The 72,089-nt window shown below is 42.3% G+C and overlaps 1 protein-coding gene and 1 long non-coding RNA gene across 2 annotated transcripts; one reads left to right on the forward strand and one right to left on the reverse strand.

The window, feature by feature from the left end:
- Positions 1–503: 503 nt before the first annotated feature.
- On the reverse strand, positions 504–30,558 carry LOC117363150. The gene is made up of 4 exons (XR_004539984.1): positions 30,434–30,558; positions 22,663–22,765; positions 15,188–15,352; positions 504–749 (listed from the first exon to the last, which is right to left on the reverse strand). It is a non-coding gene; the product is annotated as an uncharacterized LOC117363150 (long non-coding RNA).
- Positions 30,559–65,067: 34,509 nt separating this feature from the next.
- LOC117362135 (ATP synthase subunit g, mitochondrial-like) lies at positions 65,068–65,391 on the forward strand. The gene has a single exon (XM_033948002.1). The coding sequence runs from the start codon at positions 65,068–65,070 to the stop codon at positions 65,389–65,391; it is 324 nt and encodes a 107-aa protein (XP_033803893.1).
- The last annotated feature ends 6,698 nt before the right edge of the window (positions 65,392–72,089 follow it).

The raw sequence follows: 72,089 nt of genomic DNA on the forward strand, positions 1-72,089 counted from the left end.
TCTGTGCATCTACCACCCTTTCTGTAAAAAAAAAGTATTCCCTTAGATTATTCCTGAGCCTATCACTTCTTAACCTCATTCAACACCCTCTCACTCTGGAGTTTTCTTTCAACTGAAAGAGATTCACTTCACCTTTCCTCCAAAGTATATATATTGAGATCTTTAAGCCTGTCGTCGTATACCTTATGACGTAGACCATCAACCATTTTATTTGCCTTCCTATGGACCGACTCCATCCTGTTTATATCTTTTTGAAAGTGCATTCTCCAGAATTGTACACAATATTCTAAATCAGGTCTCACCAGAGTTTTATACAAATGATCAATACCTCCTTTTTCCTTCTGGCCATACCTCTCCCCCTATGCACCCAATCATCCTTCTAGCTTTTGCCATCGCCTTTACAACATGTTTGGCCACCTTGCTGTTGATTAACCGAAAAGAGGTTAAAACTTTTAATAAACATAAACATTTAACATCAGCGACACATAATATTGTACCTGATATAAATCTTGAGATTGTTTTATTTGATACATTTGAATAAACTTATATTTCCTGGACCTCCAGAGACCTGTGATCCTCCTTGTGCTTTTGGACTTTCGATTTTGGTTGTGGAACACTGGTCCTCTTCTTTGGTCTGTTGTTTGCTTTTCATACTGGATATCAGGGCATGGGAGACCTCAATGTCGAGGCACGCCTATGAGGAGAGCAGTCTTCAGTGTGTCAGTGCTTGAGAGGACACAATGCCAAGCCTAGAAGGGGAAGAATGTTTGTGATTCTTAGCTCTCTTACATGCCATATCCCTCAATTATATTTTTTTAATAAATCTTTATTAATTTTAAAGCCAAAAATAAGTGCAACATATTATACAGTCATCTTACACTTTAACAGCACTTAAATTCAATCAGAATTATATTCTATGACAAATACATATATCATCCCCCCCCCTTATATTTATCTAAAAATTTGCACTCAAAATTAAAAAAAAATCTTCCCACTCACCATGGAAGTTTATTATCAAAGGGGAAACTCAACAATCACTTCGAACAGAATTTTGTCAATGGCTCCCAAATATCCATAAACTTCCTATAATGTCCCTGTTGTATGGCCACCATACGTTCCATTTTAAATGTGTGACCAAAAAGTATAATTTAACCGATCCCAGTTTTTCTTAAAGTCACTCAGTACCCTCTTTGATATGGAGGAGAAAAAGGCCAATTAACATCAATTACAAAGTGTTAATTGCCAATTATTACCACTAATTTGGCCAATTAATCAATTAAGTTGTACATGCACATAGGCTATGCCATATACAGAATTTGGGAGATAAAGCAGCAAGAGATTCTTGGGAAAAACCTTTGCATTTCAGGCTAGTGTAATGAATTCATGGTGGAATGTTCTTATTCCCCAAGCTCAGTCTTATCATCTATTTCGAAAAAATTTTAAAACCTATTTGTTTGAGAAATATATGACTTAATTGCGATTTGTATTTTCTGAGAAACATTTGATGCTTATGAATGTAATTCACTGTTTGTCCAGCCTCTGTCTTTTGTGAACCTCTCTGAACTGATGGTTTGGCGGTCTGTAAGAATAAATTATTATTATGATGATTATTATTATTTTTTAGAAGGACTCCATCATTTAGGCACCATGTCCTTATACAATACTAGTGTAACTTAGGATCAGTGCACCTAAATGCAGGCACTAGAAGTTAAGAATAGCCTTACTGGGTCAGACCAATGGTCCATCAAGCCCAGTAACCCATTTTCATAGTAGACAATCCAGGTCACTAATACCTGACCAAAACCCAAGGTGTAGCAATATTCCATGCTACCGATACAGGGCAAGCAGTAGCTTCCCCCATGTCTTTCTCAATAACAGACTATGGACTTTTCCTCCATGAACTTGTCCAAACCTTTCTTAAAACCAGCTACGCTATCCACTCTTACCACATCTTCTGGCAGCGCATTCCAGAGCTTAACTATTCTCTGAGTGGAAAAAAATTTCCTCCTATTGGTTTAAAAAGTATTTCCCTGTAACTTTATCGAGTGTCCCTAGTCTTTGTAATTTTTCACAGAGTGAAAAATCAATCCACTTGTACCCGTTCTACTCCACTCAGGATTTTGTAGACTTCAATCACCTAAATGCAGACACTAGGATTTACAGCAGGTCTATGGTTCACATAAATGTTTATTTATTTGTTCAGTTTTCTACACCAAGATTTACATGAATTTATTCAGGTACTCAAGCATTTTTCCCTGTCTGTCCTGAAGGGCACACAATCTATCTAATGTATCTGGGGCATTGGGGGAATTAACTCCCTTCTTTACAAAGCCACACTAGAGATTTTAGCGTTGACCGCGACGGTAATAGTTTGGACGCTGATAGGAATTCTATGAGCGTTGGAGCTGTTACCGTAGTGGCCAGTGTTAAAAACGCTAGTGCGACTTTGTAAAGGAAGGGGTAAGTGACTTGCCCAGGGTCACAAGGAGCAGTGTGGGTTTGAACCTACAACCACATGATTGCCACACAATTGGCAGCCGCTCTTTAGGAGGCCACCGATATCAACAGCAGATATCGATGCCGTATATAGAATCCAGGCCTGTTACAGAATGAGGGGGATATTGTATTTTAGCATATTTAATTGTTTGTAAGTCACACTGGGCATCCTTATTAAGGATGATATGGTAGAAGAATACACATGAGAGAGATCTGCATACAATGGATGTAGTGGGCATGCAACTATTTCTCGTGCATATTAATTAAGGATATCCTGAAATCCTGGCCTGTTTGCAGTCCTCAAGGACTGAACTTGGACAAGCCTCTCTGGTTTTAAAGGATTGATATGGGAACAGCTAATGTATATTTTCAGATTCCAAAGTTGCTAGTATTAGGAGATTTTAATATTGGACATCAAAACCTTTGCTTGTACTGATGCTGTCTTCTATTAATGAGAGACTTCAATTCCTTAATCCAGAATTCACATTTAATATTGATGACAAATTAGATACACAACAGGTCACGTGTAATAATAAAGCTGGATCAGGATTCTGTCCATACAGAATGAGTCTGCTTGCGTAACTTAATTCTCTCCCAGAGAGAGTTATCAATGACTAATATAAGATGTGCTCACACACCAATTCTAAAGACAGAAGTTTACATCAGTGGTCATCATACATTTCACAGTCCCAGATTTCAGTCACCAACACACTCAGAAGAGAACACTTTTGCCTTCTGTGTTTAACAGGGAAATAAAGCAACTGGGATAGCTGCCTCATTGTGAAGTGTTTGGCACTCAGACACATTGGAAGCTAATAGTCAACCCTTTCAGTTGCTATGTCTTTCTCCTCAGACCAGTTGTAGCTCAAGGTGAGTAACATTTAGGTACATTACGTAGGCTCTGTATCAAGATCTTCCAAGTGCCAGGGGTACACTAATCTGAGATACCCTAATCTACAGTGTTGGGGTTGGATACTCTAGCTAGAAGTGCCTGAGAACTGTATCTGGAGTAATTCTATATGCAGTTCATTAGCATGCATTTGTATGCTAGTTACTTCTGCTTTAGTGCTGTTTTATTGTCTGTTGCAATACTTACTACATCAGAAGTAACTGCCGAGCACACAAAATTGTCTCTAAATCAGAAGTAAATCATTGCGCTGAGTTGAGTTTAGTACAGTTTATCACATAGGGCCTTAGTTATTTAATCCTGTTTCTAATCAAGTGTTCCTTTCCATCTATTCTCACCCACTCATCTACTTTACAGGAACTATTTCTCCCTCTATTATTGATTTGGATGCGGAAAAATAAGGTTAATCCAGGACAAAATCTGCTGGGGAACACACTGCGTGGCAATTGCTAACAAATCCCTTTTTTATTATTGTATCTGACAATCAGCAGCAAAATTTTCTGCTTCTACCCAAGGGAGCATGCTATCGCGTTGCTCATTTCATTATATTATCTGGAGAGAGAAATCCTTTTTGGAGGTGTTTCTGACATGAACTAAAATATAGGGTTAGATTGTTAAAGGTAATATAGTGTGTGGCTCTGTGAAAGGCAGCATATTTTAAATGGGGAAGAGTGCAATATGCTTGGAATTTCAAATACACAGATGTATACCTACAGGCAGCAAGAGAGAAAGCGAAGAAGGAATGCTGTCTTTAGGACAGCATGAGAGAAACTTGCAATCATTTCTACACCTGAAGGGAGCGTGGTAACATGGCTATGTAATTTGTATGATTTTTGCTTGATAGTACAATGATTTTAGGTACCCTGCATAATCTGTACATGGGCTAAGCTAACTCCAGATATTCAGTGCCAGGCATGTGCAGATCCTGATATTGAATATCCGGGTTTTCTGCTAATCCGGAAGTTAACTGGGCACCAGCTGATGTTCAGACTAGTATTGTTATCTTGCTGCATGCTGTCCTAACTTTAAACGGTTACTTAGCTGGTTAGTGGACGGAATATCTAACTGGTTAGCTTCGTTTATCATACCATTGTTCCAAATTTGACCGCATTACGCCACTATAGTCTGAACACATACTTCCAGTTGCTTATAGAATTCTTTTTAAATACAGCGGAACCTTGGTTTACGAGCATAATTTGTTCCAGAAGCATGCTCGTAAACCAAAATACTCGTATATCAAAGCGAGTTTCCCCATAGGAAGTAATGGAAACTCGCTTTGATACGTTCCCCCCCCCCTGCCCCGAGGCCAGCGGCGCTGCTTCCCCCCCCCCCCTGGCTCACAAAGGCCCCCCTTCCGCGTGAACTGGCACCCCCAACCTGAACAACTTGAACTTACCCCCCCCCCCCCGGTCTGGCACCGGCACGCAGCCCACAGGACGTGCCGGTGCCGCTTGAAGATTTTCCTGCCTCTGCCGGCCTTGAGCATGCATCTGCACATGCTCAAGGCCTTCTAATTCTCCCTCTCATCGAGATTCTCGGCGAGAGGGAGAATTAGAAGGCCTTGAGCATGCGCAGATGTATGCTCAAGGCCCGGCAGAAGCAGTAAGATCTTCAAGCAGCACCGGCACATCCTGTGGGCTGCGTGTCAATACTAGACGGGGGGGTAAGTTCAAGTTGTTCGGGCGAGGGGTGCCAGTTCGAGCAGGAGGGGGGGCTTTGCAAGCGGTGGGAAGCGATGAAGGTTCTCGGGGGGGGGGGGGTGCTCGCAAATCCAGTCAACACTCGGTTTGTGAGACAAGTTTTGCGAGAATGTTTTGCTCATCTTGCAAAACACTCACAAACCGGGTTACTCGCAAACCGAGGTTTGACTGTACAACATTCTCTCTCTTCAGATTCAGTCTTCCTTCTTTTCTGGCTCGTTTTTTTTAATTCCCTACTCTCCTCATAGGAATCGTCGCTCTTCTCAACAAAATCTTTTGATTGTCCCTTCCTTTAGACAAATATTCTTAGACATTAAAAAGAGATTCTTCTTTTCTGTAATGACCCCCGCCCCCTACTTTGTGGAACTCTCTCCCACTATATCTAAGGACTGAAACATCATTCAGAAACTTCAAGTCACAATTAAAGGCCTACCTTTTTAACAATGGCTTTTAAGTCAACGTCTTCATAATTTCAATTTTATTTATAAACTGGAGTAATCTTTTTACCTTTTACCTTTTAATAATAATAATAATTTTATTTTATATATCGCCATACCCAGAAAGTTCTAGGTGGTTCACAACAATTAAATTGAGATATAAACAGTGAAAATCATTAAAAATCAACAAATTATATGCATATAATATAAGAAAAATAAATACAAGCCATTTTGTCATTTTCCATCCCTTTTAACTTATATTTTGGAATCTTCTCCCACTCTTTCCCTCTTGTTGGTTTGGTTTTATTTTATTATGGCCTGGATTCTCAAAATGACGACATTCGGAATGTGTCGGAATGGTGCCTAAGTTATGTGTTGTAATTGGCCATTAATGGGGTGGTAATTTTCTGCACCATTAAAAAACAAAAACTAAGAAAAAAAAAAAAAGCATGCACCTAAATTTCATCTATGCAGTATTGAATGTCAAAAGAGGCATGGTTATGGGTGGAGTGATGTTCGGCACCACTGAGCGTGATTCTACATCAAAGATAGGCTTCGAAAATGTAGGACTGTCAAACTTTGGACTACATTTCCTGCATCTGTCTTTGATGCAGAATGCAATTCTCCAAAACAGTGCTGTACTTTGAGTAATGTGTAACCAGCACCATTTTTTTCAGACAGTTTCAGTGCCATTTTGAGAATCTGACCCCGTATGTCTACTGTTTTAGAAGGTGACAGATCAAAAGCGCGCGACGACAAAGGCGTTCCGACAACCCAGCGCAGACAACTGAGCGCAAGGCGGAAGCGCGCCGAAGAAAAACTGTATTTTTAAGGGCTCCGACGGGGGGGCGTGGGGGGGAACCCCCCTCATTTTACTTAACAGAGATCGCGCCGGCGTTGTGGGGGATTTAGAGGGTTGTAACCCCCCACATTATACTGAAAACTTAACTTTTTCCCTAAAAAAGAGGGAAAAAGTTAAGTTTCCAGTAAATGAGGGGGTTACAACCCCCCAAACCCCCCCCCACAACACCGGCGCGATCTCTATTAAGTAAAGTGGGGGGGTTCCCCACCAACACCCCCCGTCGGAGCCCCTTAAAATACTGTTTTTCTTCAGCGCGCTTCCACCTTGCACTCAGTTGTCTGCGCTGGGTTGTCGGCGCACCTTTGTCGGCGCGTGCTTTTGTCTATGAACCATTTTAGAAATGTCTCCCGCCATTGCTTTTTACATTGTAAACGGCTTAGATTTGACTTTTTATTAATAAATGTAGTATTTCAAAATAAATTGAACTGAACTCTGTCTATATAACCTAGCCAAGTGTATCGCACACTGCGTGCCGTGGCGAGATTCCGGGTATGCCATGAGAGGCGCGTTGTATGGGCAAGTCAGCTGGCACCTCTCCTCCTCGCCAGCGCCTCTCCTCCTCGCAAGGGCCTCTCCTGCTCTACGTACCTCCCCACCGGCCTAGTGATTTCAGGATTAACAAGTGCAGGGTCTCGTCTGGACGGCCTCCACACATGCGCAGACATCAATGTAATGATGTCACACTTTCACATGACATCATTGCATCGACATCCGCTCATGCGCGAAGAACCTCCAGCTGCGGCACTGAGTTTAGTGGGCCACGGCTTGGAAATGTTTGAGAGACACTGACCTAGCCAGTTAGGGAATGGCCAGTTAGCAGTCATACTCAGCAGCGCTAACCAGTTAAGTGCTGCTGATTATCTGGGACAGTAGGATTTAACAAGGCAAGAGCCTCCTCTATCTGGTTAAATCTTTTGAATATCTTTTCACTTTTTTTTTTTTTTAACAAGTAAGAAAAGCAAGTATAGTATGGCACAAGGAATTTTTCCAGCCCCTCCGCATGTATGTTTCTGTGTTCCGTCTTTGTGTGTGACTCTGACCTGAAAGAGTGAAGGGCTGGACAGTTTGAAAGGAGCAGTGTCCAAACATTCTGTGAGTTAGGAAAGAAACCACTTAGATAACCTTGATAGGTGGTATATAAAAACCTAATTAACTTAAAACTTGCATAAACTATTAAAATGGTAACCTTTAGCATGGTCCACATTAACAGCTACAATCAAGTGTCATCCATGCGAGCTGCTTACTGCAGCTCAATAAATATTCCCATACATAATTATAACAAGCAATAAATATGTCTATAAATTACTTCATAAATATATGTTTATTAAAAAAAAAAAACAATACAAATACTTACAACTTGCAAACCAAATTATCCCCCTTTTTACAAAACCGTAGCACAATTTTTAGCGCCGGCAATAGCTCCTCCTACGCTCATAGAATTCCTATGAGCGTCGGAGCTGTTACCACCATGGCCGGCGCTAAATACAACACTACAGTTTTCTTAAAGGGGGGGGTAAAGCTTAGTACATTACATTAAACAGAAAAAAAAATTACATTACATTAGTGATTTTTATTCCGCCATTACGGTTTATCACATGTGACTCAAGTTAACATGGTAACTAAGTAAAACTGAGATTATCACCCACCATTTAGGGACTAGCAGATGGTCAGTAACTTAAGTAGTGTTTCCCATCTGTTCTGCTGTTACTTGAAGGTTGCATCACTCGTTATCAAACTGCATAATCTATTTTGAAGGGATTTGAGCTTCAGATACATTATTTTAAATCAAGCTAAGCCATAAGGTAAGACACAGAATACAGATTAGTATTGTGATCTGTTCACTTAAACCTAAAACAACTGTGATGCTTTACTATGTGCTAAACTTATGTGACAGTCATTTATTCAGGGGGTGAGGGTATTTTCAGTTTTCCCTGCAAAACCTATAATTCATTAAACCGAGCTTGTCCAACCTATGGCCCATGGGCAGAACCCAGCCCACCAAGTGCTTTTTCTGGCCCTCAGAAGCTTGCGGTTCTTGTAATGTTCACAGCGGGATTCCTGTTTCCCCACCATGACTTAGCTCTCTGTAAGCATGAGCTGCACAGTGCCAGAAGTCATGATTTCAAGTCTTGCAAGATCAACCCAAACTTCTGGCACCACGAAACTCAAGCTTTCAGAGCGCCAACTTGTGATAGAAAAGTAGGAATCCCGTTGTCTGTTCTGTAGTCAAAGCCAGGTGAGGAAAAAGAAACTGAAGAGGAGTTATATGAATGAGACTGGGTAAAGGCTGGGTGGGGGGGGGTGAGGTTGGATGAGCGAGAGCAAGACTAGGTGAAAGCTGGAATGGGGAAGTTGGGATTGGAAAGCTGGAATGCAGCAAAATTCAATGGTGTGTTTTTTGGCCCTCTGAATGTTACAAAATATTAAATGTGACACCCCCCCCCCCCCCCCGCCCCTCAATAGAAAAAGGTTGGACAAGCCTGCATGGAACAGTGAGAGAAAGTATTGTCTCAAAGCATGAACCAACAACAAATGCGCTATGAAATACATTTTAGAGAGAAGATAAAGGGGACTGAGGCACAGTATTGCAAAGCTAACATTTGTACAATGTGAGAAAGTTCTCCAAGATTGTAGAACTTAAAGACAGCAGCATAGTGAAGGTACTTTAGCAATAATATAATGTGTCATATGAGAAGGTTGTAATTGTTTTATTGTATTCCGCATAGAATTGCAGGACATGCAGAATATAAAAATTAAAATATTAAATATTAAAAATATAAAACATTTAAATAATAATGCAGCAGGTCAAATTCCGAGCTTTGGTGTCCTTTTATTAAGATGCGCTAACTGATTTAGCACGCGCTAAATGCTAAGGCATCCGTTATATTCTATGGGTTGCAATGTATTACATAAACAAGCAAGGAGGTACAGGTTCTCTCCTTCTTTGTTAAGAGGCTCAAAAAATTTGGAAATGGGCGATTGCTCACGATGTATTTTTGAAAGCAGTATACATTCAAGGGGAGCGCAATTCTCTTGCAGACAGGCTCAGCAGGTTTCTTCAACCACATGAGTGGATGCTCAACTCTGCAGTTCTGAATCATATATTCTCTCTCTGGGGGACTCCTTAGATAAACCTGTTTGCGTCTCCCATGCCCGCTTTAATGGAGAGGGACAGAGACTTGTATACTACCTTTATGTAATTACACAACCACCTCAATAGCTGCAAAATATAATTCCTTATTTTTGTTTTAATATTTTTGTATAAATAAATCTTTAAAATTTATGAATTGTGTATATTGTGCTCAGTCACCTCCACCGCGGTCACATCTGAAGCAGATGTAAAGACCTTGTGTATCAAGGAAACATCATTGCACAATATTGTTCCCTCGCCTTCCTTATTCAATGTTAAGCATTGCAGGTTGTAAGTTTGGTAAGTAGTAATATTGTTTCATGGCGGGAAACAGATAACTATTGTATTGTACGTATCTTGTCTTGTAATAAAGCATACTTCAGTATGTGGTTCTCACGATACCAGGTCTTTACTGCCTCATTAGTGTCCCGACATGCCACTTATGAAAAGGTTCATCCAAATAAATAAATGGTGCCAGTAACAGTGCTGATACAGCAAACAAAGTCAAATTTTCCTCTCATTCACTAGTATTATCATCCCCCGATGACCACACCCTGATCACCAGGCTAAATACCTATTTAAAACTGCAGCCAGAAGCGCCATGTTGGTACGTAGGCCATATTTACCTTCTACTGCTCCTTTGCTTCCACATGCATCGACCCTGACTGGCAAAAAAGAAAAGAAAAAACAAAGAGGGGAGTCACCTGTTCCTTCCCGGTAGGCCCACAACCAGACCTCTGCGTTCCCAGCAGCTCGTGCTGCCTATGCTACCAGGGCAACTGCCCTGTCAATTCTTCTGTCGGCTCCAGCAAAAAACACAGGCGTTGCCCCTGGTAAGCCACCACTATAGCAACTGCACGGAGGCTTACGCCGTCGCCTGCAGTACAACTGATCAGCGAGACACATACAGTGCTGCTATACCTGCCGGCGGTGGGAACTGGTCCAGTATGTCTTCAGCAAATGCTGGTGTCCTCTGCTCCGGGAGGAGGAGAAAACAACATGGAAGAAAGTAAGAACATCCAGCCCCCTTTACCCTGCATGCGAGCTGGAAGAAGCAGCAATAAAAGGTACTCATGGGCCTCCCAATTTTTCCTCATAGTTCATTGGGGCAGTCCTCTTCCTCCAGGTGCACCGTCAAAAAGATGGATGCGCCAGGAAATGGCCTGATTTAAAGAAGCCCACCGCTCTGCTTGCCCCACCACTTTTTCCCCCTAAAGACTTCTCTGCTCCTCCTTCCTTCATTTCTATCCTGACAGTTGCTCCGACCTGCTTCTTTATGAATTGTGGTTCTTATCCTTGCGCTTTCCATGTTATCCTGATGAGAAGATATGTGATGAGACCCAAAGACGATGATGGCGTTGCTTTTCCCAGCACATGCGCACATCCAAGCCTCTTTCCATGATATATTCTGCGAATGGGCCAATTGCTAACACTAGCGACTCATCACATGTAAATTTAGTGACCCTTCAGGAAACTCCTCAAATCTCATTGGCATGCGCAGTTTGATAAGAATGACTCATGTTTTTGAAATTGTTACAATAATGGCTGCAACAGCGGCCCTTCGGATTGTTCCTGCAATATTAGAGAATCTTACCCGTAGTGTAATTAAAGATCAACAAATAAGACAAAAGAAACTCTAGGATAAGTTACAATTTAAGTACAACAAGCTACAAGTAGCAAAGTATATTAATGAAAAAAGGAAGGATACAACAGGAAGGGCAAACACACAAGATCCAATCAAACACAATTTGATAGGGTAGCTGTCACCGAACTGCATTGCTTGCAAGAACCTCATCCCGGAAAATCACTCAGAAGGAAAGGCCTGAGTGTATTAAGCTTTTAAATTTAGCCAAAGATACGTCTGGACAAATATATAAGGACAATGCAATTCATAACGCCAGAGCTACAACTTGGGAACAAGAATGATGAGCTAAGTCCAAATGAGTTTTTATATATGAAGGAACAAATACAACAAAGAGATCTGGAAGGGGTGCCCAAAATAAGAACATTATATAAAAATGAAGGTGCACTACAATTAAAAAAAAAAAAACAACCTTATGAGCTAATGTAAGAATTTTAAACAGAAAACAAAAATTAACTGGGAGCTAGTGTTCTTTCAATAATAATAGCAAAAAAAACCAAGGGGTCAAGCTACTGCCTGTCACCACCCACCTAGCCTCTAGGCCAGGGCTGCCCAAGTCCAGTCCTTGAGATCTATTGGCAGGCCAGGTTTTCAGGATATCCACAATGAATATGCATGAGAGAGATTTGCCTGCACTGCCTTCTTGGAATGCAAATCTCTCTCATGCATGTTCATTGTGGCTATCCTGAAAACCTGGCCTGCCAGTAGATCTCGAGGACCGGACTTGGGCAGCCCTGCTCTAGGCTTTAACTCCTTCCCAAAGCTACAGCCTCTGTGATAGGTAAGTACATGAGTACATATAATACAGAGAAGCATTTCTTTACCTTAAATACTCTGATGTGCTTAGCTTTGTATGGAATAGAGCAGTGATTCCCAACCCTGTCCTGGAGGAACACCAGGCCAATCGGATTTTCAGGCTAGCCCTAATGAATATGCATGAGAGAGATTTGCATATGATGGAAGTGATAGGCATGCAAATTTGCTTCATGCATATTCATTAGGACTAGCCTGAAAACCCAATTGGCCTGGTGTTCCTCCAGGACAGGGTTGGGAACCACTGGAATAGAGAATGACACGGGGCTGCAGGAACTCAATTTCCTCATCCTGTCCCTGTGAGTTTTGGTGCTGTCCCTGTCCCTGTCTCTGTCCCTGTCCCATTCCTGTAAGCTCAGTCTTGACTGCACAAGCCTCGAACACTTAAAATTTTAAAGTGTTTGAGGCTTGTGCAAATGAGGACAGAGTTTGCAGGAATGGGGACGGGACAGGAAAAGAACTCACCGGGATGGGAAAATGAGTTCCCGCCGGATTGGGGAAATATTTGTCCCCGTGTCATTCTCTAGTCTGAAACTCTTTTTCTTTCAGCTGCCTGGACAAAGACACACGGCCTCTTTTACAAAGCCGTGCTAGCGGCTGCCGCGCAGCAACAGTCCCGAAGCCCTTTAAATCTCTACGGGCTTCAGGGCCGTTAGCGCAGTGCAGCTGCTAGCGCGGCTTTGTAAAAGAGGCTGACAGTCTTGTTACTCTCTTTCTTTTTCACAAGGTTATACAGTACATATGTCATCTGTCCCATTTTCTCATTTATTTATTATTTTAACTCACATCTTTCCAGCAAGCTCAAGGTGAGTTTCATTCAGGAGCGCATGTTATTTTCTTGTTCCCAGAGGTCAGGGGTGTCCAATGTCGGTCCTCGAGGGCCGCAATCCAGTTGGGTTTTCAGGATTTCCCCAATGAATGTGCATGAGATCTATTAGCATACAATGAAAGCAGTGCATGCAAATAGACCTCATGTATATTCATTGGGGAAATCCTGAAAATCCAACTGGACTGCGGCCCTCGAGGACCGACATTGGACACCCCTGCCATAGGTCTTACAGTCTGTTTGGCTTCCAGTAATTTCTAGGGTTCACTTTAAGTGTGGCTGCCTAACATTCAAGATCTTGCATGGCATTCTTCCTCCTCTAATTCTATGAGACCTGACACTACCAGATCCATCCAAAAACTTAAACTATCTTTCCCCTCGCTATGTTAGAAAATGAGGGAAATCTCTTTTCTTCAAAATCACTGAGCGGAATCTGGGCTCTTTCCAATTATTCCGAAAGCATCTGAAAACTTGGCTATTCACAAAAACGTAAATCTCGCTACCCTCTTTATAATCACTAACTCTTATTATGTTTTTCCTTCCTTATATTAAAGTTCCTGTAAACTGTGCCGAGCTCCAGCTGTATGGAGAGGATGCGGTATATAAACTTAAGGTTTAGTTTAGTTTGCACCTGAAGTAACGGAGGGTTATGTGAGTTGCCCAAGGCCACAAAGAGTCTCTCTAGTTCCCTGATGCTCTAAACACTAGGCCAGGGGTAGGCAACTCCGGTCCTCGAGAGCCGGAGCCAGGTCAGGTTTTCAGGATATCCACAATGAATATGTATGAGATGGATTTGCATGCACTGCCTCCTTGAGATGCAAATCTATCTCATGCATATTTATTGTGGATATCCTGAAAATCTGACCTGGCTCCAGTTCTCAAAGACCGGAATTGCCTACCCCAGACCTAGGCTATACTAGGGTTACCATATGGCTCTAGAAAAAGGAGACGGATTGAAATATCTGGGTTTTACTTCCATTGAAAGCAATGGAAGGAAAGAGAACAGATTGAGACATCTGGGTTTTACTTCCACATGGTAACCCTACTCAGTGGCATAGCGAGGATGAGTGGCACTCAGGGCGGTGACGTTCCTCCCCAGCCCTCTTCTCCACACCATCCACTCCTTCCTGCCCCCTCACCCCCTTCCCTTTCCCCATACCTTATTAATTCTCCAGGGGTGGGTAACAGCACAAACTTGCTGCCCGCATCGTGTCAGCTATCCCTCTGACGTCGCTTCCTAGGCGCTGTGCCTGGAAGTGACATCAGAGAGAGGTGGCACCGATGCGGGCAGCAAGTTCATAATGCTGCTCGCGCAGGGAAAATGAAAACAGTACAAGGGAAGGGGCGCACGCGCGCAGCAGGGGGGGTCAGGAAGAAGCGGGGGGCAGAGAGGAGGATGGGTGCCCATGCCCCTTAAAAAGACCGCCCCCCATGCACCCCCCTTACTACGCCACTGGCTATAGCTCTACTCTTTCTCTAGATATTGTGAAAACTAATCTCACCAGTTTATGAAACCCTAACATCCATAGGAAGGGCATCCCACTCCTGGAAAGGTTTACCCTCTTCTAAGCCTCCTAGGCTAGTCACAGACTGTCTAGACCAGTGGTCTCAAACTCAAACCCTAGGTACCTAAAGGACCTCAGAAAAAAAAATAGTTAATGTCTTATTAAAGAAATGACAATTTTGCTTGAGGTAAAACTCTTTATAGTTTATGTTTAAACATTTTTATTGAAGAAACAAAAGAAAAGACATTCAGATAATATATAAAGATATTCCTTACAAATGAATTCACATTTAAAAATTCCATTCCATATAATACATATTATCAAATAATATTATCATTCCTTCAATCATTTTATATTATAAACCATAATCCCTCATTATCACCCCCTCCCGTTCCCTTCTCCCTCTCTCCCCTTTTCCCCACCCTCCCTCCCCATCCCCGCTCCTTCCATCCCATTTCATTTTACCTCCCCCCCTACATCTCAATCCCCCTTCCCTCCATCCCATTTTCCCTTCCCCCTCCTCGGATGAAAAGTGACAAAAGCATACATAAAAAAACCAAACCCAAGATCTGGAATGCAATTTAGACAACCATAGCTTTAATCATTGAGAATTAAACTTCTTGCTCTAGGTGAAAGTTTTTGAACATAGGGATCCCAAGGCCTCATCAAAAGTTTATAAATCTTTCCTTTTGTCTAAGTCTTAATAATAATATTGTCAATTATAGCTAAAGAGACATATGATCAAGAAACTGTTTTATTTTACTTTTGTGATTATGACAAACATACCGAAGGCCTCAAAATAGTACCTGGCGTGCTGCATGTTGCCCCCCAGGCTGCAAGTTTGAGACCACTGGTATAGAACTACTTACCTACTGGAGACAGACATATTGGCTGGTCATGAGCTACTGTATAAAGTGATTTTCATCAAATCCGTTCTGTCTCTATCTGCTGGTAGAAGAGCATAAACCAAGGTACTGGACTGGTCTGGAAGTTCAACTGAGTGAAAAAATATTTTCACACCCCTGTATAAGTTGCTGCAACATAACCAGAAACACCAAAATCCAGAAATTACATTTCCCCTGCATTATAGATCTATTCATTATGGCACGTGTATAAGATTTTATGCTAAATTGTTTTTAGGCAGATTTTGTAAACAAATATGCATTAGTGTGTTCTGAAAAGCATGTGTGCTGAAGTAAGTTCATAGGTAGGGTAATGGCTGAAATCTACTCAGTTAATAAAATGCATGTTAGCATAGCTGGGATTAAGAAAAGGTTGGGCAAGTTCCTGGAAGAAAAGTTCATAGTCTCCTATTGAGACAGACATGGACGAAGCCTTTGCTTGCCCTGGGATCAGTCCAATTGCTATTAATTGGGTTTCTGCCAGGTACTTATGACCTGGATTGGTCACAGTTGCAAACAGGATACTGGGCTAGATGGACCATTGGTCTGACCCAATATAGCTATTCTTATGTTCTTATGTACTAGATTCCCTATGCTGAGTTTTTTTATTTTTTAGTTTCCCCCTTGGCCATGCCTTTTACTGTATCCTGAGGGTTTGATCCTAAAGTTACAGTTGTCCCTTTTGCTTTTCCTTTAGTTTTCCCTTTCCTCAACCTGAGACTGTGGTGAGAGGATAATATATATGCCACCCCCCCTGTCCTACTACATTTTTTCACAGGATTCTTTGGTATTACTCCACTATGCTTCCTCCCTCCTGGAGACAGACAATCAGTATTAATGTGAGCAATCCAAAATTAATTTGCTTGCAATGTTAGATGCCATCTCATTAGTCTAAGAATATTATTTTTCATTACTCTTAGCCATTTCAGGGGGTGAATGACCTTCTAAGCAGACAGTTGAACAGGCTCTCGTTGGCTCTCAAGGATGATTTTTCTGTTGGTTTTGTCTCTTAACTGGAATAGGAGGTAATGTCCTATTATGGATTAAGAACTGGTTAAAAGCTAGAAAACAGAGAGTAGAGTTAAATGGTCAATACAGTAAAACCTTGGATTGCAAGTAACTTGGTATGCAAGTGTTTTGCAAGACAAGCAAAACATTTTATTAAATTTTAACTTGATATACAAGCAATGTTTTGCAATACGAGTACATACAGTATACACACGTCACATCATCACAACTGAGCCAATGGCTCTTCTCTCTCTGATGCTGCAGGAGTGTAGTGACTGTTCTAAATGAGTGAGGTCTTGCAATACAAGTATCTATAGTATTTTGTATTAAAGTTTTGGGGTTGTGGAACGAATCGCCTGAGTTTCCATCATTTCCTATGGGAAAATTTGCTTTGATATACGAGTGCTTTGGATTACAAGCATGCTTCTGGAACGAATTTTGCTCACAAACCAAAGTTTTACTGTATTGGAATATTCTTTCACCTTTGAGGCTACAGTTTCATCAACTCATAACATTTCATCAAGCTTGGACCAGACTCTCCGAAGCATTTCCATTGTGATCGTGTTTATAGCTTCAGTGATGCGTTCCTGCAGATCATCCATAGTTGCGTACCCCCAAAGGAAAAAGTTACAAACAGTAATGTCCGGTGATTTCGGGGGCCACTTGAGGAACACCTGGTCATTCTGTTGCATTGCATTGTCTGAAGGTTGTAACTTCTGCACCAATTGCAGCTTATAAGGGTGAAAGTGCAAGCGATTGTGTAAGATCATGCTAACCGTGCTTTTTGGGACTTGTATTTGCTGTCATCTTATTTATAAACATATTCCAATAAGTTTTGATTTTGTAACCATTTAAAATCAAGGAGTGTTTTTGTGGGCACCCTGTATATTGTGGAGAAATCAATGTCATCATTCCCTGAGTTTCTTATTGCGATCTCTTTTGATAATATTCTCTCAACCTGAAGATCAACACACTGATCCGATTGTCAAAACGGACAGGTCTCTATAATTTATTCCTTTGGGCTGTAAATAGATGTTAAATTTGGTTTTGGTAGAATGGGAAACAATCATTTCTGGGTGGGTAAAATAGTGTAAACTGCCGGGCAGAGTTTCAAGAAAACCTGCACGAATCCTGGGAACGATTAATTTTATCAAGTCGGTATCATTTTCATGCCTGTCACTTCTACTCTTCACTGCACAGATATTTTTGCACAAAATCAAATGGTCTGTGTTCACTGTACTGGAAGTGAATGAAATGTCTATTGTCAAGGTGTGGGAAATGACATTTTCCTAGATGTGCTTCCAAGTTGAGCAATCATCTTAAGTGTCAAATGTACAGAAACAGCCAGGATGCATGGGGTAACACGCCTTGATTAGTACCTAGTCCAAGGAAGCCAACCATACTGCAGTCACTGTAATTGCGTATTGTAAGCACCAGATCAGTGCTTGGCTTCAAATATAGATGCTATAATAGTAAAGGTCAAGTGAAAAACACAACAGAAAACTGAAACAAAAAACTGAAGTAAACATAATTGTCTAGCCAGAATCTGCATCATATATGCTAATGCGGTATTACTTAAATGTTTATTGGTGGGTGAGCTATCTTGCAAATATTTTTCTTTTCTCAATGGCTGATTCTATCTAGCTCATTCATAACTGAATATATGCCATAGTGAGTGAGAGAATACACGTAAAGCAGCTCAGGTGGTATTTATGTATGTAAACAGCTAGTTTTCCGTGGAAGTAGTGATGGTAGAACAAATGGTACTTGTTGAATATATATTTGTTTGAGTATTTGTTATACTGCCAAATTATCGAGAGCATATACATCTACTGGATGTACAAATTTCAAAGGGGTTTGGTAATGAACATGGCGTGGGCAGACTTTCAAAATATATGTGTATTGCCAATTTTACATACATACATATACACATTCTCAAGGTTTCAAGGTTTTATTAAAATTTGATTTGATTGCTTATTCAATTTCTAAGCTAGTTTACAATAAATGGAAAAACAGAACATAAACATAGTAAAAAAAAAAAATGCCATTAACAATACCATTAACACATACAAAATGAATACAATTTAAGAGAAGTGTCAACTAATACATGGCATATTAAAAGGAGACAAATGTGACAGACAAACGGGAGACAAAAGGAAATAGGGTTAGAAATACAAATTGGATAGGAACGAAAGCCAAATAAGGAAAAAAAACAAAAGGAAAGGACACGTTGCTTGATTCCTTAAGGGAATTAAAAAGATACTGTAAATTATTAAATCAAATGTTAAAAGCTTCTTTAAATAAAGAACTCTTGAGTAGGCTTTTGAAAGTTCAAGGTTAGCTTCTTCTTTTACGAGAGCTGGTAGGGTATTCCAAAGTTGTGGGGCTACAACTGAAAAAATGTTGTGCCTTTTGGTTCCTATTATACGAAGAGAGGAGACCGTCAGCAATTTACGATCAGATGATCTAAAACTGTGGGATGGCTCATATGGGATAAGATATTTATCAACAAATTGGGGTAGTTTAGAATGAATCATTATAAACGTTATTAAAGAGATTTTGTATTTTCCCTGATATTCAGCCGATGACAAGTCAGTATTTTTTAAACGCTTACCTTCATCAGCTAAATTAACCACCAATATTCAGTGCCAGGCCATGTCTGGGCAGCGGCACTGAATACTGGGGACTAATTGTGGGTGAGCCCAGCCAGGGCCACATAAGAGTTGGGCTGCTATGTGCATAACTATTTTTCCTTGGAAAAACCCTCCCAATCCCCTTCCTGACTGCTCTAATACCCCTCCCCCTAGGCAGCAAAGTTCTTTTCCTCCCCTGTGAATGAGCTCCCACTCCTCCACCGACTAGGTAGGCCTCCCTGTCTCCCTGGTGGTCCAGCTGGGGAGTCATTGGGCTCAGGAGTGCAGTCCCCATCCTCCTTCCTCTCACAGCTCCATTTCAAAATGGCTACCCCCAGTGACCCTCCGCTAGACCACCAGGGAAACAGGTAGGCCTGGGGTGGGAAGGGAGGACAGAGTATCGTAGCTTGGCGTAGATACATACTGCGGTGTTCGATAAGGCAGAGCAGAGGCATTTGGTATGGGGATTAACGAAGACAGGGTAATTAGTTGGATAGAGTGATCCATTTTGTTAAGCCATTTAGTGGCTGACAAGATTAGAGGAGTCGGAGAGTCTGGAGGGAAGTCGAGGTCAGAGGAGGATGTCAAGGAAGAGGTGGGGAGAAGTTAGAGAAATTTGTCAAACAGGTAGGTTTTGATTGACTTCCTGAACATTTGGTAGGTGGGGGAATTGGAGATGAGGGCTGTGAGGCATTTGTTCCATTTGCCCGCTTGGAATGCTAGGGATCTGTCAAGAAATTTCTTGTAGAAGCAGCCCTTCAGGGAAGGAAAGGAAAACAGGTAGGTGTTTCGTGTACGAGAGGGGCCTGCAATTTCAAGGTGATCAGACAGGTAGATTGGTGAAGAGCCTGCAAAGGTTTTGTAGCAGAGGCAGGCGAATTTAAAGATGATTCTTGCCTCCACTGGCAGCCAGTGGAGTTTAGTGTAATAGGGGCTAACGTGGTCATATTTTTTGAGGCCGAAGATGAGGCAGACGGCAGCATTTTGAACTATTCTTAAACATTTGATGGTGTTTTTATAAGATCCCAGGTGTTTTTTGAGAACTCTGTGCTGACAGCAAGCCTTAGAGTAGAAAAATATTAACCCTCTCCCCTCATCATCAGTGTCACCATAAAATAGAGAGCTGAGTAACTGGCAGAGGATTATATCGCACAAAACCAAAGAATAAGGATGATTTTGTCTTCACAGGTCATTTTGTCTTCCTAGAGAGGCAAATACATATCCATTAGAAAACAAATGCACCAGTCCATTTGCTTCTCTGTGGCACCTTTCTCAAAACCTGAAGAAAGAATAATCTAGAAGCTGTGTATTAATGCTATGGCTCATGTGGAGGGACATTTTCAATAGTGCTTCTAAGGCCGACTTTGGACATATCTTGCAAGATGTCCAAAATTCAGGACAAGGAAACATCCATTTTCAAAACTGTAGGACCTCCCTTTTATTTATTTTATTTTTTAAATGACCTATTTGGATGACTTGGCCCCTAAGGACATCTAACTTTTTTGGCCATATTTTGAATGCAAAAATGTCCTTCTTCAAAACTTCCAAATCATGCTTATTTGGATGTGGGTGGGGCCAGCATCTTAATGGACTGGCCATGTAGACATCCAACTAGGGCAGTGAGGCACTGGCTAGGATGGTGGCAACCGGCAGAGTGACCGGTAATGGCACTGGAAGCTGCCGAAGATGGAGAGGGCCAATGCAGGGTTGGAGGAAAGACTCAAGAGACCTGGAAAGACGGAGTCCAGAAAGGACCTGGGAGAACGAGTCATCCAGGGAAAACCTGGGGATGACCAGGAGGTCGAGAAGACTTGGTCATATGTTGTAAGAACTGTGTGGATAACCTTGTTGTGTTATGTTTTGCAGGGAACAAAGGTACCTGGAGGTGGATATGTGATGGGTAATACCTCTTGGCCCGGTCACATAGCCAAACAAGACCACTTAAAAGGTATTCTGTCTTTTGCTACCTAGCTATCCAGGTGCATGCACTGAATATCAGCTGGCACTTGCTGATCCCCTCACTTGGTTTTCCAAATCTTTCCCTTCCCCAGCTCTTTGATCCTCCCCTTTCCAATCCCCCTCCCCCCAACCTATGTACCATTTCCGCACTCTGTTCCCCATCCCATCAGACACCCCCAGAACTTACATGGTGGTGACCCCTGGTGTTTAGGAGTGAGAGTGATCTCCCTCTGCTCCCAACCTGTCTGGCTCAGAGTTCTAAAATGGTGACACTGACCTCTCGCAGTAGAATACTATTGCTGGGGGTCAGCTGAACAGGGCAGGAGCAGATGTGGACTATTCTCACCCCAGTTCACTAAACCATCAGGGATCACCTCCAGCTATGTCCTAAGGGTGCCAGAAGGTCTGAGAGTTAGGGGTGGACAACAGAGCGAGAAGAAAGTACAGAGTATAGTGGAAGCAGAGGATCATAATTGAGGAAGGTCAGGGGACTCAAGTGAGGGGATTAGGGGATGGGAAAAGGGGATTGGAGGAATCAGAAGTACATAAGTGGAAAATTAGATTGACATCCATTTATATGGGTCACAGAAGATACTGAGATAAAAAAAAACATCTGACCACTTCTGGTTGAATATAAGAGGGTATGCTTTTATCTCTTTGAAATGTTATAATAGGGGATTCCTAAAAAAGTAGCATGGATCTGGGGATTCACACCCAAAGTGTTTTAATATGTCATTCATAGAATTACGCATAAATTATGTACAATTATTTTTAAAACATTAGAAAATAAGACTCCAGCATTTTTATTTAGGTTACTTATCCCATATTCAGTTAAAAGAACCTTGCGATCTAGTGAACGGAACCTTTTATCAATTCCTTCGCTAAAAATTATTAGTACAAGAAGACAATTTATCTTCTCATGTACAGCTCCCCAGATTTGGAATGCGCTTCCCATGTTTTTACGGGAGGAGAAGGTGTTTGGGAAATTTAAAAGCGAATTAAAAACCTTTCTGTTTAAAGATGCATTTGCAACTTAATTAAAATTTTATTATAAAGTGTTATTTTAATGAATTATTCTGCTTTTTTTTATTTTTCCAAATTCCTTTTGTATTTTCCCTGTATGTTCTTTCTTTACTATAAAAAATGGATTTCATCCCCTCTTACCTTTTGTTTATATTATAATTAATTAAGTGTATGTAATGTTTTTGTTTCCTTATGGATGTATATTTTATTGTACATCGCTTAGAAATCCGATTAAGCGATTGAACAAGCCAATTAATAAACTTGAAACTTGAAACTTGTATGTAATGTTTATAATCCTCTTTGGATAAAAGCAGAATAGAAATAATAAACTATAAACTGTAAATTTGAATGGCCTATATAGAATCTAGGGGTAAAGGTGTGATGTTATAATGGGCTTTTAGGCTAACAGAGCACAAATGTGCCCATTTTAACCTATTTTATAAAGATGCATAGGCACTTATGTTCCTTCATAAAATATTAATACAAATCCTGCTGCAACTGCATCTACATTGAAGGCATAAACATTACACCTACTCGAACCCTGAGCACCAAACATGCCCTTAGGTATGATCTAATTTTATAAGAGCACATTTATGTGCATGATTTCTAGCATTACAATCTGTGGCTAAACGGAGAATGACAATCTGTGGTTAAATGGAGAATGATTTGATAGCGCATAGTTTACCAGTGGGCATACACATGGGTGGATTTGGCAAAGTGAACAAGCATGCATCAATGTATTGTGAAACCACTTTGGATGAATCTCTTCATGAAAAAGCAGTTAATAAATCCATACTATCATATTATCTTTTTACTCACATTGTAGCACACAACTAAGGAGCTGTCCAGCAGAAAGATTGCTGAACATCAACCCGACGCATCACTTCTTACTTCAGGAAAGAACTATATGCATTCTGTTTCACTGCAGGGAGTAAATGTAAAAAGATATAAGCCAGGAGAGGGTTAAATTGATTGGAGGAGTTTTAAGGGCTAAAGGGGAGGAAGAGGCTAGGCAGCAGCAAAGACTAGCAGCAGGAGGGGCAAAGACGGGGGAGGGGGGTTTGAAAATAGCAATATTACAATTCAGATGGTGAGGTTTCAAACTTAGGTTTTATTTATTTATTTATTCAATTTTCTAAACTGTTCTCTCAGGGTAGCTCAGAATGATTTGAATGAATTTATTCAGGTATTCATGTACTTTTCCCTGTCTGTCCTGGTGGGCTCACAATCTATCTAATATTTCAGTAATTCGACCTCCTAGTTCCTGACCAATGTTCCCTCTAAGCTGTGCGCTTGTGCACACGCACACAACTTGCCGAACCCGCGCACACAAATTAAAATAGCGCGTACAAAAAAATAAATTTTTGCCTAAAATGATTTTCACTGCTAAAATGAAATGTTGCAGAAGACCAGCTGTTCCGATTTCCCATTTATCACATTTATTGAAGCGCTATAATATAAATTTTAAGTCATTCACGTGATTCCGTTATCTTTTGCAGTTGAACTTGGCCCATAGGATATGAAACACTTCCGATTCTTTGACTTCCTGAAGTTCCGCCATATTGTTTATTTCGTGGAATCGTAGTGTGCAGCGTAGTACTGCGGTTGTATAACTGTATTTGTTTATTAAATTGCAACCAGATATAACTCTTAAAATGTCTAAATCGCAAATGGTGAAAAGTGTAAAACGCAAGAGAGCTGCAACAGCTTTTAGGTCTGAATGGCTTGAAGAAATTGTTGAAACGTGTTCAACTGTATGAAATATTTACCTATGACGAAGACGATGGAGTTGTGTGTTGTTATTGTCAAGATGCCAAAGCAACTAGAAAATTCTCTACTGGAAAAATATGGGATGATGTTTGGAAACTGGATTTTCTGACACGCCATCTATCAAGTAAATCTCATACCAACAGTATTAGGAAACTGAGAAGTAAAAATCCAAATTTAAGAGGGAGACTGGTTAACATGTTGCTTGAAAGCCCAACCAAAAAAGAAAACAGGCAAATTAGTAATGAACGGAAGCGTTCCAGTCCTGATGAAATTAAGGTTCTTGTCGACAGTGTTGTGCTGGCCATTAAGATGAATATCTCAATGCTCTCTGTTCAAGATATCAATGAGCACATGGCGAAGTATGTTAGTATACCTGATAGCTGGAGAAGCAAAAACTATGCGTTTGAATTTCTTGGAATTATCAATGGCATCATGCAAGATGATCGAATGGCAGACATTAAATTAGCAATGTATCATACGTTAACTGTTGATGAAAGCACAGACATTTCTGTCAACAAGTACTTAATACTCTACTTTAAGTATCGGCCAGTCAATTCAAATGAGTATAGGACATCATTTGGTGGGATGCTACAGTTGGAAGCATGTGATGCTACATCAATAGTAACAGCAATTAGGGAATTCTATAGGAAACATGAACTTGACCTGAATAAAATGGTTATGTTCACCTCTGATGGTGTCTCTATTATGTTGGGTAAAATAGATGGTGTTGCAGCACAGCTGAGAAAAGACATTCCACATTTAGTGCAGCAACATTGTGTTGCACATCGGGAAGATTTGGGACTTTCTGATTCATGGAAAGAAGTAAAATTGATGAAAGAAGTAGAAACTGTAATGAGAACTGTGTACTTGGTGTTCTGTCAGTCTTCTACTAAACGATGCAAATTTCAAGAAATAGCAGATGCATCTGAATGTGAATCAATTGCTTTCAGACCTCTGAATGAAGTGTGCTGGTTATCTAGACACTTTGCACTTAAAGCAATTATTAAAAATTATGATCCCCTGTTAAAATATTTTGAAGAAGACAAAGATAATGGTCCTATTGCAAAGTACTGCTATAAGAAGCTGAATAGTGAACAATTTCATATTACACTTATCAGAACTGGCTTCCTTAACCATGGCATTTCAAAAACGTGGTTTGACACCATTGGAAGCTTATCATCTTGCACAGAGTAAATTGAACAAACTTCGAATGCAATACTTAGGCGACAAGGTTAAGTGGAGAGATAAAGTCAACAGTCTTCTTGACAATAGGATGACTGTACAGCAATATCACAATGCGACTTTGACTTCGGAAATGGACATATCAGATCTTTTTGTTTAAAGTGTAAACAATTTCTTCCAGAGGAAAGTGTTATTATTCAGCAATACAATGACTTTAAATTCCTTGTTGCAGAAAAAATCAAAAGCAATCTGATAAACAGCTTTCCAGATATGACGAAATTTGCATTTCAGAATGATCAATTTGTAGATTTAGCAAAATTGATGGTACCACATTCTTAGCATCTAGTTCAGATTGTGAGCGTGGTTTTAGTCTAATGAACAATTTGAAGACTAAACATAGGAATCGTTTACATTTAGAGCATTTGGAAATGCTGATGCGTGTTAAGAGTTACCTTCAAGATGGAGGCTCAACAGATCTTGACAGAATTTATTCGGACTTGCTAAATATGAAAGATTGCAGGGAAAAACTTTGAAAACTAAATTGCTGTTATTTTCTAAATTTTAAGTATAAAGTACAATGATACCTTATTTATAGTAGCGCTCAATGAAACATAATTTATGTTTATTGAAATGAGACTTTATGTTACATAAAGTGTAACTAAAATTACATTGTGCTTTCGTTAATTCAGACTAAACTCAAAGACCTGCCCATAAATGCCCATAATTGAACTCCAGGCCCTCTGGCAATCATTTTTATAGCCCACACAAATTTCGTTTTTCTTTAAAATGCGTGCAGATGAAATTTTTTGCGCACACAGCCTATGAAAATTAGAGGGAACATTGGTCCTGACTTCCTTTTATTTTATTAATTGAAATATTTACTAACTTTTAATAGTATATCATGTGTCAAATGAAAAAATATAGAAAGACTTTCTTCCATATAACCATAAACAAAGTTCAGAATCTGCTGTTCTTGCATTGCTTTCTCCATCTAGAAATTCCATTCAAACTTGCACCAATTAAAGGTTTCAGCCGGTTTACCTTGCACCCTAAACATCAGCTTTAGAATAGTTGCCCCTGTCCTTTCTCCCATACCTCCTCTTGCTATCCCAACTAAACTTCTTCCCCTCCTCCTAGTATTTTTTGAGTCCTCCCCATTCCTCACCCCTTTGTCATATCTATTTTCCATAAATCTACGAAAACACTATTATTTCAACAGTTCATAGAAAATTGTTCTAAGGAAACTTAGTTATCTTCTCGCTATGATGAATAAGGGCTCCTTTTATCAAGGCGCGCTACGGGGGATAGCGCGTCAGACATTTTATCACACGCTAACCCCCGCGGCAGCCTAAAATCCTAACGCCTCATCAATGGAGGCGTTAGGTACTAGCGCCGCAGGCGGTTTAACGCGTGGTATTCCACGCTACCACGCCTTTGTAAAAGGACCCCTAAGTTCATGAATAAGTTATTTTTTTCTCTAATCTAACTACTTTCACTTTGATTATCGATTTTTATGTGAACCGAGTCGGCTCCTTTTGGGGGAGATGACACGGTATAAAAATCCAAGATTTAGATTAGATTAGATTATTTTTCTGCTGGTCTGTGAGTTCTTCCAGCAGCCCAACTTCCCCAAATTTTGTTCTCCACTTGCTCAATGTGAGCCCCTCATCCCTCTTCCAGTGTCATGCAGTGTCATGCACATAGCCCTATTAATAGCTTCTTCTGCCTCTTCTGTAGCTTCTCTAATCCCATTCATAACAAGCAGACACCTGGATCTCTGCCCCCCCCCACACACACACACACACACACACACACATACACACTCCTTCCCTACTTCTTCCTTCAGAATCCCCCAAACTTTCTCCCAAAATACTTTTTTTTAATCTCAGGTAACTCTGTATTTATGGGTTATGGAACAAAGATGGTGTTGTGCAGAATATGGCAATAACTAGTACTTCTATCAACTATTAAAAAAGTATATTTATCATTTGTGGTTGATCAGGCTGAAAAATTACAGGAGCCAGACTGTTGTGTGCTCGTTTGCCTTTGTTTTTCATTCGACCCTACTTTGCACCTGGTCTATTGACAGATTATACAGCTCTTCACTGCTCTCCTGTAAGCACTTTCACAGGGTTCACTCATGCCAGATAAACTCACTGTCTGAGCTCCTGCACTTGTTATCAAGCTGTCCAGGGTGAGAAAAGGTTTCTGATTTTGCTTTACATTTCTGATAGTACTTTTGCCTCAAGCTTCAGAGAGGAGGATTACTGCTTTAAAGAGGTAGAGGGTAAGGAGATAATGTTGGCACACAAGGCTTAGAAATAACTGATAAGAGATAAGACTTAAAATATCTTCTGCTCTTCTTTTTTGTGACCATTTACTGACCTGTGCTTTAGAAATCTGGATGTAATTACGGCTACAGTAACTGTGATACAAAATCTATGCTCTGAGCATTCAGGGTCAAGATTGTATTCTTATTAATACAGTTGTGAACGGTGAAGAGATGCATTATCTGTTCATTTCAGGGTCAGTGATAAAGTCTATAAACCATGGGAGTATACATAGAGAAAATGAAGGTACCGAAAGGCCTCGGAAAATTTGGTCACAACTCACAGCATGCAGATAACAAATGAGGACAGGCTAAAGGTAGCTTTAGAGCTAATACTGTCCCTCTGTCTACATTCAGGAAATGAAGAATTTTCTGGTCAAAATTGCTATCATTCAAAATGATCAAAAACTATAAATCAGTGTTAATGTCATTCTTCAAAAGTCAAAGGGAAAAGGAATTGATATAGCCCCTTCCTGGTTACAGTCAAAGCAGTTTACATATTATATACAAGTATTTATGTTGTACTTGGAGTAATGGAGGATTAAGGGCTAGATTCACAAAGCAAACCGATCGTATACCGATACCTGCGACCCGATTTTACTCCGGCCCGATTCACTTACCTCTCTGCCGATCCGATTCCGATCCGTGCATGCAAAATGAGGGGAACGGCATGCAAAGTAGGCAGGGACGTGATTCACTAAACAAATTTTGCAAACCGACTGGGCTGGCCGATCAACACATGAAGCGATTGCTGGGGACCAGTCGCAAACGTCCTTTCACAATCTCCAGCTCCATTACCGCCCTGTTCTCTGCCCTGCTTTCTGCATACCCTGCTCTTTGCTGCCCCGATCTGGCTGACATTACTCTGCAGAAGCCCTGGGGCCGGATTATGGGGGAGAGGAGTGGCTGTTGGCCGCATTGTTTAGCTCCTCTCGCCACCCTGCTCGCTGTCCTTCTCCTGCCTGTCAGCCCCGACTTTCAGCCTCGCCTCCCCAACTCTCCTCTTGCCGCCCTGCTCTCTGCCCTGAATCCAAACTCCCCCTGCTCTCTGCCATCCAGAATGATCTCTGCTGCCCCGACTCTCCTGCTCTCTGCCTCCTTCCCTGCAGTGCGAGCCCCCGTATTTAAAAGCAGGGCTGCACTACACGGTGCAACCCCGCTTTAAACCTGCGGGCTCGCACTGCAGGGAAGGCAACAGAGAGCAGGAGAGTCAGGGTCAGTGAGTTTTAGCCTTTTAAAAAGGCTGCTGCCACCAGGGATCGCCCTTCATGACAACTGATGGTAGTTGAAGAGATAGCAGAAGAGTCGCCCCCCCCCCCCAAAAAAAAAAAAAAAAACCACAGCAAAACGAACATGAATGCATGCGCAGACCATCTACAGGGAAAGCAGATGGTCTGCGCATGCGTCAGGATCGCACACTAGCGATCTGTGTTGGCGGATGGGGGCATTCCTCCGATCGCCCCCATTAGAATATTATTGGTTGTAGAATCCATCGGATCTGTTCGTATCGGACAAAGATCGGTCACGATCAGGCAGGTTAGTGAATCTAGCCCTAAGTGACTTATCCAGAGCCACAAGGAACTGCACTGGGAATTAAGCTTGCTCCACCCCCCCCCCCCCCCCACCCCTATTCTTGGGCCACTGCGTTAACAAAAAAACTGTCAATTTCCCAATTAGATACCATTTGTTTTGTGTCTATTTGGGGCAGGCGTTTGTTATCAGATTCATTGCTTTGGAAGCTACAGGTATCTTATTAATTTATTCTACCACATGAAGATATACTTTTTTTTATAGAGCCTTTAGTAAACCACAGTACAATTTGCAGTTACCTTCCTAAAAAGTGATAGCTACAGATTTAACGCGACACCCACTGAGAGCATTCCCACATTTTTTTATTGCAGGTCAAACATTTAACATTCAGATTAATGCACAATGCCTGCTCCTGGTTAACACGGAAACACTTAGGGCCAAACTCTATGTATGATGCCCAAAAAATCAGTGCTGGTTAGAATGGTGCTTAATGCGATTCTATAAAAGGCACAAACCATATATAGAATAACGCTTACCCCCTCTTTTACAAAGATGCGCTAAGCTTTTTAGCATGTTATCCTATGGATACATTAGCGGTTAGCGCACACGTTGATTTAGCATGTGCTAAATCTACGCTAAAACGCTTTGCACGCCTTTGTAAAAGAGGGCCTTAGTGGCTACATGCATCACTACCATTTAGATGCACCCATTTAGGCCAAGGAAAACCAGGCCTAAATACCAGTGCCTAAGTTATGCATGGATCGGGCATATTCTATATCAGTGTGTGTAAGTTTTAGGAAAGCCCACAATGCGCCCATGCCCCTCTCCTAGCCATACCTCCTTTTGAGATTTGCGCACTAGAACTGACATGCACCAACTTTAGAGATATGTTTACCAATTTGTTTGTGAAACTTTAATCAGTGCCACTTAGCATTAATTATGAAGTGTTAATTGCCAGTTATCGGCACCAATTGGTCTTGTTAAACAACTAAGTTGTGCATACAAATTGGCTGTGTGCACTGATTTGTGGAAGATTTGTGTGCGGGGGGAGGGGTGTCTGGACACGGTGTCAGGTCAAAAGCGCGCCGGGACAAAGGCACGCCCAGACAATTGAGCGCAGCCCGGAGGCGCACGCCGCTCAAAATTAATGTTTTTAGGGCTCCGACGGGGGGGCATGGGGGGGAACCCCCCACTTTACTTAATAGACATCGCGCTGCATTGTGGGGGCGGTGGGGGGGGTGGGGGGTTGTAACCCCCCCACATTTTACTGAAAACTTCACTTTTTTCCTGTTTTTAGGGAAAAAGTTACGTTTACAGTAAAATGTGAAGGGTTGCAACCCCCCAAACCCCCCATAACGCGGCACGATGTCTATTAAGTAAAGTGGGGGGTTCCCCAACAAAATCCCCCGTCGGAGCCCCTAAAACAGTAATTTTGAACGGCTCGTGCCTCCGCGCTGCGCTCAATTGTCTGGGCGCGCCTTTGTCTTTCACACCGTTGTCTATGAACCGTCTGGACACACATACCCACAAACCACTTTGGAAGGTGTAAAGAGAACGCTTTATTTTTTTCTCTGTTTTGAGCCTTGAGCCAGGCTCAGGATTTCAAAATAACTTTTAGCTCAATAAAGATATCAGTATTGCAAGTCTCTTATTATTATGTGTTTTACCAAGTTCAGCTATTATGGTATTCAGTTTTTGTCATACTCCAAAACACCATTCAATACAGTTTATTCAGTAGAAGATGGTTTACCTTAGCCACCCAGTCAGCAACAATCTCACCTTGACAGTCTCTTTCTCACTCTTTACCTTCTCAGGGCTCTGAAGCAACCCAAGACTAAGGAAATATTTCATCTCTGAGCCTCCTCTGCTCAGGGCAGTCTCTTCCTCCGGGACATCTCTTGAATCACTCCAGACTAGGGCATATATCCTCCTCCCTGCCTGAGTCCCACCCCTATGACTCAGCAGAGTTGCATTCCTTTCATTAAGATGACTCAGCACTGAGCTGTAAAGTTCAGTGCATTCTGAGACATGTAGTTCACTCCCTTTTGGGCTAGCGGCCCTTGCAGTACAGTGGCAAAATGGTAGTATTACTGAAGAAGATTCCCTTACAGAATTTGGGGATTAGTGCCTCAAATTTAGGAGGTGATAAGTCGTTCCACATTAAAACTGTTAAGCAGTTAACATGAGGTAAGTGCAACATGTTAACTGCCAAATGCCTTCTATGCCCATGACACCAAAAAAATGCTTAATGCATGGTTTTATCATGTGCTAACTATGAAAATAATGCAAAGCCCCTTAATAGAGTTCCACGCTAGCAGTTAACCCAGAGCAGTTTAGTGAAAGGGCCCAGAGACAAAAATTGAGAAAACACCACTGTGTGTTATTCCATAGTTTCACAGCCTGCCAGTAGCCTAGCTGCCTTTGCTATTTTTGTCTAGTATCTTCTAATAGGAATATTCTTCCTGTGGACCTTCCTTTATCAAGAAGAAGGAGGCCCTCTTGACACGGTCCTCATCACATTCTAACAACTATAGAGCAGAATGCTTTTCTTCCCTATATGAACAGATCTTGTGTTTGTTCCTGCACTGAAACAAGTAAATGGAAATATTTTTCAGTTCCAGGTCAAGTCAGAAGGGGAAAACCAATATATTGCAACCTTTGAAACAGGATACCTGAATTGCATACTGATGTACTGCAGCCTAAGCTTCTTGTGTTGTATTTCTCTGTCCAAACAATCAACCAGTCCGAGTCACTTTCAAATGGGTATTCAGCTGTGGAGGTCAGCCATTCTTTAATTGCTGATCGCCACCAGCTAAATTAGTTCTGTATATTCAGTGCTGGGCCATGTACAGGCACTGGTATTTACTATCTGGGTTACTATCTGCCTGCCTGCCCTGCTGAATAAGGAGGGAAAGGCTGGGCCTGTCTGCCTGCGAGGAGGCTTGGAGGGGGGAAGCCTGCCTGCCTGTCTGGGGGGGAGCTACCTGGGAGGGGGGAGGCCTGCCTGACTGGGGGGAAGGCCTGGGAGGGGGAAGGCATGCCTGCTTGCCTGGGGGGCTGCCTGGGACGGAGAGGCCTGCCTGCCTGCCTAGGAGGGGGGAGGCCTGCCTGCCTGTCTGCCCTGTTCCTGCCTGCCCTGTGCCCTGTCCTGGCCTACCACTAGACCACCAGAGAGGAGACAAGGTGCAGAGCTTGACAAGGAGTGTGGGGTTGGGTGCAGAGCCTGGCAGGGAGAATTTGGTTCTTCTTGTTTTCCTCCTCTAAATCTATGGTACGTCTTATGGTCAAATGCATTTTATGGAGCGAAAAATACGATACTTCAAAACACTTTGATGCATTATGCCATTAGCTTTTTTGGGTGCACTAACTGCGTATTAGGGCTTAATGTCCTTTGGTATAAGGGCCCACAATGAGCTAAAAAGCTCAAGCCACTATTCAGTTTTGAAAGTTTCAAAGTATCCAATTACTATCACTTCAAAAATCTCATGTTATTCAATTATCAAAAATAATTTCCTTTTTTAACTCATTATAAGCCATTATATTCTCCTGTCTGTCACCTTCTAACCACTGAAACACACACACACTTACTTTTCCCCTTCTGACTATCATTGGAAAGCATCAAAACTACCAGAATCACAGATGTAAGATACACCGGGGAATCCCTCTGGGTGAACCTGGCCAGAGGGAATGAAAAATGCCTATACCTTGGTGTGATATATAGACCTCCCAGGCAACAGGAAAACAAAGACATGGAATTAATCGAGGACATAGAGAACATCACACTACGCGGGGACACAGTAATGCTAGGAGACTTCAACATGCCCGATGCAGATTGGAACACACTCTCCGCGACTACAGGTAGCAGTAAAAGAATATTAACCTCCATAAAGGGTGCACGTCTCAAGCAAATGGTATTAGAACCCACCAGGGACCAGGCGATACAAACCTGGTACTCACCAACGAAGATAGCGTCTCGGACGTCTCAGTAGGTGATACACTGGCCTCCAGCGACCATAATATGGTATGGCTCAACCTCAAGAAAGGTTTCTCTAAGTCAAACACAGCAACAAGGGTTCTCAACTTTAGAGGCACAGACTTCAACCGCATGGGAGATTTTGTCCATCAGGAGCTATATAAACAAACAAAATCTGACAATTTAGAGGATATGTGGTCGTCTCTGAAGTCCATCCTACATGAAGCAACAAACCGATACATAAGAACAGTAAGTAAACGCAGGAGAACCAAAAGACCCCCAATGGTTCACTAAAGAAATTTCAGACCTAGTTAAAAAGAAAAAAGAAGCATTCATCACCTACAAACATTTAGGAAACCAGGGGGCTATCTAGACAGAGCTAAAGCTGTCAAAAAAGAAATCAGAGAGGCCAAACTCCGAATGGATGAAGAGCTAGCACGGAATATTAAGAAAGGGGATAAATCCTTCTTTAGCTATATTAGTGACAGGAAAAGAAGCAAAGATGGGATAGAACGGCTGAAGCAATCGGACGGTAACTTTGCGGAATCAGATTCTGCCAAGGCAGAACTACTAAATGAATACTTCTGTTCAGTCTTCACCTGTGAAGCGCCGGGAGCTGGTCCAAAGCTTCAGACGGGAGATAACCAGAAAGACCCGTTTCAAGATTTTGAGTTTACGCCCAGTAGCGTCTAAAACGAACTATCAAGACTCAAAGTAAACAAAGCCATGGGACCGGACAACCTACACCCCAGGGTAATCAGGGAGTTAAGTGAAGTCCTGGCAGAACCATTATCTGTGCTTTTCAATCTTTCCCTACGCAGAGGAAGAGTCCCCTTGGACTGGAAAACCGCCAACGTAATCCCACTCCACAAAAAGGGCTGCAGGACAGAGACAGCAAACTACAGACCAGTGAGTCTCACGTCTATAGTGTGTAAATTCATGGAAACACTGATCAAATGGAACCTTGACACAATCCTAGACGAGGAAAACCTACGTGACCCTCACCAACACGGGTTCACCCAGGGTAGATCCTGCCAATCTAATCTGATTAGCTTTTTTGACTGGGTTACTAGACAACTGGATGCTGGAGAGTAACTGGATGTGATATATTTGGACTTCAGTAAAGCATTTGATAGCATCCCACACCGAAGGCTATTGAACAAGTTGAAATCGATAGGATTAGGAGACACTCTAACTACATGGGTTGGGGATTGGCTGAGTGGTAGACTTCAGAGGGTGGTGGTGAACGGTACCCCATCCGAGGCGGCGGACGTAATCAGTGGGGTGCCGCAGGGCTCAGTCCTGGGCCCGATTCTATTCAATTTATTCATAAGAGATATGACGCAAGGACTTAAAGGAAGGGTAGCACTGTTCGCTGACGACGCCAAACTTTGCAACATAGTAGGCAAAAGCTTATTACCTGATAATATGACACACGATCTACTGCTGCTGGAAAGATGGTCAACTACTTGGCAGCTAGGCTTCAATGCTAAAAAATGCAAGATAATGCACCTGGGTAAGAGAAATCCGCGTAGAACTTATGTACTGAATGGTGAGACCTTGGTTAAGACCACGGCAGAACGCGATCTAGGGGTGATTATTAGTGAGGACATGAAGGCTGCCAATCAAGTGAAGAAGGCTTCCTCCAGGGCAAGACAGATGATGGGTTGTATCCGTAGAGGTTTTGTCAGCAGGAGACCTGAAGTCATGATGCTGTTGTACAGATCCATGGTGAGGCCTCACTTGGAGTACTGTGTTCAGTTCTGGAGACCACACTACCGTAAGGACATACTGAGGATCGAGTCAGTTCAGCAAATGGCGACCAGGATGGTCTTGGGGCTCAAGGATCTCACGTATGAAGAAAGACTAAAAAAATTGCGGCTTTACTCACTTGAGGAAAGAAGAGAACAGGGAGACATGATTGAAACGTATAAGTACATCACGGGACGTATCGAGTCGGAAGATGATATCTTCTGTCTCATGGGACCCTCAACCACCAGAGGGCATCCACTGAAAATCAGGTGAGGAAAATTTCATAGCGACTCCAGAAAGTACTTCTTCACCGAGAGAGTGGTGGATCATTGGAATGGACTCCCACTGCAGGTGATTGAGGCCAGCAGCATGACGGATTTTAAGAGGCTTATACATGGGTTTTGCAAACTGGCCTAGTGGGTGCAGCTTGCTTAAATGGGGTGGCCTATACATAATACCCCTCCCCCTTAAATATCTTCCTCACCAGTAAGTACCTCCTGGACGGCTGCCTTTTTCCTTCTTCCAATCACGCTGTGCAGGGCAGGAGCGATGTTTGCGATCTCAAGCCTCGCCCCGCGCCACTTCCTGATTAGCTGCCATCGCAAGAACTGACAGCAGCCAATCAGGAAGTGGTGCAGGGCAAGACTTGAGATCACCAACATTGCTCCTGCCCTGCACAACATGATTGGAAGAAGGAAGAAGGCAGCCAGCAGCCATCCAGGAGGTATTTACCGGTGAGGGAGGTATGTAAGGGGGGGGGTAATGTATATGCCACCCCATTGTATAGGACGATTTATGTTTTAAAACTCTTAGATAAGCAATGGCTAGTAACATGAGGCGACTTATCTAAGAGTTTTAAAACATAAATCGGCGTTTCCTGCGGCCTATACATAGGGGTGGCCTATACATAGGGAAATACGGTATTCAAGTGGACTAACAGCAACCAAATGCCTTTGAAAACTATCCTAGAAATCAGACACCAAAATCATTCATCATTTTCTCCCCCTGAAGTAGCTCTATGCATGTTTCTAAAGTATTGTACAGTCAGGCTGAATGAAATGAGCCATTTTTTTCCATTGTCATCTGTTTGTTTAAAAGGGTGTTTTGTTTTGTTTTTAATAGTTTCACAATGTGCCTGATTTTTCTTCTAGAAAACTTGGATAACAATAGTCATAAGGTGCCAATTAGGTGGGTTTTTTTCTTCTATTTTATTGGCTCCCTTAGTCATTTTTATTTTATTTTTATTTTTTTTTGCAACTCTAACTTCTGAACAATATACTGCCTTTGCAAGCCCTATGAAAGCCTCAAACTTTCCAATTCAAGATTCTGACTGAACTATTTAATTGTCTCTTGCTTTTGGAAAGATGAAACTGAAAAGACTATTAATTTTTGAAGGTGCTATTTTTAACAAAAAAAAAAAAAAGAGAGAGAGAGAGATTTCAGAGGAGAGCGGAATTTTTCATTTCCTTCACAGACTGTGGTTCTGGAAACAAAGCTGATTTTAAAAGTTCAAGGACGCCGCTTTGTAATGATCCTTCTTCAGTCCAGTCAACCATCTATGAAAGATATACTTGAAAAATAAATGCAGCTATCTAACACATTTCCCTCTTCTCTGTAAAAGAATTATAGAATGAGAGTTTGCTAACTGCATCAAGTCTGAATGTGCATGCATGAGCTCTGGAGTCTATTTTTCTTCCAGAGTTCAAACTAAGCTGTACTAAAAATGGCCTGCGCTATATTTATCATGTAGGTTACCCGTACACCGAGGCCTCTTTTTAACACGGCTCTAAAATGGCCACCATTTGGCGTTCCCTATTAATGGCCACACTAATTTCAAAATGAGCCCCTAATGTCACCTAGTTTGCAGTCAGTAAAGGCTCCTGCACTAATCAGTCAGACCTGGATTCTATAAATGGCGCCGTTTCTGACAGGCCACCTTAAAAGCGGACACCGATTATGTGTCAGTCACGAGATGGTGCTTTTTATAGAATCGTGCCTCCAGCAAAGATCTCCCATATGAAGAACGTCTAAGCAGGCTACAGTTATAATCTCTCGAAGAATGCAGAGAGAGGGGAGACATGATAGAGACGTTCAAATATCTTACAGGCCGTACCAAGGTATCCTTTTTCTTACGGGTCCTACGGCAACAAGAGGGCATCCGCTCAAACTCAAGGGTGGGAGATTTCATGGTAACTTCAGGAAGTACTTCTTCACCGAAAGGGTGGCCGATCATTGGAATGGCCTTCCACGTCAAGTAGTTGAGGCCAGCAACGTGCCCGAATTCAAAAAACGATGGGATAAAGATGTGGGTTCACTTAGGGGAATTGCTTAGAGGGAATGTTCTTTTAAGGGGAGGGTTCTTTTAAGGGGAGGTTCTTTTGAGTGGGCAGACGTGTTGGGCCGACGGCCCTTTTCTGCTGTCATACTCTATGTTTCTATGTTTCTCTATGGAGGTGCATTATAAGAAAACATGGGAACAGCAATATCAGTGGCTGATCCACAGCTATAGAATACTTTATCAGGTTCCCTAAGACTATGTAAAACTTTTAAATCCTTTAAAGCACTTTTGAAAACACATCTTTTTGTTCAGGCATTTTGCCCTTCCTCTCAACCACTATGCTACATAAGTCTCTTCCTATAACAGCACTCTCTCCTCTGTTCTAAATACCCTTACTCCCCCTACCCCACACTCTGTAAGACGCCCCGTACTCATACTTCATTCATTTCAAATTCCTCCTGACCTCATTCCAATCCACTCTCTCCCATTGCCAAACAAGATTACTACACCTGCCTGATTGGCTTTCTCGGCTCCAGCCCTCACCTCCTCTTTGCCACACTGAACTCCTTAGTCAAAGTCACCCCCACCTCCAATCCTTCCATCACTCTCCCCCTTCACCCCCCAAGATTATGACTGAGTATTTTTATGACAAGGTTGAGTCGCAACTGAGCCACCTCCCCCAGCTCACTCTACCAACCCCCCGTCAGCCCTTGCCACCTTATCTTCCTTTCCTGAAATTACTGTGGTGTCTAAGCATTCTTAGGTGCCTGTAGACATTAAAATATTAAGCACACTGTCATTTAGGCAAGGGTTTTCTTGACCTAAATAAATGCGCCTAAGTGAAACCATGCCCCCAATCCACCCCTTATCCACCCCCAATTATGCCTACTTGCTGACGGGTGCCTCTGTATAGATACCTACCACAAAGCGGTAAGCGCCTACCGGCTAATTTTTTAAAATGTTTTTTAAATTGGTTTTTAATGGTGTTTCCACTGATCAGTGTTGATTAAGCCAATTTAAAAATTAGGCGCACCAATCTAAGTGCCTAACTTTAGGCTTCTTTTATAGAATCAGGGCCTAACGGTGCAGTGCCATTGGTGGTCTCCCCAGATTTTCAGCAGCACTATCAGATTATGTGCCCTAAAGTAGTTTTGACATTGGAAATAAAAAGGCTTTCTATTTTTATTTTCTCTAATCTTTACCTCCACCACCCACCACCACCACCACGACCACTGCCGTCGAATTCTATGGAGTCGAGGTGCAGAAATACTTTTCAGCCACGTTCAGTAAAGTGATTGATTAACTGATTAAGTGAGAGCAAGTCCCTTTTGAACCTGACACATCTGGAATATTCCTAGGGGTCTCAGCAGCTCAGATGCAACATTATTTAATGAATATTCTCATTTTAAACCAATAAAAAAAAAATTCAGGCTGCGACAGCCTAAGTGATGAAAATGATGTGCAGTTATGTGTTGCATCGTTTTTGTTCATTGCCTTTAATATTCCAGATAGTTGTGCCAATATGCCCCTAGGTTCATTGTATCAGGTGCTTATGTCTCACCTTTCCATTTTCGGTCTCATATGAATAATCCGTTCTTCACTAACATTCATTTCTTCCTGTTTCTCTGGCTAGATTGTTTGCAGTTAGCTTTCTAGCTTGTCAAGTCAAGAAGCATTAGTAAAAAGCATGCCACATCCCTCTTGATGAGCCACAGGAGGCTACCTAAGTTTCCCTAATTACTGCTTTGGGGAACTGAGCAATCATGCTGATCCAAACATACTGTAAATGATAAATTCACCCTGGCATCTATTTCAAGACTGATTAATTTTTTAATATTACAAGAACAGAAAATGAAAACTCTCTGGCCCCGGTGAGGAAGGCAGCATTCAAGAATGACAAAATTTAAGCGATATTTGGACTGCTTAATGAAGGGTTCTGAGAAGGAGGACGTACCCAACTGGAAAAGTAGTGTTATGCAAAGCAGTGGTAGGCAGATGAATGCTACAAGACTCTGCATTATCATACTGCTTTGAGGAAACCTGTCTAGTTGCGGAACTTCAGGGAATTAGAAAGAGAAGATGGTTGCCATTGGGAAATGAGAAAAGCGGGGCATACTCAAGCCCCATAGATCAGGGGTGTCAAAGTCCCTCTTCGAGGGCCGCAATCCAGTCGGATTTTCAGGATTTCCCCAATGAATATGCATGAGATCTATTAGCATACAATGAAAGCAATGCATGCAAATAGATCTCATGCATATTCATTGGTGAAATCCTGAAAATCTGACTGGATTGCGGCCCTCGAGGAGGGACTTTGACACCCCTGCCTTTGATGATCAAAGAACATCACCTAGGTCCATTTCTAAGGGGGCAGGGCTTTTGAGACAAAGTGGCAGGGCTTAAACTAACAAACCTTTTTTTTTTTTTACATAGATGCCTTTTAACTAAGTTGCAGTAAGATTCTGCACTTATCAAGCATTAATAACAAAAACTAACTCAGGGGAAGTAAAAGGTCTGTGCAGTAAATCCAGGGGATATGCCAAGCAATTGCCCTGAATTTACTGCATAGGACAATATTTACTGCCTAGGCACTGTGGTACATGCAGAGGGAGGTACCACAGGAGCACCCCCCTCCCCCCAGTACATACCCAAATTACAAGCCTCCTGAAAGATTCTCCCCATCTGATCCCTCCAACACATCCCCCTTTCCATTCACCCCAGTACAGACCTGGTCTTCTGATTCTTCTGACACAAACTTGGACTTCTGATCCCCACTCCCTGACATAAGCCTTGCTTCTAATTACCCCACCCCAGGGTCTACCTAGGAGTTGCATTGGATATCCTAATTTCTCCTTAAATGGAAAGATGCTCCCTAGTGGTAGCACCCAAGACTACCACCGAAAAAAATGTTTCTGGGGCCGTACAAATGCTGCAGCAAGATAGAGGAGGGAGCCGGCAAGATGGTAAACACCCGGGGCAAGCAGAGGAAAACACTGCATCGCCCTCAACTGGGGCTGCACAAAATACTTCACGGGGCCACAGGTTGGATACCCCTGCACTAGAAGATAGAGGTGCTGTTTTAGATCCCAGTATAGTTCAAGATGGGAGCAGAGGGGGAGATAGGTCCTGGGGGTCCAGGGGTAGAGGAAGGGTTAGTCTCTGGGGAGCAAGGCTTCTTTTCAGGAGGTAGGGTTTTCATCAGAGGGATCAGAAGTCCAGGTTTCTGTCAGGTGTATCAGAAGTTTGGGTTTATGTTGGATGGGGGAATCAGAAGGGGAGCTGTGACTGTTCTCCCTTTAGCAGCTGTACTACCAGACTACCGTATTTTCACGCATATAACGCGCGCGTTATACGCGTTTTTACCTACCGCGCATACCCCTCGCGCGTTATATGCGTGAGCGCGGTATACAAAAGTTTTAAAACATAGTTCCCACCCCGCCCGACGCCCGATTCACCCCCCCAGCAGGACCACTCGCACCCCCACCCCGAACGACCACTCGCACGCGCTCCCACCCGCACCCGCATCCACGATCGGAGCAAGAGGGAGCCCAAGCCCTCTTGCCCGGCCGACTCCCCGACGTCCGATACATCCCCCCCCCCCGGCAGGACCACTCGCACCCCCACCCCGAACGACCGCTCGTACGCGCTCCCACCCGCACCCGCATCCACGATCGGAGCAAGAGGGAGCCCAAGCCCTCTTGCCCGGCCGACTCCCCGACGTCCGATACATCCCCCCCCCCCGGCAGGACCACTCGCACCCCCACCCCGAACGACCGCTCGCACGCGCTCCCACCCGCACCCGCATCCACGATCGGAGCAAGAGGGAGCCCAAGCCCTCTTGCCCGGCCGACTCCCCGACGTCCGATACATCCCCCCCCCCGGCAGGACCACTCGCACCCCCACCCCGAAGGACCGCCGACTTCCCGACAATATCGGGCCAGAAGGGAGCCCAAACCCTCCTGGCCACGGCGACCCCCTAACCCCACCCCGCACTACATTACGGGCAGGAGGGATCCCAGGCCCTCCTGCCCTCGACGCAAACCCCCCTCCCCCCCAACGACCGTCCCCCCCCAAGAACCTCCGACCGCCCCCCAGCCGACCCGCGATCCCCCTGGCGACCCCCACGACCCCCCCACCCCCCTTCCCCGTACCTTTGGTAGTTGGCCGGACAGACGGGAGCCAAACCCGCCTGTCCGGCAGGCAGCCAACGAAGGAATGAGGCCGGATTGGCCCATCCATCCTAAAGCTCCGCCTACTGGTGGGGCCTAAGGCGTGTGGGCCAATCAGAATAGGCCCTGGAGCCTTAGGTCCCACCTGGGGGCGCGGCCTGAGGCACATGGGCCCAACCCGACCATGTGCCTCAGGCCGCGCCCCCAGGTGGGACCTAAGGCTCCAGGGCCTATTCTGATTGGCCCACGCGCCTTAGGCCCCACCAGTAGGCGGAGCTTTAGGATGGATGGGCCAATCCGGCCTCATTCCTTCGTTGGCTGCCTGCCGGACAGGCGGGTTTGGCTCCCGTCTGTCCGGCCAACTACCAAAGGTACGGGGAAGGGGGGTGGGGGGGTCGTGGGGGTCGCCAGGGGGGTCGCGGGTCGGCTGGGGGGGCGGTCGGAGGTTCTTGGGGGGGGCGGTCGTTGGGGGGGAGGGGGGTTTGCGTCGAGGGCAGGAGGGCCTGGGATCCCTCCTGCCCGTAATGTAGTGCGGGGTGGGGTTAGGGGGTCGCCGTGGCCAGGAGGGTTTGGGCTCCCTTCTGGCCCAACTACCAAAGGTACGGGGAAGGGGGGGTGGGGGGGTCGTGGGGGTCGCCAGGGTGGTCGCGGGTCGGCTGGGGGGGGGCGGTCGTTGGGGGGAGGGGGGTTTGCGTCGAGGGCAGGAGGGCCTGGGATCCCTCCTGCCCGTAATGTAGTGCGGGGTGGGGTTAGGGGGTCGCCGTGGCCAGGAGGATTTGGGCTCCCTCCTGGCCCGATATTGTTGGGGAATCGGCGGTCCTTCGGGGGGAGGGATGTATCGGACGTCGGGGGGGGGCATCAGGCTTTCAGGATGGGGACAGACCTTCAAGGGGGGACAGTGCACGGAAGTCAGGGGGGGGTGAACGGAGAGTCGGGACAGCGCACGGAAAGTCAGGGCGGGCGAAAGGAGCGTCGGGCAGCATGCGCGGTATACCCGTGAGCACGGTATACCAAAGTTTTTGTACATATCAGCGTGATTTCTGCGCGCTATACCCGTGTGCGCGTTTTATACGGGTGCGCGTTATTTGCGTGAAAATACGGTACTTATAGCATGCCTGCACATACCGCCTCTTCTTGAGATGGTGGCACCGATTTTTTCTACCACACTGATTCTTTTAACATGCACTAGGTCTAGCATTTAACATACAGTAAAACCCATGCTAGCTGCTTAATGCAGCTTAGAAATGGGGCTTCATACTTATTGGATTGGGGAAGAGGAAACTGGGAATTGTCTTTGTCCCAAGGATTTTTATGACAGAGGGATTGGAAGTGTCCAAGATCTTATAGCCACTGTAAAAAGATGGCCTGGGAAGAATCTCAGCCACCTCAGCCTCCCAATATTTCTGAGAAGGGGGAGAAGTTAGCTGCTTGTGTTAAAGGTATAGTTAATCTTCTTTGAGTAGTGCAGTGTGCAAATATTTTACACAAAATGCATTATTCATTTGCATGCTAATGACTTGGTATGCCATACATTTAAATTTTGGTATGAGAAGGTACACTGTTTTAGATCCAGCCTAGAATACTATTTATATAGTTTATACTTTGTAGCCTGTCCTCATCCAGAGTGGAAAATAACCACACATACAGAATAAAATTTAACCACTCTATCAAGCATGATCTTGATGCAGGCAAGAATTAGATTTAGAATAGCTAAATTATTTTTTTTTATTTTATTTATAAGTTTTCAATATACAACAAGATAAACTTGTACAGAAAGAGGATTCATGACAAGAAAAAAATTAAGTATAACACCAAAACTAAATAATCTTAATATGTTAACATAAATCTTCTCAAGTCCTCAAATTGATCCAAAATGTAATTCAAAAGCGAGTTAACAAAGAAAAATTCAATATCATATTGTTAGTTTAATAAACTTATCACCCTTAAAAATATGTCAGAAGGGTTTATAGTTCATAATAAAACATAAGAATATTAGAATGCCATTTAAAGCATGAACATAAGAACATAAGAAGTTGCCTCCACCGAGTCAGACCAGAGGTCCATCTCGCTCAGCGGTCCGCTCCCGCGGCGGCCCATCAGGCCTAGTTGCCTGAACAGTGTCCCTGACTAATCCTGTACTGTCTCTAATCCTATCCCTATAACCTACCTCTACTCCTATCTATAGCCATACTGGGAAAGACCAAAGGTCCATCAAGCACAGTATCCTGTTTCCAACAGTGGCCAATCCAGGTCACAAGCACCTGTCAACATCCCAAAGAGTAAAACAGATATTTAGCTGTTTATCCTAGGAATAAACAATGGATTTTCCCAAATCCATGTTAATAATGGCTTTTGGACTTTTATTTTAGGAAAGTATTTGAACATTTTCTAAACCCTGCTATGCTAACTACTTTCACCATATTCTCCAACAACGAATTCCAGAATTTAAGACCCACCATACAATGAAGAGAAACTCACTCAACTATACATCCAAACCAATCACAAGTCATAGTTAAAATGAATGAAGGTTGCTTTCTAGTATTAATTTTCAAAAGCAGTTTGAAAAAGGTAAGTCTTCAATTTCACTTTAAATATCTTCAAAGAACACTCTTCCCGCAGCTTCACAATTCTGGAGCCTTCCCCCCCCCCCCCCCAATCTAAAAAAAAAAGGCCCTTTCCCTCCTAGAAATCAAACGAGCCCACATATTTTACTGCACTGCTAACGTATTTTACATCCCAGAAAATGGGAGAGGAGTGAGAAAAAAAAAAGTGTGATTGTCCATGTGGATTAATCCTGTGTGTGAGAACAGGTAGGGCCCAAGTCCCAGGTGCATTCTGCTAACCTGGAGCAAAGAGGAATCACGAGTAATTTGAATTTTAAGGAGAAAACATCCCTAAGGGAGAAGAGACTTGTCTGTTATGTGAAATGACTGCACAGAGAAGGAGAAAGAGAGGTAACCAGGGACTATCCCAGGACTTGTGCTTAGAACTGGACATTTGAGTCACTAAGGTACCTAATAAATATATCGCATTTAAGAGGAGCAGAGGGACCAAGCAGGGTATGGCTCCCATTGAAGTGAGGAGAAATCTAGAGGAGAGTTGCAAGAGTGACAATCTACAACTAAGGAGACTCAGTAGAACCAGAACTGTCTGGAAGCTTTCATTATTTTATCCTTTCCTTGTGAACTGTATATCTAATTATTTTTAGTATCCTTCTTTTGTACATATTTGTTGGCTTGGGATGTGCCTGTTGAATAGTTATTTTTATATAAACAACATCCCTTGTTATTTTTCCAATGTTAGGTAGCTTGTTCCTGCCCAGAACAAATGAGAGAATTCTAAACCACTCATCAGGGACCCTTTATTCTGTTCTGTGTGTATGGAGAGGATAGAATACATTGTGATTTTTTTTTAACCACAGACGCCAAAAATTCCGTTTGTACTCGCCAAAGAGATCACCCTCAGCTCTACATCTGGATGCCTGGCTACACAGCTATCTACAAGTTGGAAAAAAAAAAAAGAAAACTTAAAATGTTTTTCAGCATGAAATTCTGAACAGGGGTCTGTGCCCAGTGTCTGTGCCCAAACTGAAATCCCAAATCACCTTTTTTCAAGTTGGCTGTGCAAACATTGCAAAGGAACTCAGCAATGTCTTTCTTCCTGCATACGGAAAACAATTCTGTATTCCTGCTCAGTCTGAAGAGTTCTGCCCTGTGCCATTGACTCAACTGCTGCCTTCCCTTTTAGTGTTCTTTTGAAATAAATTAAATTGGCACTCTTGATAACAAAAGAAAAAAAAAAAAAAAGACCACATCTGCCAGTCGAAGCTTTTAGGTAGGGAATAATGCTTTCCATTTCAATTTCATTTGTTTGTCATTCTAGTTATTGACATCCTATTTGTGACAGGCACCTGTGTGTGGGCGCTGCTGTTTATTTTTAAAGGATGGAGAGGTTCCCAAAAGGATTTGTCTAGTTGGTTTTGCACTAAGTGCCAGTGGGGACTCATCAGCTTCCCAGAGAAGGTTGTGATAACAAAAACAATAGCAGAACTTATGAAATCATGGGTATAAACACAGAGGACCATTCGTTATGAAGGGGAGAAGGGGAAAGCAGAGGTACATAAGAACATAAGAATAGCCTTACTGGGTCAGACCAATGGTCTATCAAGCCCAGAAGCCCAATCCAGGTCACTAGTACCTGGCCAAAACCCAAGGTGTAGCAATATTCCATGCTACCAATAAAGAGCAAGCAGTACCTTCCCCCTTGTCTTTCTCAATAACAGACTATGGACTTTTCCTCCAGGAACTTGTCCAAACCTTTCTTAAAACCAGCTACGCTATCTGCTCTTACCACATCCTCTGGCAATTTCAGAGCTTAACTATTCTGAGTGAAAAAAAAAAATTTCCTCCTATTGGTTTTAAAAGTATTTCCATGTAACTTCATCGAGTGTCCCTTAGTTTTTGTAATTTATGACAGAGCGAAAAATCGATCCACTTGTACCCATTCTACTCCTCTCAGAATTTTGTAGACTTCAATCATATCTCCCCTCAGCTGTCTCTTTTCCAAGCTGCAGAGCCCTAACTGTTTTAGTCTTTCCTCATATGAGAGGAGTTCCATCCCCTTTACTATCGTGGTCGCTCTTCTTTGAACCTTTTCTAGCACCACTATATCTTTCTTGAGATAAGGAGACCAGAATTGAACGCAATACTCCAAATGAGGTCACACCATGGAGTGATATAGGGGCATTATGACATTCTTAGTCTTGTTAGCTATCCCTTTTTAATAATTTCTAGGATCTTGTTTGCTTTTTTGGCAACCACCACACATTGGGCGGAAGGTTTCATCGTATTGTCCATAATGATACCCAGATCCTTTTCTTGGGCGCTAAGCCCCAAGGTGGACCCTAGAATCCGGTAACTGTGATTCAGGTTATTCTTCCCAATGTGCATCACTTTGCATTTGTCCACATTAAATTTCTTCTGCCACTTGAACGCCCAGTCTTCCAATTTCCTAAGGTCCAACTGCAATTTTTCACAATCCGCATGCGTTTTAACAACTTTGAACAGTTTAGTGTCATCTGCAAATTTAATCACCTCACTCGTCATTCCAATTTCCAGATCATTTATAAATAAGTTAAGTAGCACCGGTCCCAGTACAGACCCCTGTGGCACTCCACTGTTTACTCTCCTCCAATGAGAAAAATGACCATTTAACCCAGCGGTCTCAAACACGCGGCCCGCGGGCCACATGTGGCTCTCCAAGTTTTTTTTGCGGCCCGCAGTCTGAACTGGATAATTCCTTCCTTTTGGAGCAGCAGCGGGTCTGGCCGGTTCGTTCTGTTCAAAGCCGTGGGTTGGTGGCTCCTTGCGCTATTCGCTCCTGCATCGGAAGCCTCTCTGACATCACAACATCAGAAAGGCTTCAGATGCAGGCGCGGATCTCGCAAGGAACCGCCACCCGCAGCTTTGAATAGAATGAGCCGGTCAGATACGCTGCTGCTCCAGTGGCGTACCAAGAGGGGAGCGGTCCGCACAGCTGGTCACCCTCCACTGTTCTTCCTAGAGTGCAGCTCGCGGCTCGTCTAGAGCAGGGGTGCCCAACTGCTTCCCTTCCCTTCTCACCGCTGCCATCGGGGAACAGGTCGGCACCATGCTCTTTGATCTCCCTGCTTCTCTCGTCGCCCGACCTCAATTCTGACGTCGAGAGGACATTCTGGCTAGCCAATCGCTGCCTGGCTGCCCGGAACGACCTTTCCGACGTTAGAATTGACGTCGGGCGGCGAGAGTTGGTCGGCCCCATGGAGATCTCTTCTTGTTCCCGATGCATGGAGATCTCTTCCTGTTCCCGATGGCGGCAGCAGCAGCCTATTCCCCGGCGGGGGTGGCATGGGGGAGGGCAGGAAGGAAAAAAGAAAGAAGGGGGGGGGACAAGGAGCCAGAAACAAAGCAAAAAATGGGACAAGGAATCAGAGAAAGACAGACATAGAAAAAGAAAGAAAAAGTTGGGGGAGGGAATGAGGTCTGGGGGAGGGAATGAGGTCTGGAGGAGAGGAAGCATATAGGAGGCTGAAAGAAGAGAAGAAATATTGGATGCACAGTCAGAAGAATAAAGTGCAACCAGAGACTGATGAAATTACCAAACAAAGGTAGGAAAATGATTTTATTTTCAATTTAGTAATAGAAATGTGCCAATTTTGAGAAAGAAAAGATATTAAACTTTAAATGTGAGTGCTGCAGAAAAAATAGAGTATTTGGAGGGCCGCAGAAAAAATAGTTAATGTCTTATTAAAGAAATGACAATTTTGCATAAGGTAAAACTGTTAAAGGAAAGTTTTATAAACTATAAAGAGTTTAACCTCATGCAAAATTGTCATTTCTTTAATAAGACATTAACTATTTTTTTTCTGCGGCCCTCCAAGTACCTACAAATCCAAAATGTGGCCCCGCAAAGGGTTTGAGTTTGAGACCACTGATTTAACCCTACCCTCTGTTTTCTTTTTTTTTTTTCAAATCTTTATTGATTTTTAATTTGAAACAGTGCCATACAATAATTTTTACATACATTGCACTATTAGCAGTACAGGTAACATATATATCATTCAAATTTTCCAGAATTCCTATATTTAATGGTAACATAACATATTATAGTATATCATATAAAGTGAAAATAATAAAGTTATCTAAATGTAACCATCAATATTTATTTCCCTCCCTCTAACCCACCTCCCCCCATGGATGTGTAAAGGTAAATATGCTAAAATAAATAAATAAACATTATTATAATTTCACAAATTTAGTCAATGGGCACCAAACCTTATTAAATACACTACTAAATCCCCTACATTGCACATTAATTCTTTCATATCTGTACATAGTACACAGATTCACCCACCAAAAAGTGTAACTTATTCTGTCATGGTTTTTCCAATTACTCGTGATCAATTGAACTGCTATGCCTGTCATGATCATAAAAAGACGGTTCTTATGTTTATCTAAAATGGGTTTCACAAACATGTTCCACATATTATAGCTTTGACACGCAGCTCTTGATTGGTGAGGCCCGACTTTAGTACAGGAAGAGGCGGTCAGAGCATACCGCGAGTGATTTCCTTCACTTGCCAGCGCTCCGGCTGCCCTCTGCTGCATCTCCAGCTGCCCTCTCCTATCTCCCCCCAATGAAAAACTGTGGTTTTTCAGCATTTGCGGGGGCTCCTGGAACAGAACCCCCATGAATATGGGGGGGAGCATTTAAATTGTTACCAAGCCAGGCAGTGGAAGAAACCTACTAAATATCTAGCAGTCACAAAACATGTGGAGAAAAAAGCCTCAAAGTTAAGTAGCAGGACAAATACAGAACCTTCTAGATGCCTTAAATCTTATCACTAGCATAGAGTAAATAGGGTTTTGTTATGGATGCATTAAAAATCTTCTAAAATGTGTAGAATGCCTGACACAGGCTGGTTTAAATGTACCTATCTTTAATGTTATCTGTCCACATATGGATCAGTTTAAGAGACTATCTTTTTCTAAACAATAAATTTATTATCGGTATGAGACAGGCATATCATAACTATGGGTGATCAGATCATAGGACCCATAGTTATGATATGCCTGTCTCTTACCGATAACAAATTTATTGTTTAGAAAAAGATAGTCTCTTAAACTTATCCATATGAGAACAGATAACATTGAAGACAGGTACATTTAAACCAGCCTGTGTTAGGCATTCTACATATTTTTCAAGATTTTTAATGCATCCATGCCAAAACTTTATTTACTCTAAGCTATATCTTGTTCTGGGTAGGATGATTAGATAATAAGAAGTCCTCTTCCTTTTTCTCCTTTTGTTAGATCTTATCACTGGCATTTAAAAAAAAACCCTAGAGAACTTGCTCCATATTTCAAAAAGGTACAAACTACAGTCTGTGCACAGGAGAGTTAGAAAAACACTTATCTTTTTAGCTGGAGAATCAAGCACCCAGTTCATAGTCTCCCCAATTGTTCAAAAAATCTTCAATTCTTCCAACATTCCAATAGTACCAAAAGTTTTACTGCTTCAGCAGAAGAGTATCATAATCTTGACAGGGATCCTTGTTTCGCCAGATCACCTGGCTGTTTCTGGGGAAAATCATTCAAATCCAAAATTTTTAGAATATTCATGCTGAGATCCACCCCCAATTTTGGGCACCTTGATTTCCACCCACCGAACCCAGGTGTAAATTCAAGCCTTGAGAAAATATAGGCTAAACCGTGAATTGTGCTCACAAATAGCAATGAGATTGCCTCTTGAATGTTGCCATGATGTGCATTATAAAAAAGACCTGGATGTCAGCAATCTCAGCAGTCAGCCCAAGATTATGGAATGTAATGCATGGGTCATTGAGATTATGTTCTGATTTCGGATCATTTAAAAAACTGCTGAAGACTCACCTATTTGTTAAAGCTTTCTATAAGTAAGGAGACGGTAGTTCTCTCATTAAGACTAATTTAAAATGAAGTTCTGTACAAATAATAACAACTTATTACTTATAATGACTGGGGTTGCCATTCAACAAATTACATATAATTGGAAAAATTGGAATAGATTAAATTATAATTTTTGGTGGAACGCCTTATGTCATATTTATAAAATGGAGAGACTTATTGTAATACAACAGGGTTGTTTCAGGAAATTTCAAGATATTTGGGAGCCATTAACAAAGTATTGTAATGATTACAAAAATCTTGTTTCCCTTAAATTTACAAGTTCAATTATGGGGTGGGAGGGAGGGTATTTTTATTGTTACATGTTGTATAAGTATTGATTATATGATAGATAAGGGTGGGGAGGGGGGAGATAAGAGAATATTTTATGTATCATTGTTGATTATTAAGTGATATATTTATGGTTATTTGTATGGATATGTTATTACACTTATTATAAGTTTAAAAATGAATAAAGATTTTTTTTTTTTAAATGAAGTTCTGACATATTATTTTAAAATTACTTTTACTTTGAATTTGTATTTGTGTCTATCATTTATTTTATGTATGTGAATCTGCAATCCGCCTAGTAGTTGATAGGTGGAATAGAAATTTTTAAAATAAAGAAATCAATCCCCGCACCTAAATTAGATACAGATTTCCCAAATTCTGTTCACACTGTGTGCTAATCATAGAAATGCCACTTGCTACCCACGCCCCTCCCATCACCATATCCCCTTTTCAGAGCTGCATGGAAAAATTCTCACATCACCTCTCATTCATAGCTTTCAGCAAACGAATGCAACTCACTAGGCTGTCAAAAACCATCACATCTTTCTCTTCCACAAATTGAAATAACGGCATGAGTATTGGCAGTGCTTTCCCTTTCTCCCCATACATGCGTTTATGGTTACAGAGATAAGTATATGGCAACACAGAGCAAAAATGGGTGAATTAACACAGATTTCAAACATTTGAGTGGTTGAAGCACTGCTGATTGGCCCTAAGGCTCACTGTGCTAATTTAGCCACTCTTTTGTGTTTCCATTTGCAGGAAGACTGCAAAGCATACTTAGGTTGGAAGCTGAGAAATACTTGTAGTACCTGTAAGCAACGTGCTACCCTATTAATGATTCTATCCCACCGTCCTCATCCTCCCATTCCATAGCACAGCACAAAATATTAAGTGGAGCCACAATTAAGCAGCTTTAACCCCCCTCCTTTACAAAGCCACGCTAGCGTTTTAGTGCCGGCCACCGCGGTAACAGCTCCAATGCTTATAGAATTCCTATGAGCGTCCGAGCTGTTACTGCTGCCGGCGGTGCAAAAAACGCTAGCGCGGCTTTGTAAAGGATGACCTAAATTAAAATCGTGGCAAGCAAAGAAAGTCCATTAGGTGATTATAGCAGGGCCGCCATCAGAAATTTCTGGGCCCCTTACTGAGCAATCCTATTGGGCCCCCCCGCACCCCTTCCCCCCCCGATGCCTCCCCCCCCTTCTTCCATGGGCCAAATACACACATACTTTTCTGCTATTGCTCCACCTAAGCCAGTCCCGTAAAATCTTTTCACATCCATTGGGTGATTTGGCATAGAGGAGATATTCATAAAAAGAACGTCCGTCAAGATCTTTACTCATAGACTGTGCCATTTGCTTTAAATCATCTTCCATCATTAATCCAAATTGCACAATTCTTTCTCTGTGTTTGTCCTGAATGGCATCTGGCCACATTGCTGGATCCTTTCAGTCAACAAATGTATGAGCAGGCGCGGAGAACGCATTTTTAAACAAATGTAGCTTATCCTTGTACTCCTTATGTAATTTTAATCATCTATGGATATGTTTGTATGTTTATTGTTCAAATGGTTTTATTTATTTCCCCAAATTTATTTTTGTTATACGCATTGAAAATATTTGATATTGCGTTTAAAATCAAAATCTCAATAAACTTGAAACTTGAAACGAGTGCCCGTGAGATTGTGGGAGGGTTAAATACTCAAACTTAGAAGAATAACAATTTACTTAAAGTTTTTGCTACACCAGCTTTCTGGTATCTTTACATACAGTGGCGTACGTAGCATATGTAACACCCGGGGCCCATCATTTTTTGGCACCCCCCCCATCTGTAAGAAAAACATGATTTTTAGTAACAAACCACACGTCACACATGAGTATCTAAGAAAAGGCAGCATCTTACATATTGCAGTGAGCAGTACATCAATACACCCATTGTAAAACTAAACAAGCCAGACCAGCACAGATCAATCCTACACCGTCAATCCTAACAGAAAACCATGTCTTTCGAACACACAGAACACAGAAAACACCTTCGCCTAGTATGGAATATGTCATCACAAACTAACCCCTCACTCTTTTACAAAACTGTAGTGTGGATTTTAGCCACAGTGGTAACAGCCCTGACGCTCATAGAATTCTGAGCATCAGAGCTGCTACCACCACGGCTGGCGCTAAAAAACGCTCCACAGTTTTGTAAAAGGGGGGATAAAATAGAAATACACAGTTTCAACGCTCTAGCTCAGAGGTGCCCAAACTTTTTGACCTTGTGAGCCACTTTAAAATGACCAAGTCAAAATGATCTACCAACAATAAAATTAAAAAACACAAAGCACACTATACGCTGAGAAAATGTTAATTATCATTCCTATTCTGGGTTTTTTTCAAAGAGGTCAAGGCAGATGACTCTATGCATTGTCACCTCAGTAACAACCATACAAAAAATAGACAAATATACCCTCCATCCTTTTTATTAAACCACAATAGCAGTTTTTAGCGCAGGGAGCTGCGCTGAATGCCCAGCACTGCTCTTGACGCTCATAGGCTCCCTGCGCTAAAAACCACTATTGCGGTTTAGTAAAAGGGGACCATATTGTAAAATATAGACAGCAGATATAAATTCAGAACTGTGCATAGTAAGTGAAGGGAAGTTTTCATCTCTGGGAATTTATCCAGTTAACTATTAAGTTATTTGGGCAAATTCCTTTGAAAACTGTGGTAATACTACCTCCACTTTGCTAAATTTAAAATAAAATCATTTTTCCTACCTTTGGTGATTTCATGAGTCTCTGGTTGCAGTTTCTTCTTCTGACTGTGCATCCAATCTTTCTTCCCTTCTATCAGCCTGTTTGCTTCCTCTCCTCCACACCTCATTCCCTCCCCCAACTTTTTCTTCCTCTCTCCCTGACCTTTCTTTCTTTTTTTCTGTTTCTCTTCTTTCCTTCTGTTTCCCTGCCTGCCCCCTTTCTTTCTTTCTCCCTGCCGTTCCCCAAGCCACTGCTGCTACCGCTGCCATCGGGGAACAGGACCCACCAATGGATAACAGGCCCCAAAGCCGACGCCGAGGCCAACGCATGCTCTCCCTGCTTTGGGTCGATCAGTCTTCGTCTCCCCGACGTCAATTCAGCCGTCGGAGAGGAAGTTCCGCCCAGCCAGGCAGCGATTGGCTGGCCCGAACTTCCTCTCCGACTGCAGAATTGACGTCTGGGAGAGGAAGACTGATCGGCCCGATAGATTAGATCGCCAAGACAAAGTGAGTCCTGGGTGATCGACTCACTTTGCCTTGGCGAGCTACTGGCGCCCCTGCCTTAGAACACTGCCTAGGACCCTGGGGGAGCCCGGGCCCCCTGTCAGCTCCGGGCCCCTGAATACAGGACTGGTAGTACTGCCCTGATGGCGGCCCTGGATTATAGTATTCCATCTTCTTAAGAACGTGCACACCTCGTTAGAAAATAATTTAATTCTGTTGAATCTCTCTGTCATAAAGTATTTCAATGAGCAATTAAGTGCTGATCTATATAGAACCTGTGTTTTTATTAACCTAGTCCTGTTAAATAAGTATGATTACATTTATAGATATATAGTACTCCCCCAAAATTTGTGGGGATTCCGTTTCAGGAACACCCCCAAATTTTGAAAAACCATGAATGCGGTTTTGAGTCTGTAAAAAGAAAGGAGAGGGCAGCTGGGGCGCGCCGGTGGGTGTAGTAAATCATCCCCTTATGCTCCGGGGGGGGGGGGAGGGAGAGGAGGAGGAATCGGCTATGCAAAAGGCTGATTGGCTGACCGGGGGGGAGAGGAGAAGGAATCGGCTGTGCAGAGGCTGATTGGCTGACCGGGGGGAGAGGAGGAGGAATCGGCTATGCAGAAGGCTGATTGGCTGACCAGATGGGGAGAGGAGAAGGAATCGGCTGTGCAGAAGGCTGATTCGCACTCATTCCCTGTATTTTCTAACCAGAAGAGGCAGTCAGAAAATACTGTGAATAACTGAGTCCACAAATCGCGAATCACGAATTCACGAGGGAACACTGTAGATATATATTTTGTGGTCAGTAGTTAAAGATTTATCCAGGTAACTTCAGAAGTTAGCCAGCCATAATTTCCTTTTTGAAATTTAAGGGGCAGGTTTATCAAACCACAATAAGCAGTTAGCATCAGAGTCAGTGTGTGTGCTAATGATTACTGCATAATAAAATTAGCCATGGCAGTTAAAATCCCATACTAATAGCACAGGTAGGAGCAGGGTTGGGGAGGAGATGGCCATATTTGGCAGATTGATTCCTAGCGGTAGAACCATGAGGCTACTGTTGCCTGTATCTTGTACCAGAGAGGGAAGGATAAGCTGTAGATTGTTCCTGACTAGATCCTGCACACCAGGGAACCCCGTCCCTCCCTATAGGTACTCAAGCATGATCAAGGGGGATGGGGGGTCAGCTGTCTCTTTAGAGAGTAGGGGTATTTCTGGTTTGCTTCAAATGAGATGATCTAGCACAGCTCTAGTAAGATGTTGCCACTCAAAAGGGACTTTGATAGAAAATGACTTTTTTAAATATATAATTTATATTCTGCATATCCTACAATTCTATGGGATTTACAAATTATTCAGGTACTCAAGCATTATTCCCTAAGTGTCTGGGCAGGATCCCACTCTATCTAATGTACCTGGGGCAAAGGGGATTAAATGACTTGCTCAGGGTCACAAGGAGCAGTGCGGGATTCGAACCCACAACCTCAGAGTGCCGAGGCTGTAGCTCTAAGCACTACACCACACACTCCCATTTCTGATTCATTTCAAATAATTCATAATCCCTTGAAGCAGGCAACTGCACTAATCTATCCATCCTAGAGTACAACTGTTAAATTGTATGAATAAGTCGTAAAGAAGGGTTATTCAACACTGGTCCTCAAGGGCCGCAATCCAGTCGGGTGTTCAGGATTTTCCCCAATAAATTTGTGTGAGATCTGTTTGCATGTACAGATCCCATTGTATGCAAATAGATCTCATGCATATTCATTTAGGAAATCCTGAAAATACGACCTGACGAGGGCCGAGGTTGGACAACCCTGTTGTAAAAAATGAACAAAATAAAAAGGAAGTCTCCCCGGCCAAAGTCCTAAAATGATGCCAACACAAAGAAAGGGAACTACAGATACACAAAAAAGCCAATACCACCATAGAAAAGTGTACAAGCCTGAAGAACTGGAACTTAATAATCTTTATTCATCAATGACCCAACACTGTCAGTGTTTCAGCAAATGGCCTGCATCAGGGGTCTTTTAAATTATCTGTCATACAATTCTTCTACAGACTAAGTTGTCTTAGAAATGCCACCACTATAAAAATCTGATTCTGTTAAAAGGAATATTAAGTCCCAGTTCTGCAGGCTTGTATACTTTTTTTATGGTGTAAAAGTCCTAAAAATGAAACATAACACCCTAAACTTCACACCCCCCCAAAACATTTCAGAAAGCTCTTGAAAACGTATATATTCGACAAATTCTTATAAAAGATGATCTGTTGTGAACAATTTTGAATTGTAATTCCTGAGAATGTCCCAGCTTCTTTAAGTTGTAAACCGCATAGAACTGGATGTGGTATACAAATGATAATGTAATGTAATATAATGCAAGTCCTCTGCTAATTTTCCATTGATGCACAGGACTTGCAGAAAATTAACGCAGGAGAACCTACTGCCTCTCTTCTGCATTAACCCTGCGTTATCCAGTTAGTGCGAGCTGGATAGCACTTCCATGCCATTCCTCCCTCATGACATGCCCCCCTCCTGAAAAAATAGCAAAAATAAATAAGTAATATGCAACAAATGCCGACAGACACCTCAAAACATTTTAACACGTTTAGCGGTAAGCCCTTTTTGCATGTTAAGCACACATTAACACACAAAATAGTTTAGTAATAGGGCCCCTAATTCATTACTAGGATATGATAACTTTCATATTAAATCAAATGCGTTTTGCTGTGTGTTTACATAAGGCACAAACATTTACAAACTGCTTTGGTTAAAATAGATATAATTTTTAAGAATTGAGAAGAGTTGTTTTATAGTTTGATATAAAACTAGTCAGCTTTAACTCAAACTGCACTTAATAAATATGTAGGGGGGTGGTTAATAGCTTGATATGTTTATCGTGCGGTCCTGGATTTATTACTGTTTTCTAGTGGCAGGAAAAATATCTCCTTCACAGATGCATGATTTGCTTCAACTGAATTTGTTTAAAAATATTTATCGTTCAACAATAAAGCGGGAAAGAGGCTAGGAAATTATCAGTTAATCCTCCCACTGTGAATTTAATGAGACATGAGGAAAAACAGTACCACAGGGCTAGCATATCAAAAATGAATCTAATTGTTATATTTTTATTTGAGATTCCTTGAAGGGGTACTGACAGGGTTGGTGAAATAGGAATATCTGAGACCTTCTTACAGCCTTGGTGCTTTAGCAAAAATATACAAATTGTAACCATGAAAGCCTAGCTGATGCTCATCAAATATTATTTCAGTGAACCAGCCTGCTCTTTGGCACTTACCCCCGCTCTAGCGTCTTTAACGCCAGCTATGTGGTAACAGCTCAGAAGCTCATAGGAAATCTATGAGCATCAGTGGTGACCAGAGCTAAAAACGCTATCACAGCTTTGTAAAGGAGGGGGTTATAATTTAGCTGAGACACATCCTTTTTAAGGATGCCTATAATTGCTAAATCTCCTAGGGCAGCATTCCTTTCTTGGACTTCGGCACTTTAACCATTTTTAGCAACTCCACTACAATTTTTCATATGTAGTGTTATTCCTCTATTTCTTTTCTGTTTTTTTCCTCCTCCCCCCCCCTTTCCCTTATTCCCTGATGTACTTACCTTATCTGTTTCTTTTCTTATAAAGATTGTATTTCTTCCCCTTTTTTGCCTTACGTACCGGTTTGTCACGTATCCCTGCTAGTTTTAAATGGTTAATTCATGTTTTAATTTGTATTATTATTGGATTGTTATTCGCATAGTAATTCCAGATAAGCGATTTTATCAAATTTTATTAAACTTGAATTTAAACAAGGCAAATTCTTTTATTGCAGAAATCAAAATTTACAAGGTTATGGTTGGGAAGAGCTATAGTTTAAGATTTAAAAACTAAAAGGTGGAGACAAGGTATTGAAGTGGGTCCTGCATGAAGTCAGAAGGTGAGCGTAATACACCAGGTCAAGAAAGCTATTTCAGGCATCCATAGCAGCAAGAGAAAAGCAGGAAAGCCAGGAGCAGCTTACATGATGGGTTGAGAATATTAGAAGGGTGTAGACCAGGGGTCTCAAAGTCCCTCCTTAAGGACCGCAATCCAGTCGGGTTTTTAGGATTTCCCCAATGAATATGCATGAGATCTATGTGCATGCACTGCTTTCAATGCATATTCATTGGGGAAATCCTGAAAACCCGACTGGATTGCGGCCCTCAAGGAGGGACTTTGAGATCCCTGGTGTAGACTGACCAAGAAGAGAGAGAATGAGAACATAAGAATTGCCATACTGGGACAGACAAAAGATCCATCAAGCCCAGCATCATGTTTCCAACAGTGGCCAACTCAGGTCCCAAGTACCTAGCTAGATCCCAAGCAGTGAAGGCACTCCAGGTAAAGTATTTGAAGTGGAAAAGAAGTGCCGTCATGGGTATATTTCATGTACTTGAGATTAAACTTGCAGTGCTTGAATATAACAGGGAAATACTTAAAACCAATAGGAGGAAATATTTTTTCACTCAGAGAATAGGTACGCTCTGGAACGCATTGCCAGAGGTTATAGTAAAAGCAGATAGCATAGCTGGTATTAAGAAAGGTTTGGACAAGTTCCTGGAGGAACTTATTGAGAAAGACATGGGGGAAGCCACTGCTGGGGATTCTGCAAGGAATGTTGCTATTCTTTGGAGTTCCGGAATCTTGTTTACTCTTTGAGATTCTGGAATGTTGCTACTCCTAGGGTTTTGGCCAGGTACTAGTGACCTGGATTGGCCACTGTGAGAACGGGCTACTGGTCTGACCCAATAAGGCTATTCTTATGTTCTTTTGGCTTTCAGTCCTTGGTGTGGTCCTTACCTCCTCTTGCTATTGCAGATGCTGCAGGACAGGGAGTGAAAATGCAGCTTGTGGCATAGCAAAAATCATGAAACCTTAAAGAAATTTGTTAAGTGGTTCCATACTTGCAGATTACATGAGAGAGAACAGCTGGATGCTAAATTTTACTAGAATTTTCATTTGCATGCTGATGCAAAATGTTGAGTCATTGTCCTTGCGATTATTCTGCCTACGGGAGACAGATAAAACCAGCCCTCTAGGTTGTAGATCAAATGTTTTATGTACAATGAAGAACAGAGCATGGAGAGTGAGAAATAAGAGAGCAGAGTCCAAAAAAATGTAAAGAAAAAATTGTGTTTTTTTTCCAGTTTGCGGACAAGATCACGTGTGGGTGTACTTAAAGGAGATTAGCATGACTGCTCAAAAGAAGCTACGGATTCCCATGGCTGTGTTAAAAACATGGTATTAGCAAAGCAAAATGTTTTAGACAATCCAGTCAGCAGGTAAATAATAATTAAGATTTCCTTTCTTCCTTCTAATTTCTATTTGCTTCCTGTAGAGATAATAATGTTAAGGATGTTAACACTTGAAAGGTTTTGAAAGCTCCTCTTAACTAACCACTGTCTCCTCTGTGATCTAGATCAGTGGTTCCCAACCCTGTCCTGGAGGAACACCAGGCCAATTGGGTTTTCAGGCTAGCCCTAATGAATATGCATGAAGCAAATTTGCATGCCTATCACTTCCATCATATGCAAATCTCTCTCATGCATATTCATTAGGGCTAGCCTGAAAACCCGATTGGCCTGGTGTTCCTCCAGGATAGGGTTGGGAATCACTGATCTAGATAAATAAAAAAACTGCCGCATGTTGGCACCATATTGATCCCATAGATGAATATGATGGATATAGAGTCAACAGTAGAAGAACTGGGAACAAATATATTAATGATAAAGATGGGGCCTTAACAAAATGTAAGCACACAAGAATATGAAATTATAAGAAAGCCAATATATTAGGGCGAGATTAAAGTTGCTTTGTTAATCAGCTTCAATAAGTTGACATAAAGTTCTTGGATTTTAGAAGAAAAATGAAAGGATACCAAAGTATAAAACCAAATGAGGAATCGGCAGAGTCAAGATTGACCATCTTGGTATTTTGAGGCATTTAGACAGTACCTGCTGCTTTAAATGCCAACCTTTCTGCAACAGAAGCATATTGCATCTGCAGCCATAAAGAAAATGAGTCCAAAACTGTGAGCAAATTCAAAAATGAGTGGGATAGAAGATAGAAGATTGGAAATGCAACTTGGCTGTTGAGGTGTTACCTAGGGCAAGAATTGTGGGAACTGAGGCTGATGCTGGATAGACTTGGTCTGTCCTGCAAATAGTGAGAGACAAAGAAGAGTAGCCGAATCCAGCATAAGGAAACAGATCCCAATATCAGACATACTTGGATAGTCAGTGTCCCATAAGTGGTGAGAGACAAAGAAGTGGCCAAATCCAGCATGGAGGAAGGAGCCCAATATTGGACAGACTTGGAAAGTCTGCGTCCTGCACATGGCAAGATACCAGGTGAAAATTCAACAACTCCAGTGTGGTGTTCATTTTATTGTCACATACTACAAGTGGGGGAACTGTGCAGCTTAGGAGGGAAGGGAAGGCATCTTGACTGGTAAGTTGAATCATCACCCATCATGGTTGGCATGGTGGTGACTTCACAACCAACATTTAAACATGGGTGGATTTGGACTACACAATGTGGTGAGCGAGATCCTGGTCACCTTGTTGGGTAGACTGCATGGGCCAAGGGGGTCTTTTTCTGTCTTCATTTACTGTGTTATTGTATTTTAACTGGCAGATGAGGTAACCACAGTCCTGGCCAGCTAAGCTTGGTTATGTATCAATAACTCATGGTTGCCCACATCACTTAGGGTAGATCTTTCTGCTGTAAAATATTGAGAAATATGACAGTCAGATGTGCATTTGAAAAGAAAGATTGCTGTAAGGTTCATAGTTTCATATCTTCTTCACTCAGAGGGTGGTGGATACCTGGAATGCACTTCTGAAAGATGTAATAGGACAGACTACATTAAGGGGTTTCAAAGAGGGACTAGATAAATTCCTGAAAGATAAGGGAACTGAGGGCTACAGATAAAGGAGGACACAAGAGCAAAAAGGGCACAGATAAGGGGGAAGAAGGGGGTAGGAACCGAAGGGTTAGACAAAAGATCACTTACAGGTCATGGACCTGATGGGCCACCGCGGGAGCGGACCGCTGGGCTCGATGGACCCTTGGTCTGACCCAGTGGTGGCAAATTCTTATGTTCTTATGTTCATTAACCTCCCTCCGATGCGTGGAGGCTCAGCTGACTGCTTGGTGCCATAACTGCTTCTTAGGAGTTGTGGCGGAGCGGGGATCCTGAAAATTGGAGAAGCTTGGCCCTCCAAATCTTTGTCTGGAGCCTTGAAAAAATCTCTGGCCCAAAGACCCTCCCGAGAACTGGCAATATCATCTGGAGGTCTGAAAATTACCACATCCTGCTCCCCCTAGGGGCTCTAGATCTGCTGTCCGGTAAAGGCTTTGGCTTGCAATCATGCACACTGGCCATAAGATCATCCAGACCTTTTCCAAAGAGTAAATGTCCCTTAGATGGTAATTTACTCAAGGTCGCCTTAGGGGGAGGAATCCCTCACCCACTGTCTAATCCATAGCATCCTATGGGCAGAAATGGAAAAAACAGACATTTTTGCTCACAACCCTGAAAAGATCATACAAAGCATCAGCTCCATAATCCACTCCAGACATCAGAAACTGGTCATCCCTCCCAGCAATTGCCTCCATATCACGGCGCAAGCCTAGACGACAAAAGAAGCTGCTGTAGCTGCTTTTATACCTGAGGCCATGGCCTCGGTGAGATTCATATCAACAAAATCTAGCCTGTGGGCCTGGGCATCCTATAATACCATGCCGCCTTCACTGGAAAGTGAGGTATGTTTGGTAACCTGCGCCACCAGGGAATCCACTTTCAGTGGGACAAAGAGCTGGTTAAATTTAGCATTCACCGGGTAGATCCTTATAGTGGCTTTGGCCACCCAAAGGGGCCCCTCTGGGACCTCCCAATGGTCCATGAATGTATTTGTAATGTCTTGATGAAAGGGAAAACAGGTGGTCTGTGCTTTTGTGCTGCTCATAAGTTAGAACTGTGTAGTAAAGAACCGCAGAGTCTCTTAATTCCTCGAGGGATTTCATGATTACCTGTAAAAGCACTGAAGGCTTGCTTGAACAATCTGTGCACAGTCAGGTCCTCTCCAAGGTCAGGGACCTCTACCAGAGTAAAGGCATTGAAAGAGAGTCCTCTCCAGCCTGGACTTTTTTTCTGGCTTTCACACCATCTGGGCACCAACAACCCCTGAGGGATGAGAGAAGGTTAAGCTAGCATCTCCCACCCCTTCCCCCTCATGCACTGTGCGGCACATGGGACACAGATGATCCTCAGAAGGCCATTCATCACAAATTTGGCATGAATCCAAGGTATCCAGGCCAGAGGAGACCATCACACCTGTTTTTAAGCAAAATTGAGGTGTTTTGAAGTAGATAGAGGCTTTTATTTTCAAATTAAGAAATCCAAAATGGCCACTGCAGCAGCAATTTTAGCACCAAAATTGGCCTTGGGAGCTACACTGGGGGGGGGGGGGCAAAAACTAGCGATTTTGGGATTTTAGAGGTGGGGTAACCTGACTCTAACCCAGAACCCCCCGAAAAAACCAATTTTAAACCCCCTCCTGATTTTTTTTTTAGGCTATCAGCCTGTTACTCACTGTGGCTTGCTGTGTGCTGGGAGCTGCAAGAGCTGAAGCTGCAAATAGCTTACAGGGAGAACTTCTTCCTCAACAAGCCTGGAATCTGGGCTGCTTGTGTCTTTGGACCGCCTCTCGGGCCCAACAAACTGGCTAAAAACCTTAACCCCTACCAGACCTCACACATGCAAATGGGGAAGGAAGCAGTCAGCCCCGATCCTGGAAAAAACACGCTGGAATCACTCAGCCCACATTCAAACCCACTGTGGATGAACTTGGGTGAGCCTTTCTCCCATGGGATCGATCCCTGAGCCCCCAAACCTTTAGTGCAGGCTGTCCAATTAGGTGCATTGCAAAGCAGTCTTCCCCTTGTAAGCAGATCCTAGACCTCAGAGTCTGTGCTCTTTGCAACCAGAGATGTCCCAAGAATGGGATCCTCTGCAGCACCAAAAAGCCTCATAAACGGTCCAAAAAACTGAATTTAAATGAAAAATAAACACGACCAAAAAAGGCTGGCTCCTATCATCTATTTCACTTGTAAAGAGACAACTGAGAAATTGGAGGACAGCCCAGAGGGATGGGAGGCGGAGCAAAAGAATGTTAATGAGGCTCTCTACAAAAAATTCTCACGAAAAGGGATTGACTACCCACAGGTTCAGGAATAAAGTGTTGCATTAGAAGGGAAAGACAGAGGCAAGAGAAGAAAATTATAATATTGCTGATGAAGGTTGTAAAAATGTTTGTTCTTTTTCTATTTATTTGTGAATCTTTTTTTTACATTTATGATATGTTGTAAACTACTTTGAGCTACTATCGATAAGGCAATACAGAAATTTAAGAAACAAAGAAAAGGAGAAATGAATTAAGTGCCCTGCAGCTGGCATGTTTAATACAAAAATAAAGAACATTTTTAACATACTCATTGGGAAGTAGATAAACCTCTCCTATTACAAGAAAAAATAATCTATATATATAAAATCGGAGGTATGTGTGTATGTATGTGTGTATGTGCCGCGATCACGCAAAAACGGCTTGACCGATTTGAACGAAACTTGGTATGCAGATTCCTCACTACCTGGGGTGATATGTTCTGGGGGTCTCGCGGCCCACCTGCACACGTGGGCGGAGCTACAAACAGAAAATCACATTTCACCCATTCATGTCAATGGAAAAAATGTAAAAAGATGCCATTCTCACATTAATTCAAAACGGCTTGACCGATTTGAACAAAACTTGGTATGCAGATCCCTCACTACCTGGGGTGATATGTTCTGGGGGTCTCGCGGCCCACCTGCACACATGAGCGGAGCTACAAACAGAAAATCGGATTTCACCCATTCATGTCAATGGAAAAAATGCAAAAAGCTGTGGGACCGATTTGAACGAAAATTGGTATGCAGATCCCTCACTACCGGGGGTGATATGTTCTGGGGGTCTCGCAGCCCACAAGCACACGTGGGTGGAGCTACAAACAGAAAATCATATTTCACCCATTCAAGTCAATGGAAAATATGTAATAAGCTGTGGGACCGATTTGAACGAAACTTGGTATGCAGATCCCTCACTACCTGGGGTGATATGTTCTGGGGGTCTCGCGGCCCACCTGCACACGTGGGCGGAGCTACAAACAGAAAATCAGATTTCACCCATTCAGGTCAATGGAAAAAATGTAAAAAGCTGTGGGACCAATTTGAACGAAAATTGGTATGCAGATCCCTCACTACTGGGGGTGATATGTTCTGGGGGTCTCGCAACCCACCTGCACACGTGGGCAGAGCTACAAACAGAAAATCAGATTTCACCCATTCAAGTCAATGGAAAAAATGTAAAAAGCTGTGGGACCGCTTTGAACATAAATTGGTATGCAGATCCCTCACTACCTGGGGTGATATGTTCTGGGGGTCTCGCGGCCCACCTGCACACGTGGGCGGAGCTACAAACTGAAAATCAGATTTCACCCATTCAAGTCAATGGAAAAAATGTAAAAAGCTGTGGGACCGATTTGAACGAATCTTGGTATGCAGATCCCTCACTACCTGGGGTGATATGTTCTGGGGGTCTCGCGGCCCACCTGCACACGTGGGCGGAGCTACAAACTGAAAATCAGATTTCACCCATTCAGGTCAATGGAAAAAATGTAAAAAGCTGTGGGACCGATTTGAACGAAACTTGGTATGCAGATCCCTCACTACCTGGGGTGATATGTTCTGGGGGTCTCACGGCCCACCTGCACACGTGGGCGGAGCTACAAACAGAAAATCAGATTTCACCCATTCAGGTCAATGGAAAAAATGTAAAAAGCTGTGGGACCGATTTGAACGAAACTTGGTATGCAGATCCCTCACTACCTGGGGTGATATGTTCTGGGGGTCTCGCGGCCCACCTGCACACATGGGCGGAGCTACAAACAGAAAATCAGATTTCACCCATTCAAGTCAATGGAAAAAATGTAAAAACCTGTGGGACCGATTTGAACGAAAATTGGTATGCAGATCCCTCACTACTGGGGGTGATATGTTCTGGGGGTCTCGCGACCCACCTGCACACGTGGGCAGAGCTACAAACAGAAAATCAGATTACACCCATTCAAGTCAATGGAAAAAATGTAAAAAGCTGTGGGACCGCTTTGAACGTAAATTGGTATGCAGATCCCTCACTACCTGGGGTGATATGTTCTGGGGGTCTCGCGGCCCACCTGCACACATGGGCGGAGCTACAAACTGAAAATCAGATTTCACCCATTCAAGTCAATGGAAAAAATGTAAAAAGCTGTGGGACCGATTTGAACGAAACTTGGTATGCAGATCCCTCACTACCTGGGGTGATATGTTCTGGGGGTCTCGCGGCTCACCTGCACACGTGGGAAGGGTGGGTTCACCCAAGAATGTATATGTTCTTGCTCCTGGAGGTGAAACTAAAAATGTTATTTATAATCAAGTTTTGTGTTAGTAATATTTCACATTATTATTTGAATATTGTACTTTTTATAAAGCTGTAAAAAAATAATTTATTTCACCACTATAAAGTATCTTTTTTTGAATCCATTTACAGTGTTATTGCAATAATTAAATACCCGTGCAACGCCGGGGCATCAGCTAGTCACTTTATAAATATTTAAAATGTTATATTTGTTGAGCAAGGTAAGTTTCGTGTTGCACTGCATCACATACCCTTGTTTATATTCCATCACTATTAATGAATTCATCTCTGTAAAACAGAATAATTTTTCTCATATTGTACCTTTATCTAGCCAGATTCTTAAACTAGCTCCATTGTGCTGGCTCCATAGGTATTTCCTCTCTCTCCCTCTGCTTTGATGTTACTTGCACTGTCTTTACTGGGCACTGCATTCTGAACAGAGGCAGCTCCTCTGTTCTTTAATGCCTTAGCCCCATCTAGTGCTAAAACTATCACCTTTTTCCTATGTTAACTCTTCTTCTCAATGCTTTTAAAAAAAAAAAAACTTATTGAAAAGAAATTCTGATGCAGAGAATTCTCGTGGTAATAGTGTATTTCATAGAACTTCACTGAAATGTCTGATATCCCTACATGCTGGGTTATTGATTAGTATTTGTGGTATGCCACTGGCATGCGTTGTACGGTTTCTTAAGAGTGCATCGCAGACATGGCACAAGCTGCCCAGAGGCTTATCAAGACCGTCGTCACTCGGACGCCGCAACTTGTGAGCGCTGCTGTGACTTACTCCAGGCCCCGTTTAGCCACGTTTTGGTACTATGCCAAGGTTGAGCTAGCTCCTCCAACTCCTGCAGAGATCCCTAAGGCTACAGAGAGCATGAAAAAGATGGCCATTGCCTTTCAGAGTGGCCATCTTACACAGTTCACAGTAAAGGAAGGCCTGCGGAATGGTTTGGTAGCCACAGAGGTGCTGATGTGGTTTTATATTGGAGAGATCATTGGCAAGCGTGGGTTGATTGGTTACAATGTTTGAAGACTAACCCTACCTTACTGTTGTCTTTGTTCTAGTTGCTAATGTTCTTTACAAGCTTTGTCTACTCCATCCATCAGGGCCAAAATAAAGTGATAATAATGTGAGCCTTTGGGACAGCAAGGGAAATCCAAAGTACCATATTTATTTATTTTATTTTAATGTATCTTTAATCTATCTTCATTGTAAACTGCTTTGAACCTCATGGTATAGCGGTATATAAGAAATAAAATCAAAAATCAAAAACCAAAATCAAATAAATGTATCACAATATGCTACCAGACATCTTGAAAGAGATCCCACAGTAGGTTCAGGTAGACAGCAATATTACCTTTCTCCCACAGATAGATAGGTAGATACAGCGTAATTAGAAAAGGTACAGAGAAGGGCGTCACAAATGAGAAAGGGGATGGGACGACTTCCCTATAAGGAAAGGCTCTTCAGCTTGGAGAAGGCTCAGGGGAGATATGATAGAGATCTATGAAAAGCCGAGTGGAATGGAACACGTAGATGTGAATCGCTTATTTACTCTTTCCAAAAGTACTAGGACTAGGGAGCATGCAATGAAGCTACTAAATCAAAGATTTAAAGCAAACCAGAGAAAATATTTCTCCACTCGATGTGTAATTAAAGTCTGTAATTCACTGGCAGAGAATGTCGTGAAAGAAGTTAGCTTAAAATTTTAAAAAGGTTTGTATAATTTCCTGCCAAGTACTTATGACATGGACTGGCCACAGTTGGAAACAAGACACTAGGGCCCCGATGCTCATAAGCTTTCCGTGGCAGTAAGGCTCTTTAAAGGAGTCTTACTGGCATGGAAAGCTCTCCTCCTGATGCACAAGAGTTCACCGTGGTTGCTAATGATCTTTACAACAGCCATCGAGAATTCTATGCTAATGTATTACAAGGAGCTCATTAGTATTAAAATGAGCACTCTTTGTAATGCACAGCAAGGACCGCTCCGTTTTACCATGCAAACTTTTATGGCAGGTCTGAGCTGTTGTAGCTTTACTTTCTTGTCAGTGCCTGAGCACTGATTGGCTCAGGCATTAACATGAAAATAAAAAGTAGGAAAGCTCAGACCCCTCCCCCTCCCCCCCAAAGCCACAACACATAAAAAAGTTCATCCTCCCACCAATACTCCCTGAGCCCTCCCCCCCAAAAAAACCTGGTGATCTAGTGGTCTGGGTCAAGTCAGAACCCCTAGTTCAAGGACCCTTTCCCCCCACCTGGCTGTATGGGCCAGAAACCCCCCCTCCCCCCCACACACACACCTTATACATTAAAGACCAGCAGGAGGGATGCACACTCCTTACTATCTCAGGGCCCATCTCTTCAAAATGGTGGCCCTGCCCTTCTCCAGTGCATCCTGGAATGTACTGGAAGGGGCCTAAATACTATATAAGGCCAGTTAGAGGGAGGGTCCTTGAGCCAGGGCTATCTGATCCAACCCAGCCCAGTAGACCACCAGGTGTTTTGGGGATGGGGGCTATCTTTGGAGGGCTCGTGAGGGATCAGTGGGAGGGCGGACTTTTTTTTCTTGATGGGCACAACTGTTGTACATGTGTTGTGTGCTCACACAACACACACACACACAACAGCTACATCCATGTTTTTAAAAAACAGCCAATTAGGGCTTCCCCTGCCAGCTCCGGTGACAAAAGTGGAAGCCCCAATCAGCTGGTCCAGCAGCTGCCGCTCTCCCCTCTGCTGACTCTCAGCTGATCACAGCTCCAAAGTCGCCATCAGCTGGGTAGAAGAGGAGTTGTTCCTAGCGATTGCTGTTCTGAGCAAGTGCCAGGCACAGTTCCTCCCCTCTTATAAGGTGCTACTCTGAACAAATAGCATGCTATATGTTTGTGCATAGCCCTGTAAAAGAAAATTGTTCCCACCATGGTATTTTTTACTGTGGTGTCGGAGCATTGTACATCCTGCTCTAAGTTAGATGGGTTAGATGGACTCTTAGCTTGAACCAGTAGGGCAACTCTTATGTTCTAACATATGAAACTGAGGAAAAGGGTAGACTTCAATTACTAAATAAGGCCAATGCTCTCGCTAGACAGCAGTTACTATTACTATTTTTAGATAGACTCAAGAATGTTAATACTCTACCCTTAGAGTTATTGTCAGTAGATAACTCGCTACGCAAAGCTGCTTACTCTGAGCAACAGGAGATTTCTATTTTACCCAATTATGGAGAGTCCTTTCTACTTCCTATAAAAATTCACACAACCTCTTTTAGGTGCTGAGAACAATTAATAATTCTAAAGTTTCCTCACTAAAGGAGTTAACGCACGATCAATTAGAGGTAAAGCTCAAATTATTAAAGATTGGATCACAGATCAAAATTTAACTTGTGTATTTATTTCTGAAACCTAGCTTATTGTTAATGATGATCCTGTCATTAATGATTTACTTCCAGTGCACTATAAAATTGTTCCTCTTAGTCGAAAGGACAAAAGAAGTGGCGGTATTGCCATTATATTACAAGAGAATTTTAATTTTAAAGTACAGGACTCACTGACCAAACAAAATCTGGAAATTATTTCCTGTACCCTCAATAGAATAGACCTACAAGACTCTTTAAACTGCATCTTGTTTTATACACCACCAGGATCATGGGCCCAAGGAGCATTTTTATGAATTTGTTTTTAATAATTCACTTACCACTCCACAGTGTTTATTATTGGGAGATATTAATTTACGTTTGGAGGTTGAATCAGATCAGAATGTTGCTGATCTTATGACATTTTTATCTTCTTTGGATTTTTCTTTTCCACAACCATCACAAACTCACATAGGAAGTCATCAATTGGACTTACGGCCTCTTTTACATAGGCGCACTAGTGGCTGCGCTGCGCTAATGGCCCCAAAGCCCATAGAGATTTAAAGGGCTTCGGGGCTGTTGCCACTAGCGCGGCTTTGTAAAAGAGGCCATTAGTATCATTAGCGATCAAGTCAGGGTCCATTCCTTTAATTTCATTAAAAGAGGGCAGATGGCTGTCAATACTTTGGTCAGACCATTTTATTTATTATTTTTCTTTGGAATGGACTAAGAAATTGAACGTCATACCTAAGTCATAAAAATTAGAAATTTCTGTCAGAAAACCACCTAATGCAACTGAATTTTGGCAGAGGGCTGAATTATTACCAGATGGCAATATTCATAATTTTCCATTGGATTGGAAAAAAGTTTGTAATAACATCCTAGATGAAACTACCCCTAAATATACTATAAAAAGACAAGCTGATGACACAAAAAAATGGTATGACACAGAATTACCGGTACTAGAGATGAAGCGTACTGTGCATCATTTTGAAAGAAAATGGATAAAATCCAAAGCAGCTATAGACAAAGAACATTGGAGGAAGGAAGTTAGAAATTATAAGAAATTATTAAGGGAGAAATGAAAAGCCTACTACTCAGCAAAAGCATTGATGTAAAGAAATTATTTCAACTAGTTAATACAGTGTTTAATGTGACTCAAAATACGCAATCCTTAGGATTACTTTTACCTACTTCAAATGATTTAGCAGATTTCTTCAGTTCCAAAGTATTAAACCTGAGATCTTCTTGTTTACCTTGTCAGGGAAATTTTGAGTCTCATTTAAATATGAATGAAATCGAGGTCCATGCAGATTTGTATTGGTCTTCATTTGAAGACCCAGATTGGGAGGATTTTTCTAAACTATTCTGTAGATATGCTAAATCATATTGTATATTAGATCCCTGCCCTTCAGATCTTATGACAGCGGCAACTTTAAGCTTTAAATTAAAATTATTGGATTGGCTATTTGATTCTTTGAAGGCAGGAAAATTTTCACAAGAGTAGGGTAATATAATTATTACTCCAATAATTAAGAATAAGAATGAATCTATTTTACTACCAGCCAACTATAGACCTGTGGCATCGATCCCCTTTTTTGTAAAGATTATGGAGGGTATTGTCTAAATTCAGTTGATGAAATATCTTGAGCAACATGCCTTGCTCCATGATTCTCAATCTAGCTTCAGAACTTATTATAGTACAGAAACGATGATAGCTACAATGTTAGATCATCTAAATGGTCTGTTGAGCAAGTGTAGTAGTGCATTAGTTCTTCAGTTTGATCTGAGTAGCGACTTTGACTTGGTGGATCACACCAAGTTACTGGCCTGCCTATATGCCCTAGGGTTGCAAGGTAATATTCTCTCGTGGTTCTAAGGTTTCCTTGGATCGAGGTTAAGTCTAACAATCAGCTTTCCGTAACTTTGAAAAACCTTTGCAGGGTCCCTCAGGGTTCCCCACTCTCCCCTACATTATTTAATGTATCCATCTTCTCTGGAGTTCCATTTGAACAAACTGGGTTCTAGACTGTTTAGTTATGCCGATGACATTACGATCATCATTCCTTGTAATACAGCTTTATCTCATATTACCCAAATAATTGAGTCTATACTGAAACTGATGGAATCATGGATGCAAGAATTTAAATTCAAATTAAATCATGATAAGACCAAATTCTTTGTTGCGTCTCCACCTAGAATTTTACATGAACCATCAATTACTATAGCCTCAACACTCTATAAGATCAATCCAACGATTAAAATATTGGGAGTTGTTATAGATCAACACTTGACCATGAAAAAGCAAGTAGATGCTGTGGTGCAAAAGGGTTATTACACATTGTGGAAGCTGCATATCATAAAATCATATTTTAAGTTTCCGGCCTTTAAACTTTTAGTTCAGTCGTTACTTCTAAGACTTCTCGACTATTGTAACAGTGTCTATTTGACATGTACCAAGAAAGAGATGGCTAGGCTTAGACTGATTCAAAATACGGGGCTCAAATTAATTTATGGTCCAAAGAAATATGATCATGTGACTCTTTTATACCGTGAGTTGCATTGGCTTCCAGTGGAGGCGCGTGTTTTGTTTAAGCTGGGTTGTCTTTGTTACAAAGTTGCGTATGGTATTGCTCCAAACTATATGACCGATAGATTTCTCATAGCATTCCATAAACATAGGAGAGAATCACATGCATTCTTTAATTTTCTGTCTGCTCAAGATTATAAAAGCAAGAAATTCTTGGAACATACACTAGCATTTCAGGCTGCTTTCTATGACAGAGAATTTAGGCCACTGTTGCGTAGTGCTTGCTCTTACAAGCACTTTAGAACTCAATTGAAAACGCATCTTTTTTCAAAATATTTAGTGAACTAATTTGAATCATCCTTACGTTATGTTATTTTTAATCTTTTGTTTACCACATTGAACTTACGGTTATGTGGTTTATAAGTATGCTGTTATGTTATGTTAGAAACATAGAAACATAGAAGATGAAGGCAGAAAAGGGCTACAGCCCATCAAGTCTGCCCACTCTGCTTACCCACCCCCTGTCTATGCCCTAATGACCCAATTTCCTTATCTTGACCCTCGTAGGGATCCCACATGGGTATCCCATTTATTCTTAAAGTCTGGCACGCTGTCTGCCTCGATCACCTGTACTGGAAGCTTATTCCAATACTCTCCCATCTCTCTGTGATGAAATACTTTCTGGTGTCGCCATGAAATTTTCCACCCCTGAGTTTGAGCGGGTGCCCTCTTGTGGCCGAGGGTCCCTTGAGAAAAAAAATATCATCTTCCACTTCGACACGTCCCGTGAGGTACTTAAATGTTTCGATCATGTCTCCCCTCTCCCTACGTTCCTCGAGAGTGTAGAGCTGTTATGTTATTCTTTCTAGCATTCACCCTATCTTATTTACACATTCCTACTCTAGTTGTACCGCTCAATAACTGAGGGTGCAACTATCATATCAGCTGTAAAAATCTGCATAGCTCTGACAACAAATGATCATATAGGAAACATTCAAAGATAAGTGTTACTTTCCATTGTAAGAAGGGTTCTAACCCCAGAAATGCCTCACATCTCACTTTTGTAGTTAATTCAGCTGATAAGCATCATATGATCACCAGGTGCAGCTGTAGCTCTTGGGATCTGAACCAGGTCACATTCTTAGTACTTTTGTATTCCTGCTCATTCTCAGAAAAATTTCTGTTTTCTGTCAACTTTAACACTACTACATCCTAGTGCACATAATTCATTTTTACTTAATCTTGAATTATATAAGGTTACCATATGGCTCCAGAAAAAAGAGGACGGATTGAGACATCCAGGTTTTACTTCTAATGACAGCAATGGAAGTAGGAAGGACAGATAGAGACAATGGAAGTAAAACCTGGATGTCTCAATCCATCCTCCTTATTCTGGAGCCAGATGGTAACCCTAGAATTATAGATTTTAGACACTGATGAATTAAATGTCATAAAATGCCCTACACGTCCATAAATGACAGATACCTTGCAGTTTCTGAATACAGAACACAGATGTAGTGGTAGGTACTTTCTTCTGATAGAATGTGAGCCAATTTCTTACAAAATATGCTATCTAGGTTACCCGATCGTTAGGCATTCCCTCATTGCATGTTATTCTTCTTTGGTATCCCACTTGCAATGGGATATGTTGGAAGAGCAGCATTGACTTACTCATCAAACTTTTGATTATCCCTGCAGTACAACTAATTCTAGGTTGGCCCACATCCTGCCTTAACCACTCCTCCAAAAACATTCCTTTCTGCTCTGGATATGTCTAAAAACCAGTTTCGATTATTGGCACTTGGACGACCTGTCTTTTTGATCGTCCAAGTGCCGACTTGGGCG

This window comes from Geotrypetes seraphini, chromosome 6 (assembly GCF_902459505.1).
Source record: "Geotrypetes seraphini chromosome 6, aGeoSer1.1, whole genome shotgun sequence".
Lineage (NCBI taxonomy): Eukaryota > Metazoa > Chordata > Amphibia > Gymnophiona > Dermophiidae > Geotrypetes > Geotrypetes seraphini.

What these genes read in the sequence shown, in the direction of transcription:
- LOC117362135 (XM_033948002.1), top strand. Translation starts at nt 65,068, where the DNA reads ATGGCACAAGCTGCCCAGAGGCTTATCAAGACCGTCGTCACTCGGACG.